General features: G+C 36.0%; 1 protein-coding gene and 1 long non-coding RNA gene across 2 annotated transcripts; one reads left to right on the forward strand and one right to left on the reverse strand.

The window, feature by feature from the left end:
• The first annotated feature begins 35,477 nt into the window (after nt 1-35,477).
• On the forward strand, nt 35,478-36,899 carry LOC101246291 (probable xyloglucan galactosyltransferase GT17). The gene has a single exon (XM_004231465.2). The coding sequence runs from the start codon at nt 35,484-35,486 to the stop codon at nt 36,897-36,899; it is 1,416 nt and encodes a 471-aa protein (XP_004231513.2). The 5' UTR covers nt 35,478-35,483.
• Nucleotides 36,900-52,403: 15,504 nt separating this feature from the next.
• LOC112940895 (uncharacterized) lies at nt 52,404-58,971 on the reverse strand. The gene is made up of 2 exons (XR_003245144.2): nt 54,202-58,971; nt 52,404-52,745 (listed from the first exon to the last, which is right to left on the reverse strand). It is a non-coding gene; the product is annotated as an uncharacterized lncRNA (long non-coding RNA).
• Between the last annotated feature and the right edge of the window lie 1,977 nt (nt 58,972-60,948).

A 60,948-nucleotide genomic window follows, 5' to 3' on the forward strand; every position in this document is an offset into this window, starting at 1 on the left:
GTAAAGATGTAGTATCTAGAAGCAATTTTCATATCCCTTAAACTATGTGCCTACATAGGACTAGCTAGTGGTTTTCACGTAAAGGCTAAGCGAATGACCCTACCTTAGAAAAGTGGGGATCCCTTATCAGGTAAGGGTTAATACCAGGAGTCCACGTTGAGCTCTCACTATCTTTGTTGGTCAAACCTTACCCCTACAAAAGAATGTAATGAACTAGGCCTTTCTAAGGGTTTTATACTTAGGGTAGGTGGTGGAATGGGACGCCATCTATGCATTGCAAAAGTAGGAATTTGAAGGGGTCTTGGTGTATCCTTTAATGTTAATGAATGAATAGGTTTCTATATGATTTTAAAGAAGTATATTTGTTGTGTGTATAATGTTAAGGAAGGTATTATGACTTGTTTTATATGATGTCCCTAGTATAGGGTGGTTTTAACGGAGTACTAAGCATTAGTATAAGATGCTAATTTCACATTGCACTAGTGTAACTTAGAGTTATCCAAGGTGATGTTCCTTATGTGATGATTATGATTATGTTATGTCTATGTCTTATGAATAAATGTGGTTGATTTCAAGGAGGTAGCATTAGTCTATCTTAGGTGGACTTAGAGTGTTGCTTTATAGTGGATTGAGGTATGGGACATTATCCACTCATTTCACCAAATAATGCTTGAGGGTTACTTGAGGTGAAGGAAAGGTGATGGTCTACATGTAATGGATGTATCTCAATGTAAAGAATGATTTTATATGTCATGTGAATGGTTTCTATGTATCTTGTATGATGTTCATGAGGATTTTACTAAATTGACATAATGCATAGTTTTCAACTAAAATGTATTCTCTAAAACATGTTTTTGCATTGTCACATACTTAGTGCTTAATTGTACTAATTCCATATCTTCCCTCTATTTTCTACAATGTGTAGGTGTTAGCAACTGAGGTGATCTTCACAGTTGAATCTTGGGAAGTAGGAATTCTCACAAGATTTGGGTATGTCCTCATATGTCGAGGACAAGACTTCTTATTTCTAGTTTTTTAAAGAAATTTGTATAAGACTTGTATCTTTATTTCAATGTAAGGGACGTGTCCCTATGATAATGAGACGTGTCTAAGCTGGCTTGTGTCAAGACTTAGTTCTCCTTACGGTTTTTGAAAAAGGTCCCAGTTATATGATTTATTATGAAAAGTTTTAATTCCTCGCTACTTTTATGTCTATGTGTTCAATGAATGCTAACAGGCTTTTATAAGACCTATTTGAGGTTTAATATGCCGGTTACAACTAGGATGTTCTCTCGGGTCGTGACATGACGTGGGTCAAATTTCTTGGTAAACATTCTAAGAACAAAAAATTCCATCAGTGTGGATAACCCCAAGATGCCAAGTTTGCTCTAGAATGACCTTTATTTGGTTTTAAAGGGTTGCAATGGTGAGTATTTAGCCTTTTGGCATTTTGTTGTTCTTCTTTGTTAAAGTGTTGACTTTGGTCAGTATTTTGATGAAATGACCTCAGATTTCTGTTTTGTCAATTCCATTGATTTCTTAACTTTTTTTCAAGTGGTTTTACCTTTCGTTTGTATAATTTGGACTCTTAATGATTTTTGAAGACTTATTTGATGTGTTCAAACACCTGGGCTAAAAAATCTAGTATTTGGTATGTCGTCTTAAGTGAACCCTTGATCGTTTAAAAGATTTTAGCTAAGGAGACCAAGAGGCCGCTTAAGTGAAAAACATCTGAGGGTTCAGAGTATCGCTTAAGATACCAAACCTTGGATTTTTCAAAGGCCGCTTAAGCGACCAAGGGGGCTGCTTAATTAAAGGGACTCTTAGGTAGGTTTCGCTTTTCTGAAACCTCTAACCCCTTAAGTGATGTGTGTTTAAGCAAACTTTTTGCTTTTTTTTGTGAAAATAATTGGTTTCAAAATCTCATTCTCACCCTTTATGTTTAAAAGAAAACTCATCTACTTGAGAGCTCGGCCTTGGGCACTTTGGAGATAATCTTGATCATATTCAACCATTTCAAAGTATTTCTCTTCAGTTTCCTCTTTTATACTCTTTTACATCTTTAATTTAGAAATTCCAATTAATTTTAACCTCAAATTCCATGATTTCTAAGCTTTAAAGTGAGGTTTTTTGTCCATTTGAGGTCCGAATTGAGTCCTATTTTCACCCATGTTTCAAGCATGTAATTCTCATTTAAAGTAGAACATCATGGCAATTTCCTTTCATAATTTTTAGTTGCTTTGATTTGAGGGTCGATTTTTGACCAAATTTTTAAATGAATTTTAGGTTAGTGATATGGCTGGATCTGTATTAACTGACCTTTTGTATTCTTGATAGCTTAGAAGAAATCCCCATCTCTCCAAAAGGAAAAAGTGCTTAAGTTATAGTTTGTGTGAGGTTTTCATACTTGAGGTAGGTTATGACAGTTTTTCTTAGACTTGACTTAGTGGATTAGTCATATTTGGATAGTATTTCATGATTTTGGTTAAACCCTTAGGTTGTGTTAAGATTTATTAATTCTTGGATAGGTATGACCATATGTTGGGTTGGATAACTTAAGCTATAGTTAGAGAGAATTAGTGTACATGATCCTTGTGTAAGTAATATCCTTAAGCCTTATTTCTAAGTGGCGTGAAACTTAGAATTGTTTGGTGTTTGATGGTTTTGTTGGTTTCATTCATGGTACAGATCTTTGAGTTGTGATTATGGTGGTTTATTAGAATGTTGGGTGCAAGGTCATAAGCTTGGATCGGCAGGAGAACATGGTTAGGAATCTCCTGGCATGATGAGCATTCTTCTCGGTTTTGTGTTCATGACATGACCTAATTGTGATAATGCGTTTGAGTAGTTTCTACTTGATTTTTTTTTATGAAAATCACTTGGTTTATGAAAAGGAAATTGACCTTAATAGGTGGAGGTCCTTGAGACCAGTTTTGGCCTAAAAGTGGTAAAAAAGCTTTTTTTCTCGATTATCACACCTTTCAGCTGCCTTTACTCTAATGAGCTCAATGTATTATTTTTGAAGACCTATAGGCTTGGGATACATTCTATTTTTTTAGCTTTACATTATCATTAACCTTAAATTATCATCTAGGGTGGCGCATAGATACAAATATTTGAGTTATGCGTAAGCTCGACGTGCCATACCAGGCGGCCTGTGGATATATCTATCCATTTATTGGCTTTTGGTTAATCTTGATAAACCATTCCATATTGCTCGATGATTCGTCGGGGATTAGGATCTTTCCTTTCTTTGAGTTTACATTGTATCATTGAATTAATTGGTTTTGAGTGTGTTGATCATTTGGTTTTATGTCTAATTCCTTGTTATTACATTGTTGTTCTCTGTTATATCTATTTGGGCCTTAGTTTCCTTTGACTTGACAATATCATCATGTTTTTTAAAAAGTATATCTGGTCTTTCTTAGAACGATCAAACTATGATGCCTATTGGGTAACCCGTGTTTTGGTACTCATACTGAACTTCTACATCTTTTTATGATGCAACTCCCACTTCAAGAAACCCTAAATGATTATTTGGACATCCTTTGGTAGTCACAAACTCAGAATTCTTGTAACAACCCTAAAAATGGATATGTTAAGTAGTGCTTAATGTGTCTAGATTGCCTACGATTTGACTGGGTTCACACGAATTGATGCGCCTACAACCAGACCTCTGAACCCTTGTGATAGTCAAGCCAACTAACTTGGGGAGTTAGTTGATCTAGGAAAGGTTGGGTTCAGCCATGTAGGGATCCCGAATATGAAGATTTACCTGAATGAGTCTTTACCGGATTTAAAAAGGGAAAATCTTATGTTTGGAGGGTCTAGGGGTAAAATGGTCTTTTTCCAGGCTAGGTGTAGTATTATCATTACCCTAAATATTTAATTAATTAATTATTTAATATGGCCAAGGGGCATTTTAGGGAGAAAGGGCCGAAAGTGGCCTTTGAGCAAAACCTTGCACCAACCAGGTTCTAACTTAAGTGGAAGCAATGATTTAATTGATTTATTGTATTTAGTTAATTAGTTAATATTTAATTTGCTTATTTATTTAAAGGAAAATCAGATTTTTGATAAATAATAATAATAATAATAATAATAATAATAATAAATAAATAAATAAATAAATAATGAGGAGTCCTAGTTTGACTAAGTCTCCACCTAACTCTCATAATCCTAATCCACTCAAACTCACGTTTTTCTCTACTCCTCTATCACTTTCACGCTTATGCATTCTGTAAAAATAAAGAACAGAACAAAAACAAAAAATTTCATCAAGAACTTTAATGCTAAAAGCTCAAAAGAAAAGTTAGTCTAAAAAGGTAAGGCAAAACAAAGTTCTTGACGGGATTGTGCTTGAAGCTTCGGTGGTGAGGCTTAGTTTCGTGGTAAATTTGCATTCAAACAAGTTTTTAACGGCATTAAGGTATGGATTTTTTTTTCTCTTGGTCCCTTTCCTAAGAGACACCTAAGTACAACTTAATTCCAGTAAAAAAAAAACTAAGGTTGTCCCCGTTGCATGCCCCTGTCATTAGATCCTTTGAACGATTTAAAGTATGTGTTGGTATGACTTCTGGTAGATGATTTTAGGGCTGGTTGTGATTATGTATTTGAATGTGTATTCGGAAATTATGTGAGAAATGAAAGACGTGTTCCAAAAAAGTGAATTATGTTAACTTGATTGTGCATGTGTGTACCGTGAGTTAGCCATGGTTTGAAGCCTGGATTTTTACATGTTAAAATATTGTATTTTGCGTATATGAATATGTTAAAAACTTGATGTTCATATGAGTTTGAAGTAGGTATCAGAGCACTAGGTTAAATTCCAAGGATAATTCACATCAACCACATTGAATAGTTTCTAAGTCATGGTAGTGAAGTGCACCACTATCCTGAATTAGAGACTACATGATGCGTAGGAAAATTCCATTCTTCTGATCTTATCGTGCCTTTTCCTAATGTATGATTTCTTAATGTTATGAGCGTGTCTAAAATCAATCCTTTTTGTTTTCAGAGAATGAATACTATGATAACCATTGGTCAGAGGAGAGGAGGAGCAGCTGCTGGGGACAATCAAGTTCTACCCCAGGCTCCAGTTGAAGGAGTGGACATGCCAGTTAGCCCTACTGGGTTGACTAATGCGGAGGTGCGGGCATCTCTGGCCCATATGGCACAAGCCATAACTATGCAGGCCCAGGCCATGACTGCCTAGATTTTCGAAAGAATGTTGATAGGGAGAAACCTCCAGTACGTAGCATGGATGACAGGCTGCTAGACTCCACGAGGATGAATCGTCCTATTTTCACCGGTTCCAAGACTTCAGAGGATCCCCAGGAGTTCATGGATGAGGTACATAAGATTTTGGTGGCCATGGGGCCACAAATACTGAGAAGGCTGAGCTGGCTTCCTATCAGCTCAAGGATGTTGCATAGACTTGGTGCAAGATGTGGCAAGATAGCCGATCTTTGGGCAGATTTCGGTCACTTGGGAGCTGTTTAAGACAACCATCCTGGAGAGATTCTTCCCCAAGGAGATGAGGGAGGCCAAGGTTGAGGAGTTTATCAACCTTAAGCAGGGATCAATGACAGTCAGAAGGTAATAGGTGAAGTTTTTTAAACTATCCAGGTATGATACTTCCCTTGTATCTAACAACAGGGATGAGATGAGTAGGTTCCTCACAGGAATCACCGGAGATCTAGAGGAGGAGTGCCGAACTGCGATGCTCCACGGTAATATGGACCTCTCAAGGTTGATGGTAAATGTCTAGTAGGTGGAGGACAACCAGAACAAGAGAGGCTTCCATGATTCTAGGAGGCCTAAGCTTTATGATCAGGCAGGTCCTAGCAATGGAGGCAACAAAAACAATTTTGGCGTCCATGAGAAGCCCAGATTCAAAAAGAGCAACAGAGTTTAGGTACTCTAACTTTTAGAGGAGTACAACACCTAGAGGAGGCAGATCCGAGCCCAAGAAGGACATTGAAGGTGATATGCGGCGTTCTAGAAAGAAATGTGCTAAGTGTGGCCGTGCTCATAGTGGAGAGTGCAGACAGGGCACTAATGTGTGCTTCGATTGCGGTAAGAGCGGCACATGGTTAAGGACTGCCCACAGAACAGGGGTCAGGCTGGAGGTAATGCTCAGCCTAGGCCTAATCCACAGGGTGAGCAGCAGCCGAGCCTCCTAAGAGGAGCAGGTTCTACGCTTTGAAGGCTAGGGAGGAGCAGGAGAATTCCGTTGATGTGGTCATTGGTATGCTGCAAGTATTCTCTACTTTTGTTTATGCTTTACTTGATCCAAGGTCTACACTTTCCTTTGTAACTCCTTTACTTTCTCTCACTTTTGAGATATTGCCTGAAGTTCTGCATGATCCTATAGTGGTTAGTACACCTTTACGAGAAAATGTAAGAATTGATAGAGTATACAAAGATTGCCTAATAGTTATATGTGGTAAGACTATGTGTGCAGACTTGGTTGAGTTACCAATGCATGATTTTTATGTTATTCTTGTCATGGAATGACTTCATAGTTGTTATGCTTGTATGGATTGTCATAGTAGGGTTGTGAGATTTCATTTCCCTAATGAAGAAGAGCTGGTCTGGGAGGGTTACAACTTGAGTTGTCCTAATCCCTTGATTTCAAACCTTAAGGCCAATAAAATGATGTCCAAGGGTTTATTATGTCATCTTGTGAGTGTTAATGATTTAGATCATGACATTTAGTCCACAGACTGAGTGCCTGTAGTGAATGAGTTCCAAGATATATTTCCTAATGATTTGCCTGGAGTTCCTCCCCCTCGAGATATTGACTTTGGTATCGACTTAGAACCCGATACTAAACCAATTTCAGTTCCTCCTTACAGATGGTTCCAGTTGAACTCAAAGAGTTGAAGCTGCAGTTAAGAAATCTCATTGATAAGGGTTTCATTCAGCCGATCATATCCCCTTGGTGCGCTCCAGTGTTGTTTGTGAAAAAGAAAGATCGAACCCTTAAAATGTGTATCGATTATCAGCAGCTCAACAACTTACTGTCAACGATAAGTATCCACTTCTCAGAATAGATGACTTGTTCGACCAACTCCAAAGGTCTAGTTTCTTCTCGAAGATTGATCTTCGCTCAGGGTATTATTAGCTTTGGATTAGGGATGAACATATCCGAAAGACAACATTTCATACCCGTTATGGTCATTATGAGTTCCTAGTTATGTCATCTGGTCTCACGAATGCACCTGTTGCATTTATGGATCTCATGAACAGGGTCTTCCGTGAATACCTTGACTCTTTCGTCATAGTATTCATTGATGACATTCTCATATACTCTAAAGACCAAGGAAAAACATGAACAACATTTGAGACTAACCTTGCAGGTACTTAAACAACATCAACTGTATGCCAAATTCAACAAGTGTGAATTCTGGCTTAGATTAGTGAGCTTCCTGGGTCATGTTGTGTCCGGCAAAGGTGTGGAGGTAGATCCCAAGAAGACTGAGGCTGTTAAGAACTGGCTGAAACCTCTTACTCCCCCAGATATTTGTATCTTCTTGGGATTGGCTGGTTATTATCGCAGGTTCGTGGAGGGTTTTTCTTCCATTGCTGCCTCACTGACAGCTTTGACTAAGAAGAAGGACAAGTTTGAATGGACAAAGACTTGTGAAAGGGTTTCAGGGAGCTCAACGACAGAGTCACTTCAGCCCCGGTGCTTACTTTACCTAAGTGTGGTGAGAATTACACTTTTTATTGTGACACATCTAGGGTTGGTTTGGGTTGTGTTCTTATGCAGGGTGGTAAGGTGATAACTTATGCGTCCAGACAGCTCAAGGTTCATGAAAAGAATTATCCCACTCTTGACCTAGAGTTGGCAGTTGTGGTATTTGCACTGAAATTGTGGAGGCACTACTTCTATGGAGTGCATGTGGATATGTTCACACACCACAAAAGTCTCCAGTACGTGTTCACACAGAGGGAGTTGAATCTATGGCAACGGAGGTGTTAGGAACTGTTGAAGGACTATGACATGAATGTACACTACCAACCAGGTAAGTCTAATGTTTAGCTGATGCTTTGAGTAGGATGAGCATGGGAAGTACATCCCATGTTGAGGGCGATAAGAAGGATTTGGTGAAAGATATACACAGACTGGCCAGACTGGGTGTGCGGTTAGTTGACTCTACTAGTGGGGGTGTTTTAGTTCATCCTAGTTCTGAATCATCCTCAGTAGTTGAAGTCAAGAAGGGTCAACATCTTGATCCTGTGTTGATGGAGCTAACGACTCAATGTTGGTTAAAATGAATGAGTCTTTTTCTTTGGAAGATAACGACATACTTAGGTGCCAGGACAGGCTGTATGTACCAGATGTGGATGATTTGCGGACCAGGATCATCGCAGAGGCCCATGGTTCTTGATATTCCATACATCCAGGTTCAACCAAGATGTATCATGATCTTAAGCAAATCTATTTTTGGGATGGAATGAAGAAGAACATTGCAGAATATGTGGCCAGGTATCCTAATTGTCAACAGTTTAAGGCAGAACAACTTAAGCCTGACGGTCTTACTTAGATTATTGAGGTTCCGACTTGGAAATGGGAGGCCATTAATATGGACTTCGTGGTTGGTCTTCCGAAGACTAGTAGACATCATGACTCCATATGGGTTATTGTGGACATGATGACTAAGCATGCCCACTTTATCCATGTGAAGTCTATTTACATTTTTGGAGATCCTTCCAGAAGAGCATAGGCACACAGGTGAAGCTTAGTACTGGCTTTCACCCTTAGACTGATGGGCAGGAGGAGCACACCATTCAAACACTGGAAGAAATGTTGAGGGCATGTGTGATTGACTTCAGGGGTAGTTGGGATGACCATCTCCCTTTGATAGAGTTCTCGTTGAATAAAAGCTATCACTCCAGCACTGGGATGATACGTTTGAGGCATTGTATGGTGAGAGGTGTAGGTCTCCAGTTGGGTGGTTCGAGGTTAGAGAGTCATCCATTTTGGGTCTAGAGATCATTCATAAGGCCTTAGAGAAGGTCAGGGTGATTGAGTACAGGTTGGCTACCACTTGCAGTTGGTAGAAGTCTTATGTACACAACAGAAAATGACCCTTAGAGTTTGTTGTAAGTGACCAAACCTATTTGAAGATATCACCTATGAAGGGGGTGATGAGGTTTGACAGGAAGGGGAAGTTGAGTTCGAGGTATGTTGGACCATATGAGATCCTACAGCGTGTGGGTGAGGTGGCCTATGAGTTGGCATTGCCTGCGGAGCTAGCTTCTAGTCATCCAGTCTTTCATATATCTATGTTAAAGAAATTCCTAGGTGATCCATCATCGATTTTACCTATTGAAGGTTTGGGGGTCGAGGAAGACTTGTCCTATGAGTAAGTACCGATTGAGATTTTAGACAGACATATCAAGTGGCTAAGGAACAATGAGGTTGCCATAGTAAAGGTATTGTGGAGGAATCATCTTGTTGTTGAGGGTGCTACGTGGGAGGTTGAGGACGATGTACGATCCCACTACCCTCATCTTTTCAGCTCTTGAGGTTAGACTTCCTACTCTTAAGTCTAAGTTTCCTCATCTCTCCATTCGTTGTTGCTATTGCTTGATTATGTATATTAACTATGTTATGATATGTCTGGCATTACGCTAGATAGTTAGTAGTGTCATTCGAGGACGAATGTTCATAAGGAGGAAAAACGTAACAACCCTAAAAATGGATTTGCTAAGTAATGCTTAATGTGTCTAGAATGCCTACGATTAGATTGGGTTCACACAGATTGATGTACGTAGAACCAGACCTCTGAACCCTTGTGACAGCCAAGCCAATTAACTTGTGGAGTTAATTGAGCTAGTAAAGGTTGGGTCCAGTCATGTAGGGCTCCCGAATATGAAGATTTACCCGAGCGAGTCTTTACTTGATTTAAAAAGGAGAAAATCTTAAGTTTGGAGGGTCTAGGGGTAAAATGGTATTTTTCCAGGCTAAGGGGAGTATCATAATTATCCTAAATATGTAATTAATTATTTAATTAATAAGGTGGAGGGGCATTTTGGAGAGAGAGGGCCGAAAATTGGCCTTTGAGTGAATTCTTGCTCCACCCGGGTTCCAACCTAGGTGGAAGCAATGATTTATATTGTTTTAATTAAATTGATAAATTAATTTAATTAATTAATTATTATTAGCTGATTTAAGAAAGAGGAAAAATAATTTTTTAAAAAGGTTTGAAAGTGTCCTAGTTTGACTAAGTCTTTACCTAAGCCTAAATAACCTTTCACGTTTAACTCTCTCTCTAACGTCAAAACCTCTCTTTCTTTTCACGTTCTCTCTGCCAAAATACAAGAACTTACCAGAAACTAAAAGTTCTTCACACTTGAAAAACAATCACGTTAAAAATATAATCAAAACATATCCAAAAACGTTAGGCAAAGGAAGGGTTTTCCCGTCGAAGTTTGGTATTGAAGCTTAGATTTGGACGTGAGTTGGAGGAGGACTTTGGGAAGAGAGTTCAAGGTTTGAACGTCAAATTAAGGTATGGTTTTTTTGGGAAGAAATTTCAAGGTTTGAACGTCAAAATAAGGTATGGGTTTTCTTACTCTTGGTCCCTTTCCCAAGAGACCCTTAGGACTCAGATGAATCTATTCCGAAAACTAGGATTGTTCCCCATTGCATGTCCCTGTCACTAACTCCTATCGATGGTTCTAGGTTGCTATTTGTGCTGGTAGATATTAGGCATGTAATGTGTTTTCGTGATGAATATGTTCATGAATGTGTGTTTGGAATCGTAGAAGTGATAACCTATGTTTTCTAAAAATATGTGTTTATGTATGTGCAATGTGTAGCCGTGACTTTGAACACGGATTGAAGCATGAAAATGACTTGTTTTATGGTTGTATTTCACGTGCACAAACTTGCATAAATCGTGATGTTCATATGAAGTATAAAGTGTCTGATTCAAGTATAAACTATTAGCTAAATGAATCCATGAAAATGCACCCAAAGATGTACTACATGATCCATGAATTACCCTAAGAACTAATATGTAATGTTGATGAAAAGGATGCTGAAAAACGTACATAGTTTCCAGCCATATGTTGATGAGTTTCGGTCAAGTTAAGGGGTTTAATATGTTATGAATAATAAATTAAAATAAATGAGGTCATTGAGGATCGAACCCGTGACATCACCATGTTAAAAGTCATAGAAATAATGTAAGTTAAAAAGAATGTGGCAAGGGGGATTCGAACAAGTGACCTCGATCGAAAATGACGTACAAAAAAAATGAGAGGAGTGGGATTCCAACCCACCACCTCTCAGTCAGATTAAGGGAAAGTTAAAAGAAAAATAAAAGGTTGAGGTGTGTGGGAATCGAACCCACGACCTCTAGGCAGAATGAAGGGAATTTAAGGAGAAAAATTAAAGTGAGGTTATGAGGGTTCGAACTCACAACCTCTCGGCCAAGAAGGAGAGGATAAAAGAAAAGAAAATAAAAGGAAATGAGGTTGTGGGGGTTCGATCCCACATCCTCTCAGTCCCAATGAACGAAAAATGAAGAGAGAAATTAAGGTAAAATAAAATGAAGGTGTTGGGGCTTGTTCTGGGGTCCCCAGGACATGTGGATCAAACCAAAATAAATAAAAATGTAAGTGTTGAACAAGGGATTCGAAATCGGGTTCCCTTGCCCAAATTTCGTATTGATACATAATTCATACGTGAATAAATGTTCAAAAATAATGTTTCCTACTTAGATATAAATTGAGATCTTGGAACACTTACAAGATGCATAAGTCTTGTACCACATAATCTTAGGAAGATATTAATCACCTAAACAAACTATGAATGAAGCCTCATGGCTTGTATGTATAGACCCATAAGTTTAGCATACGTTTAAGGTAAGTGAACCTAAGATGTATGTAACGAAATGATAAAAACCTAGAAGGGCCAAGTAAGAGTGTGAAACACACTAAATGGCCAAGTGCATTGGCATAATGAAATGAACGTTCACGTAAAGGGGTGAGTAATTATGAAAAGCAAATGTGCTAAAGTTAATGAATGAGGTGACAATATGATAAGAGGCTAATGTGAAAGATGAGAGCAATCTCAAATGAGCCTAAGTAAATGTTACCAAAACATACTTACCTATGAGAGTGTAAAGTTAATAAAGATACCAGTCTCTATGAACACTCTAATGAATGTATTGAAGTTAATGCATACTCAATACTAACGATGAGATGAGAAATTATCTAATGAGCTATGATGTCCTCATACTAGAAGCCAGCTTCCATGATGTATGAGTTCAATGTAATGGGACTTTATACTGAGAACCGATAGGCTAGCTATGAGCGGTAATGCCTTCCTTCAGAAAGGGAGGAGGTTCACGTGAGTCTCATGATATGAGACTGTCCGGCATGCCGGGTATTGGTCTCCTTATATCTCATGGCCATTGATCCTATACTGCCAATATAGGGATCTAGCAGGGTTCAATCTCCTATATATGCTAGCATGTTTTGGGTCACTTTGGCCGGTGATTCCACCTCTTTTAGGTGTGGGGCAAACACTGGATTTCATGATGCTCACATGATCTATGTTGGTTAAAGTTAAAGTTCCCAATCAATGAATGGGGCCATCCTCAAATGATGCTCATAATGAAATGAATGATACCAGAGGTGTTAGGATAGGATAATCAAGAGGTGAGCTAGACTTAAGTAATGACACTAGGTCATTCTTGATCATTGCACAGCGATCCCGATGAAAGTCTTAAACTACATCTTAGGTATAGATGTCGTTTACACTAGCTTATGAATGTATTAAGTGAAGTACGTATGAATGAATGAAGCAGACTCTGTGTTTTCTAAAGAAGGATCCCTAGTTGAGGTCTCATATGTTTAGCCCTCATTTTGGGAAAGTCGTGATGTCAAGTCCATGATGCCAAAGTCTCATGGTGTATGAACGAATGATATGAAAGATGTTATGTGCTATATGCAATATGTTATGTGCTATGTGTAAGACGTTATGTGATGTGTGCAATATGATACGTATGACGACGCATGTTACTCTTATGGCATGACTTTCCTAATCCAATTTGGAAAGTCCACTGACTTTCCAAATTCAAATTTGGCAGGTCCACTGACTTTCCTAATCAAAATTTGGCAAGTCTACTAACTTGACTTTCAATAAATTATGTTGTTAGGAAAGAGCTATTATTACTCATGCATGTCATTGGTGTGTGCTTGCATATACTCATACTTAGTATAGTGTGTACTAATCCCATATAGCTCTACATTTTTAAGTGCAGGCACAGGTGGGCATTAGAGCTTACATATCAACGTTGAAGCTATTCGGACGTGGAGCATTTATTCGGACTTGGTAAGCCCTCATGCATTCCAAGACGCTTGCCCATTATATTCTAGCTTAGTTATAGGATTGAGATAGTGGAGTATGTTCCACTAGCGTTTCATTCACGTTTTATTTCAGACATTGTATTGGTGCCATTTTGGCAAGTATACGCTTTATGTAGTATTGAACTATTTCTTTCATTTGATGTTCTTAATGTTAGATGGTTGATGGTGAACGTATATGAATTTAAGTAGAATGACTAACACGCATGTTACGAATCAAAAAGCTCAAATTTTCCGCTAAAATTAACCTAGATGAAGTACTGATGATGTATGTAGGATTGTTTGCAACCTCTGAGAGTTCCAAATGCCGGTATCGTCTAGGGTCTAGACTCTGGTCGTGACACTTTTAGTAAGATCCCGACGTTCAAAGACTAGTTTTTGTAATTCTTTTGTACTAGCTCTCATTTTGTATTTTGGAATGTCGAGTTCTCTGTATATATATATTTATGGCCTTCTATTCATAGTAGCTCATGTATATGTACACTCACTCGATTGTAGTAGACCCCACCATATCCAAAATTTTGGTCATTACAGTGTGGTATCAGACTATAGGTTCACCGATATCACATATACAAGAGCAAGTGTCTAGTAGAGTATCGTAGATCAGTATGATGACGTGTGTAGCCAATTTTGAGAGGCTATAGGACATTCTTAGAAATACTTACCTATTTTTTTCTTGTTGTGAGTTGATGGTTGTATCAAATATAAACTTTGGTTATTCACTCTTTTTCACATGGCTAGGACAAGGTAGACTGCGTGAATGTGTAGACCTTATGCAACTCCTAGTGGGCCTCCAACTAGGGGCAGATTAGAGGTTGACCTAAAATTCGAGACCTGGCACCAAAACCAGGGCCAAAGATAGAAGTTGATCAAGTTCATCATCATCCCAGAGTGTATAGGGCCAACCCAACTTTTATCTGGATTTGTGACCGCGATAATACTTTAGGATAGTTTTCCTAGATACTAAGATTTAAGAAGGGTACATCCCATGTAGGCACTATGTCTAGCACTTTAACCAGACTACAAGCTAGAGAGGAGGCTCAAATTTCAGCCCAGCCAGGGGCAGAAGGTGTTAAGGCTCTACAATCACATCATGCGATTGCGAATCTTCATGCAGTTGTCAAACTTTTTCTGACTATTAAACCTAAGATAGATATAAACCTTGAGAAATATAAGATATTAGGGCGATTAATCATATTGGGTCCGTTCATCCGTGCAGCGGGCGATGACACCCATGAATTTCTAATCAACTACCGATAAAGATTACATAACCTCACGTTAGTGGACTCCATATGGGGATTATTAAACTTCTTTTTAGATGTAGGGGCCAAAAAAGTAGTGTGGAGGTCCTGCTTAGATTGTAGACCAGTCAGGTCACCTTTTATGACTTAAGCTTAGGTTCTCAAGAATTTCTTAGAGAAGTATATTCTTTATACCCTAAGGGAGCAGTGTTGGGATGAATTCTCAGACCTAACTAAAGGATCATTCTTAGTTTCAAAGTACGAGTAATCATTTCATGAGTTAGTGAAACATGTGGTTATACTTATAGCGATAATGTAGAAGAGTGTTTTTCGCTTTTTCAAAGGGTTATTATTTCCACTTAGATTGGTGACAGATCATATGATCATGTCGGGTTATTTTCTTTGAAGATAGTTGATCATGCACGCACCATCAAGAGGATCTGTCACGAGGCCTATGGAGGCAACGACAAGAGGCTCTATTATCAAGGTGGTTTCAATGACTCTCAATCTCGTAGTAGAGGGTTATAGGTCGAGGTTATCCACCGTAATATCAACCTAATAGGTCGTTCGAGAAATCTCTAAAGATTAAATATTAAGGAATTGTAGGTGATAGTGGTCAGATGGTTCATACATATTGGGATGATCATTTAGGGTATTCAGGTCTTTGTGGCCAATCCAGTTCAACCTAGTCGTCACATAGGGGTAGTTTTGGTAGAGTTTTTTTAATGATTTTTGAAAAGTGCAACTCTCTTTGAAAGTTACCTATGATTAGTCATCACATGAAACAAGGTTAGTCGGGTCATTTAGGCTTGAAGATTCTGGCCCACGGGGCTTAAGTTCAAGGTAATAGGGGTGGTCCCCAGGGTACTAAAAGTGTTCCTCAAGTAGGTAGAGCAAGTGCTCAATGTGACATGGCCATATTTATTCTTTTCCATGTAGGACATAGGGGGATACATCGAAAGCAGTTATCATAGGTACGATCTTCGGATCTAATGAACCTATATATGTTTTATTTGATTTGGGTTCGACCTTTTCATATGTGTCTGCTTATTATGCTACATAGTTGGATTTGTCATTTGAACCGATATTTGTGACTATTCATGTAGGTACCTATCTTAGTGATTTTTATAATTGATAGAGTATATAGAGATTGTGTGATGACCATCTTGGGCTATGATACTAGGGTAGACCTTATTGTGTTAGATATGATGGATTTTGATTTGATTCTACACATGGATTGATTATCCTTTACCATGCGGTTGTGGATTGTTTCTCTAATATTTTTACTCTGTGCATAATTGGCAATCCTCCTCTTGTATGGAAAGATTCTGATAGTCTTATGTTGAGGTGTGTGATCTCTTTTATAACGTTACAACAATTAGTAGAAAATGAGTGTCTACTTACCTTTTTTATGTATTGCTAACTAATCTACCGGGTCTTTATCTTGACCATGATATTGATTTTGGGATTGATGTTGAGCTGAGTACAAAACCAGTTTCTATTTCACCTTATGGATTGCCCCAACTGAGTTGAGGGAGCTTAAGGAGCAACTCTAGGATCTCTTGGGCAAGGGGTTCATTATATCAAGAGTATATCCTTGGGTGACCCTAATTTGTTCAGGATGAAGAAGGATAGTACCTTGAATATTTGCATTGAATACATAAAACTCAATATTGTGACTATTCAGAACAAGTATCTTATGGCGTAGATATATGATTTATTTTATCAAGTTTAGGTGTAACAGTGTTCTCTAAGATTGTCTTGGGATCAAGGTTACACTATTAGAGGATTAGGGCAGTGGACATCCCTAAGACTTATTTTAGGACTCGGTACGTCATTTATGAATTCTTATTCATGTCTTTTGGGTTGAATAACTCCTGGAAACATTTATTGGGTTGATGAACCTTGTTTTCAAGGCTTAATTTGACTCTTTCATTGTATTATTCATAGATGACATCCTTGTATACTCTAGAGTAGGAAGAAACATGAGAAGCCTCTGAGGATTGTACTTCAGTCCTTGAGAGAGTAGCGGTTCTATCCAAACTTTATGAAATTAGAGTTTTAACTTATGCTTGTAAGATTCTTAGGGAATAAGTGTCCAATAATGACTTTATGGTAGATATGGTGAAGATTGAGGCGGTTCGTGGTCTGGCCATACCTACTTTTCCTACTAACATTTGCAATTTCATTGGGTTAGTAGTCTACTACCAATAGTTGGTGGAGGGGTTGACCATTGACTAGATGGACTTAAGACGAAGTCCTTTTTTTGTGGTCGGTTGAGTGTTAGGCGCGCATTCTGAAGATCAAGGCCTTGTTAACTTTTGTGTTGATTATGACTATTCATGTTGAGGGCCAGGGGTTTAAAATCTACCGTGATGCTTTTAGTGTGGGTCTAGGTTGTGTTTTGATTCACCAAGGTAGAGTTATAGTTTACACTTCAGGAAAGTTAAAGCTTCATGAGAAAAACTACCCCACTCATGACTTGGATGTAGTTATTGTAGTTTTCTCATTGAAGATTTGGTGGCTATATTTGTATGGAGTTTAGTGTGAGATATTCACCTATTATCATACTCTTCAGTATATTTTTCAGCCAGAATAACCTTAACCTAAGATAGAGCAGGCGCGTGAAGTTACTTAAGGACTATGATATTTCTATCCTACATCATTTGGGAAAGGCTAATGTGGTAGTAGATGCCTTGAGCCGGAACACATTGAGTTTAAAGAGTTTGTCCTTCTTAGCCTTGGACGAGTGACATATGGCTTTGTACATTCAGTCATTACCCAATGAGAGGGTCAGAAATTATATTTTTGAGCTGGGTAGAGTACTTGCTTATGTAGAGGATACAACTTCTTTGATGGAAAAGATTCGGGCATAACAATTTAAGGATCCACAATTGAGAACGATTTGAGAAAAAAGGTTCTAAGCGGCGAGGCTAGGAAGGTGATCTTAGATTCTTAGGAAATTTTAAGAATTGATGACCGTGTTTGTGTTCCTAGAGTTGGTGAATTAGTTTGGATGATTCTTTAGGAGTACCATTGTTCCAATTATTTTATTCATCCCGCTGTCACAAAAATGTATCGTGATTTGAGGTAGCACTTCTGTTCGTGTGGGGTGAGAAGTGACATTGCAGTGTTAGTAGGTAGGTTCTTGAACTATCATCAGGTGAGGCATAAGCACTAGATACTAGGTGGTTTGACTCTGACTACCCATTTTGGAGTTGGATTAGAAGTGCATAGCCATAGAATTTGTGGTGGGCATACTGTGTACCTTTCAAGGCTTAGATTTTATTTGGGTCATCACTAATCAATTGATCAAGTAAGCTTACTTTCTGCAAAATCAGACTGCTTACTCATTAAAAGTATTGGCTCATATCTACCTTAGAGAGATTGTTCTTTTGCATGGGGTGTCAGTTTTTATCATCTTGGATCATGGTACATTTCACTTTTACTTTTTGGAGGTCTATTCAGACGGACTTGGGTACCCAGGGTGAGCTTAGTGCAAACTTTCACCCTCAGACCGATAGCCAGTAGGAAAGGACTATTTACGTTGTCGAGGATATGTTATGGGCGTTTGTTATTAATTTTGGTGGCTAGTGGGATTAGTCCTTGGTGTTGCCAGAGGTTTCATATCATCATCGATACCATTCAAGCATTAAAATGGCACCATTTGAGGTATTATATGGTAGGAGCTGTCTTTCATTGGTGGGCAGTTTGATGCTTTTGAGGTTAGAGCGAAGGGCACCAACTTATCAAGATATTCTATGGATAGTGTTTGTGTGATCCAAGAAAAAATCTTTACTACCTAGAGTTTGTAGAAGAGATATGTTTATTGTAGGTTACATCCTTTAGAGTTCATGATAAGTAATCGTGTATTCTTGCGGGTGTCACCCAAGAAGGGCGTGATGAGATTTAGGAAGCGGTGAAAGCTTAGCCCCAGGTTTATCCATCATTTTTAGATTATGAGGTGGGTAGGACAGAGGTATTATGAGACAGACTTACCTTTAGCTTTTTCAAGTGGTCATCATGTGTTTCATATTATATTTAGGCAGTATGTTCTAAATGAGTCTCACATGTTTCAGTGGGAGTAGGTTCAGATTGATGATACTTTGAGTTTTGAGGATTTGCTTGTGGCCGTTCTACACTAGTAAGTCGGGCGGTTATGATCTAAGAAGATCTCGTTAGTGAAGGTTCAGGGGAGGGATTGTTTGACTGAGGAGGCTACTTGGGAGACCGACATTGATATGCTGACACGGTATCCTCATCTTATAAGCCTTCAGGTAATGCCCTTTTTTCTTTTCATGAACGAAATTCCTTTTAGTGTTTGTTGTAATGATCCTTGGGGTAATTATGTGTTTTATATGTGTTTTTCCTATTTTGCCTCTTCTTGAAGCTTTCTAGTAGCTTGTGTGTGGTGTTGGTATGGGTGGCATGCTCCTTAAGGTGTTTGGTTGAGGTTGGTTGAAGTTTTGAGTTTTGAAAGCTCAATGCTTGAAAAAGTTGTCTTAAGTCAACATTTTGGTGATTCTGACATCGACACAAAATTCCATTAGTCATTTTATAAACTCCGGAAGGGTATTTTTCTGTAGTGTGATGAACGTTTTGGGTTTTAGTCTTCCATTTTGAGTTAGTGAAACTAGGATCCATTGATTTGTAACAACTCTAAATATAATAGGTTAAACTAGAGATAAACGTGGGGTTAATGTCTAGAGTTAATGGCGAGGGCTAGGGGTTTTGGGTGTAGGCCATGGTTTGGGAACCTAGGCTACCTAAAACCTAGCCTAGATATTGCCTCCCTAGACCACGAGGGTTTTCAATACTCTTGTTGGGCACCACGATCAAACACGGCAGTGTGCCTAGAAAAGTTGCCAAGCCAAGTCACCCCTTCACGAGCCACTTCACGACCCGTGGTCATGACCACATGATGTGGGAAGGCTCGTGGGGTGGTTTATCTTGGTGGGGGAATGTTTCATGTTGGATAGCCACTGGTCAAGGGACCACATGCACCACCGCAGGCCGTGGATCCCTTGACGAGGCGTGAGGTTTGGCATGCACTTGACTTGGTGTCAATATCCCAAAGCCTTGCACCCATGAGACTAAGGTTATATCATGACCTCTACCATGACTTGTGATGTTGACCAAAGATCGTGGGAGGCTTTGTGATCATTCCTTGGTCAAATGTGGGTTGTCAAGCTTAAGGAGCCACTGCCTATAGGACCACGAGTGTCACCAAGGGCCATGACCCTCTTCACAACCCGATTGGGAGGTCGTGAATCTGGATGAGTCTATTAAGTGAGGGTATTTTTTGGTAATATCATTTTTATTGTTTATTAAGTGGGTTTATTTTAAAAGTCTTATATCATATATTTAAATTGTTTAAGGTTTTGAAACCCTCCTTTAACTCATTATTTTCAAAACTCCAAATCAAAACCCAAAGTTCTTTCTCTCTCTATATTTCTCTGTAACTCAAGAAAGACGAAGTGGGAGCTATGGTTTTGGAATCAAAGATTTCTTCAACAAATTTCTTGGTAAATATTAGAAAAGGTATGTTGATAATTCATATAGGGTTTTCTTCACCCTAGAGTCTTTCAAAAGAGATTTCAAAGCCTTCAAGTTTATGAAAATTTGAAGGTTTTACTCAATCTCATGGGTTCTTTTACCAAATGGTTTTAAAAGGTTTATATTGGAATATTATGGTTATATTGATGTTAAATTTGTTATTTAATGTAAAAATACTCCATGAACCCATGATTTCTCTCTATTCTTAATTTATGCCTTTACGAAGTGGGTTGCTTGATAATGAATGTATGCGAATAGAATTTGCTTAAATGTATTTAGACTATGGAAGTATGTAATTATCCATTTTTGTTTTTGATAAATTGTTTGTGTATTGGTATATGATAGTTATTGGCATGAAGGAAAGATATGAGAAGTTACTTGTTGATTTCAGAATTGTTAACTTGATGTTGATCCACTTGAAAGGTGGAGATATTTACTTATTATGTACATTGTGACCATGGACTTTAATGCATAATATGAGTGATGGAAGTGTTATGATGATATTGTATGAATGAGAATTTAATGAGGATGATGATCATGTTTTGAATGCAAGTGTATTATTATTAAAAGGCCAAGTTCTCAATTATTTGACACTTGTGAATGTTGATGATAGAATATGAAGGATTCTTCAATATAAAGTATATCATGAATTGGTATGGAATATGATCCTTTTATTGTATAAATTATTATATTGTTGATTTTTGGATCCTTCGATTGGTAGTCGAGTAGCATCCTTTCATACATGCTTATAAATGAACCTTGGGATATGTAGGCTTAATGCACCCTTCAATTAATGATGGTAATGAACCCTGGATTTGGTAGTACTATGACACTCTTCCATGAAGGTTAATGATGAACTTTCAAACTATAGGCCTATGACAACCTTTCAAGAGAAGTGAATGAGCTTTCCTAAATGTATCATGAATCGGAAGGCTCAAGGAACCCTTTCATGTGTTAATGAATGTAATTGGAGTTGATAGGCCAATGAAATCTCTCATATGTGATAAATGTAAAAGTAGAGAAATATTCAATGAGAATGTAGGCTAAGCACTGAGTGGATTTGGTTAAATGGAAACTCTCCCGAAGTTATGCATGATTTTCAATGATCATCTACCTTATCCCATACACTATGTGCCCACATAGTCTAACTATGGATCCACCTACACTATATCAATTGGTCTTTCTTAGGCAAGTAGACCACTTATTTATAGTGTTGGGATTTATGACACCACATTACATGACAAGATCTCATGGTCTATGTCTTTTAAATTCTTATTCCCATCATGTGAGATGTCATTATGAGTTCTTGATAGGTTCTATAAAATGTAGGTAGTTGTTTGTGATGCTACCTATACATTGCACAAGTAGGCTTTGAGAGGGTCATAGTGAGTATCTCTAAATCTTAATGGCTACTATATGAATGTGTCCTAATTGAAGTATTTCAAGAATGTGGACTCTTATGTTCTTAAATGTGATATGCATGCTACACTTAGGTTAAATTATGAGTTATTTGCCATTTTATTGCCTTATTAATGTTGATTTCATTAAGCATGAATTAAAGGTGAAAGGAATTGAATGGAAAGTTCACTCTTCGTGACTCTATGTGGTGCCTTAGTGTGGATAATGGTATGAGACGCCATCCATACATTGCACAAGGTATAGCATAAAGGTCGCTTGAGGTGAATGTTCAAGTTAAAGGTAAAGGTTTTAATGTGATATTGCCTAAATGTGATGTAATGACTTGTATGATGTTTGTAATTGTATATGATGCCTTTTATGTTATTGTTCATGATATTTCAAAAGTGGCATAATGCATGGTTTCCAACCAAATTTTCCCTTTTTGAAGCATGTTTTTGCATGATCATCATACTTAGTACATTTCTGTGTAGTAGCCCATATTCTTCATGATTTTACTACAAGTGTAGGTGTTCCGCAGAGTAATTCAAAGATATTGAAAAAATATCCTTTCCTATATATTCTAGCTAGTTTGAAGTCTTGGATTTCTTCCTTCAAGACTTTGTATGTCCTCCTGATTTGAGGATAAGACTTTATGTTTCTTTATTCCATGAAATAGACTTTTTAGTAGTTGTTTACAATTAAAAAGGGTTGTGTCCTTAGTATTCTTTATTCAATGAAATAGACTTTTTAGTAGTTTTTTTCAATTAAAAAGGGTTGTGTCCTTAGTACATTTTAAGTTTGTGTATAAGATTGCCATGTGAGGCTTAGACTTCCGCTATATTTCAAGTTTTCTATTAAATGAAGTTCTAATATTTTAGATTTAAATGAGTTTTAAGTAAGCACTATTTCTATATCGAATGCAATGAAATGCTATGAGGCTTGTTGTCAAGACCCAAAAATACACGTGATGACACTCGTCTTATCCCACCAAGACAAGTCAGCCTAAATCTCAATTGTTACAATAAAGTGTGAGATTTTATAATCAACTCAAAAATATCCAAAAAACCTGGTTGTCATGTGTACAAGCCTATAAAGTATTACAATTGATTCAAAAGAAAAACTCAAGTCTCAAATGAACTTGTTTCTAGAATAGAACAAGATAATATTTAAGGAGAAAGAAAGTATGTTGAGACGACAAACAACTACCTCACAAATCTCAAAGAAGCCTCGAAGAGAATATATCATAAAGTCTCGTGCTAGTAACTTACAAAAATTTGTAAAAGCAAGGGGTGAGTACCAAACTACACGGTACTTAGAAAGTAAACCTCTAAACACAAGCTAAGGGGATGAATATGGGTACTCCTACCACCCCAACCGAACCTCCATAACTACAACCTTCATAAAATTCAGTCGACCTAACAGTTCACAATTTACAAGAACATATCTCAACAACACTCTAACAATTGCATATCTTCAACAACAAACTCATTATTTAGCAGTCACAAGTTCCACAGAAAGGCACTCACAAGATCAGCAACACACAAAGTCAAGTTCACCAATAAAAAAGTAGTGTAATGCGATGAAATTCAATGTCAGGTATAGTGATGCATGTCTGACCTAATGATACACACTCGTTGTGTCTTAGTGTGGGACCCATCGGGGACATATCTGTCCATGCATCCATTGCGGCGTGTGCTACGACCCTTGATAATAGTACCATTGCATCGTGAGATATGTCCCTCAAAATATAGTATCCATCGCGGCGCGTGATACGTACTTCAAAATGGTACATCCTCTTTAATTTCTTATTCTTTCTCAATGTACATAACACTTGTCACAACCTTGGCTCACAACAATGGAATGACATGTCACAAAAATTACGAGGAGATGACCATTTTCATAACATTGCACAATTCACAACAACATCTACAATGATTCAACAAGCCTTTCAAACCATTCTCTGTTATCAACAAATCACACAAACAATTAATCAAATTGTCTTTTATTGCCTTTCTTTCATCATTAGAGTGAATCAATGTGGATAAGTGAACCCATCACCAAGTCACATTACTCCCAAACATATGCCACAAGGAAATATACATATTCCATACACTTAACAAGGGTTTAAAAATCCACTTGCCTCAAATAATCGAACAATCACTCCGGGACTTGAGCCTTCCCTTTTCGTTGAAGTTTCAACTCGAAGCAATCTCTTCAAATTAATGACCACAATAAGATTCAAGACTAATAAAATTTATATTACTATGTCTAATTTATACTCAAAACTCATCAAATATACATTCAAGTTCCAAATATTCGTGCCAATTAATACATTAATTCTCATATTCCTCAAATTGAATCCTAAGGTTAGCTCTTAAATCCTCCAATCAACTTGAATCCAATATGATATCACACACAAACTTTCAATCACAAAATAATAAACACACTCAAAACTAACATACATATTAAGAACCATTACCTTGATACTTATATGCATTAGTTGAAATCATTTGAAATAATGAACTTACACACATCTATGATTTTCCAACACTGTCTCAAGATTATATAAAAAATAACTTCATTAATTGTTAATTCTTTTTCTAATCTCGTAGCATCCCTAATAAATAAATTTCAATTAAATGCATATAGTGGAGATAACCTCTATCTACCCACTAATTACAGCTACCCCAATTATTAATCCTCCATCAGTTCAATTGTATTCATTCAAAACTTCCAATACAATCTAATTTTTCCAAACACCTATGTGATAATAAGATTTATTGGTGACAGTTTCCTCCCATTATCGAATCATTATTTTTTCTTATAATATTGAAAAGTAATGATTACAAAATTGTAACAAAAAGGAAATTTTGCATGATTGCAAACATTTATCTTTCTTAAACAAATTCATAACCTGAAGCAAATTTTCCCAAAAAAGAGATCTGGGTCTTCTCTTCGTAAGATGCCGCAACCGTTTGTGAGTTTCTTCTTTCCTTTGTTTATTTATTTTCTCAATTAGGTAGTGCTTTTATTTACGTATTTTTATTATATATGAGTCAAATAGTATAGTTTCTTAAATAAATAAATACTTTAGCCCATTAACTATTGATTAAGTCAATTATTTACAGTTACCCATCAACTAATTAACTATAGTTAAAATAATACATTAAAATTCTCAAACCAACTTCACTTACTAATTATAAGTTACTCGAAAAAACTACCAGGAGGGATAAAAAGGTAATCTTTAAAATTTCTAAAAATAAATTTTCGGTCATTATAATTGTATGAGGATTTTTGGAGTCTCGTACGCCTTTTCGCGACTTGGGGGTTCTCTCGGGTTATGACATGATATTTTCCTCAAAGTTTGTCTTTGGTCGATTTTCTTGTTAAACATGATCAGAATCAAATTTCTTCATGTAGGTTAGTTTTTGAATGTCGAGTTTTGGTCTAGAATGACCTTGGGTTTGGTTCCCGAGAGTGTCGGGGTGAGTCTTTAGCCTTTTGGTGTTTGGTTGTTGTTTATTTCTTAAAGTGTTTAATTTGGAGCAAATTTTTGTGGAATGATCTTGGATTGTTTTATTTTCAATTATGTTGAGTCTGTAATGTCATTTTCAAGTGGTACTTTTGATTTGCATCGTGGGACTCCACATGAAATTTGAGAGTTTATTCAAAGTAATCTAATATTTAGCCTTTTTTCTAAAAAAATCTCATATCTGGTGCTCAGCTTAAGAGAGTCCTTGATCACTTAAGCGATGTTGGTTTAAGAGACCAAGGGGATACTTAAGTGAACAACATATGAGGGGAGGGGGTCGCTTAAGCGACCAATCCTTGGATTTTGCGTAGTCCTCTTAAGCAATCGCGAGGGAAGCTTAAGCAAATGGTGACTCTTAGGCAAGGTTCGCTTTTTTGAAGCCAGTGGATGCTTAAGCAATGTCCACTTAAGCAAACTTTTGCCCTCTTTTGCAAATTGCTTGTATTAAAATTCCGTTCTCTCCCTTTATTTTTAAAATAAGTGCGATCTTAGAGCTCGACCTTGTTCACTTTGGAGAAAATCTTGATAATTTCAACCATTTCAATGTATTTCTCTTCATTTCTCTCTCTTTTACTATTTTACGTATTTTATTTCGTAATTCCAATTCATTTTTAACCTCAAAATAGCTAATTTATAAGATTCAAAGTGTTAAAATTGGGCCATTTGAGGTCCAAATTATGTACCTTTTCACCCATCTTTTGGGCATCCAATCCTTATTTGGGGGGGGGGGGGGACATTATGATGGTTTTCTTTTCATATTTCAATTGCTTTGATTCGAGGGTAGATTTTGACCCTATTTTGATATGAAATTTGGGTTAGTGATATTGATATCATTGCATCCATATTAACTTTATCTTTGTGTTCTTCATAGTTTGGAAGTGATCCGAGACTCTTCAAAAGGGAAAATCACCAGAGTTATATTTCGTGTGCGGTTTTCGACCTTGAGGTAGCTTACGACATTCTTTTCTTAGATTCAACTTAGTTGGATTAATTTTATTTGGGTAGTATTGTTTGATTTAGGTTGACCCTTAGGTTGTGTTGATCTTCATTGATCCTTGGATAGTTATGGCCATATATTGGGTTGTATAACTTAAGATTTAGTAAAAGAATCAATAGTTTAGGTGATCCTTGTGTGATTAGTATCTTTAGACCTTGCTTCTAGGTGGAGTGAAAATTATTATTGTAAGGTGTTTGATTGGTTTGGTTGGTTTGATTGATATTATGGATCCTTGAGTTGTGATTATAGTGGTTTATTAAATTGTTAGGCATGAGGTCGTATGCTTGGATTGGTAGGGGAACTAGATTAGTGCTCTCATGGTTTGACGGGTATTCTTCCTAATTTTGTAAGCATGATATGACCTGATTGTGATAATGCTTTTGAGGATTTTACTTGATTTATTTTCGATGAAAATGACTTGGTTTATGAAAAGTGAATTGACCTTAATGTGTGGAGGTCCTTGAGATCCGTTTTGGCTTAAAAGTGGTAAAAGTCATTTTTCTTTATTATTGCACCTTTTAGTTTCCTTATATCTAATGAGTTCGATGTATTCTTACGGGAAACCCATTAGCTTGGGCTTGAGCTACAATCTATCTTTTAGCTTTACATTGTTGATAAGCTTGAAGCATCATCCCGACAACCCATAGATACAAATATATGGGTTATAGGTAAGATCGTCATGGTATACCAGGTGTCTTGGGATATATCTATATAATTTATTGGCTTACAGTCAAGTTTGACGCACCGTTCCACATAACTCGATGTTTTGTACATGCTTAGTATCTTCCCTTTCTTGAAGTTTCACATTATACCATTGCATGAGTTAGTTTTGAAAGTGTTAATTGTTTGATTTGATATTGAATCACTTGCTATTACCTACATGGTTCTATTATATTCTTGTTATGCCTCAGTTTCCCTTGACTTGACATTGTCATTGTGCTTTATATATGTATGTATGTATGTATATATATATATATATATATATATATATATATATATATATATATGTTTGATATTATTGAGCTTAGTCGACCTATGATGCCTACTATATATATATATATGTTTGATATTATTGAGCTTGGTCGACCTATGATGCCTACTAGGTACCCTGTGTTTTGGTACTCATGATGCACTTCTGCATCTTTTTGTGATACAACTCCTAGCTCGAGTCACTCTTAGTGAGGATCTCCCTTGGTGGTCAAAAACTCGGATTTGTGAAGAGATCTCGATCTTCAAAGACTTGTTGTTGACTTTATTTTGTACTGACTCTCACTTTATATTTTGGACTAGCCAATTCTCTATATTTATTTATGGAATTATGTTCGTAGTAGTTCCTCTATAGGTGACAGCGGTACACGATTGGAATCTTGTGTTAGTTTGTATTCGGGTCATGACACTACCAAAGGTACCTAAATAAACTCCCTTATTACCAATTCTAAGTCTCTTTCAAGATAATTAATCAAATGTAACTTCCATTCTTAAATCATCATAATTCTCAAACACAAACATCAAAATCATGACACGCCTTTTATATATTAGGGTAATTCTCATCACAATACAAACGTATTAAGTTGAAGCTCCAACTAATTCAAGCTCACAACCTGAAGCCTAACATTCAATATCAATACAATTCATAATCTCAAAAGTACCAAAGAAGCCATCAAACAATCAAAACCAAAAAAACCACATAACAATATGATATTCATGCCACCTAAGAGTCATATCTATGGATACTAAATGATAAAAACAACAACGATTGACCTAGACGAACGCTTTCACGGATAAAACTACACTAAGTAACTCAACAATGACCATAAGACGACTAAGGATCAAGTAAACCTTAAATAATCCTAATACAACCTAACATGCCAAGTTTAAGAAAAAGGAAATTGTAACCTACCTCGAGGCTGAAACCCAACACAAATGACTACTTGGTACTTTTCCCTTTCGAAGAGCCCCAAAACACTGCCAGCTATCAAAGTTATGATGCCAACACAAATACAAGCACAACAATACCCATAATAATATGAGAATTCAGAAATGGAATACAAACCCAGAAATGCAAGCATGGGACAACATGGGGTCATAAAAATAACCCCATCAATGTTCAGCTCAAAGAGGAAAAAATTGGTGAACTAAAGAGAAAATTACGGGAATTACCAAGATTAGTAGAAGATTTGATGATCCCGGTATGTGACATGCAATTACCCAATGCGACCCAACAAAAATCAGCGAATCCCACCAAGAATTGGTTTCAAAATCTCCAAAACACAATTTCTTGACATGAAGACATACTTTCTAAAAACTTACATTTGCCAATTAATTGACCTTCACGAACGTAGTTACCTCTTGCAAATGTGGTGTCCATCAAAGACGAACCTTCAAAAATACGTTAAGAGGCCCGTGGAAAAGACGGCTTGGAAAACTAACCATTCATGAACGTGGCAAGATGTCTGCAAATGTGAAGGTTTGGAAGACAACCCTTCACAATTGTATTGAAACCCACGCAATTGTTGAAGCCATAAATGTTCCTCTCCATGAACGGTGCCAAGGGCCCACTAATTTGATGATGGTAAGAGTTTTTCACGATCAACATTGCATCATTAGTTCAATAAAAGTGAAAAATACCCCGATGAAAGTTGAGACTTTGTTTAGTACCTCGTGAACACAAGAGAACTATGCTGCCTCATTACAAATGACATTCCAGACTCAATGAATTGATAAAACCAGTGAACACCATATCATCAAAAAATTTACCTAAGTCAAAACTTACCAAGAAATACCTTACAAAATTCCAAAATCCACAAACTCGTCCTGAAAGCCTTGGCGACCAAACCAAATGTCGTTCTAGACCAAATTTTGTAAGATCCCGAAAATGACTTAGGTGAAGTTAGAGCCTAACATGGTTGTAATGATGGTATAATCTCCTAAATTGGTTAATAATGTGGTTCCGAAGCACTGTCTAAGAGTTTATGTGCATTGGAAGTCAAACGTCAATAAGATGACCAAGATGTTCGACGACTAAGTCACCTATGTGCCTCATATGTGGTTTTATGTGTTTAAATGTTATTAATGAGGTTATAAAGTCTTTAAATGATTTATTATGGTGTATATAGTCATTTTTTCAAGTTTCTTGAAGTTTGGAGCTCAAACGTCAAAGAACGTCCAGGAAGTTCGAAAGGTTTACCTTGAAACGACCTTGTTTGTCTATGCATGTTTCGTCAAGTTTTACGTGTTTTTTTGGATGAAATTGATGTGGTAGGTCCTAAACTAGTATAAAAACATATTTGGGTTGAAAACGTCCAGGTACGACTCCATGTAGGACCCACAAGGGGCCCTAGAAGAAGGACTCCAACATGGAGCTCAACAATACCAGGCAGTGGCAATCGACTGACCCAAATGACGGCCAGTCAAACACGCGATGGCCCGTCGATGGGTGGCGTCGATGGATCCACTTTGCCTGAAGGTTGAGCAATTGCAGGAGCAACCAACGAGACCCCATCTATGGGGCGTGGGTGAGACCACGGACCATCGATGTTGGGCGTCGATGGTGCTGAAAACTATCAGCTTTTCTGTTAACACTTGGGGTTTTTGGGAAATTTACCCCAAGTCTTATAAAATAGGAGGATGGTTATTTTGGGTGTTTAAGGGTATTTTAAGAGTATATAATTCCAAAAAGTCTCATTTAAACCTAACATCTAAATCAAAACCCTTTCTCTCCTAAAGTTTCTTCAAAAACCTCCATGAGATACCAAGGTGAAGATGGAGATTGAAGATGGTTCTTCAATGGAGTTTATTTCAACTATAATTGGGTTCTTCTAATAAGGGGTGGGATTTTTTTGTTTAACTCTTGCTATCACCTTAGAGCCAATTTCAAAGATGATTTTCAAAGATTTCAAAAAGATGAAAAGTCCAATTTCTACTCTAAGTCTTGGGTTCTTGCATGAAATATTTTCAAACATAAAGATATGATATCATTGTTGTATAATTGATGTTTTCCAATGAAATAATCCATGAACCCTTGACCTTCACAAATCTCTCAATTTGACTAAAATATGGGTTATGTAATTATTCTTTGATATTAGTGAATTCAAGTGTAGATTGTTATGGGATTTTGATTCTTGTATAGATTATGATTGATTGGTTTATATGTTGTTTCAATTTGATCAATTGAGTATTGTATATTATTATATCTATTAAATATTAACCTTATTGAATTGATATTGACTTAAGGATTATGAATCCTAGTGTAGTTTTCTATGAGCTATTGATTAAGGTAATAATTGTATTGAATTGATATCTAGGTTGTCTTAGAATGATGAATCTATATTGAATTGACCTAGATTGATTGAGTATTATAGTTTATGTTAATTGATGTTCATGGCCATGGTAAGGGCCTTATGGTATCGCATAGATGGTTTAGCATTGGCTTGAAGTGATGAGATTGAATGGGTGGTAGGCTTCCCTAACTCTATTTATATTATGTATAGTTTTTGAAATATAATTTTGACTGGTATGGTCCACTTATGGTGGCGGTGCTATGTAAATTAATGTGGTCTTGTCGGCGTTACTTTATGCAATATGATGATCATGGCTTTGTCAGCAGTACCTGAAGTATTTTGATGATTTGTGTAGTTGATTTATGTGAAATATGATCATATATCTATATATGAAGTAATGTGAAAGTATGTATTCTTTCTATGCATGTTAGGATATCATGTAGACTATGGTTATGTGCTTGTATGTGTAGTCTTAGATTTTGATGCATAGTTTTTCCTACTTGATTATATGAGTCTGTAATGGTTATATTGATGACGATATGGTAAGATGATAATGGTTATTCCTAAGTGACTTAAAATAATGACATGTAATATATGTTAAAGTTAAATCTGTTGTGTCTTGTCTTAGTTGACTTGTGTCCCTTACTTGATGCATGTATAAATGTGAATATAATATGTCTTGACTTAGGATGTTAAAGCCTCTTAGTCTTGAGTTTATGAAATATACGTGACCTTTAATGATGTTAAGAGGGTCTTTATATGAAACCTTGAACCTAGTGGTACGATTTTAAATGTTGAAGTCAAAAGTCGTAATGGTATCCTTCAAGTAAACGAATGATAGACTTAAGGTTGATTGGCTTGAACGACATCATATAAAACCTTAGGAAAGTCATGATGAGCTTCTTGTTGCCATTGGAAAGTAGCCTTAGAGGAACTCATTGGTAGGGTAAATGTGATTGGGTTATGAACTAAATATGGAACCCAATTGTATGAACGTTAACTGTAAATTACTCAATGAGAACAAAGACTAGCACTGAGTGAGTATGGTAAGGGAAGTAGTTCTAGTTAAAGGATGAGACTAGAATACAAAGCAAGCCTTTCATATTCCTTAACCATGTGCCTACATGGGATGTGTCCAAGTTCTACCATTGGCAAGTAGAACACCCTCATTGAAGTAGGTTAGAACTCTGGATTCCATGCTTTGCTACCATGGTCTATGTCGCTTATTGACTATTGTCATCATATGGGATACCCACTAGCATTAGAGAAGTTCTATGAAGTTTAGGTGGTGGTATGAGACGCTATATAGACATTGCACAATAGGCTTTAAAGGTTTTAGTTAGAGTCCCTAAGTCTTGTCCATGAGAATTACTGTAATGTACTTTATGTGATGAATGAGTCTTAAATGAACTAATGAATGTAATGAATTAAGTTAAGAAAGTATGTTAAATGAATAAGTACTTATCTAGAGTAGTTAAGGGTTGTGTAGTTCAGGTGGGAAGTGGGCATAGGAATGGTAACTTTGTATCTTACCTAGATAAGTCTTAAGAATGACTCTAGTTAGGAAAGTTTGTTGAATTATGTAGACATGATCCAAACTTAGGTATTCTTAAGAATTATTTAGGCAATATTGAAGAGGTCAATCATGGACGTTATCTTCTTGATTTACTTAAGTCTTTTGATAACCTTGGTAGGGGAGAATGTCATATTATTTGTATGCTAATGTAGTAAGTGAGAATGATTCTATCTTAGGTAGCCTATAGGATCTCTTAAGTGTGTGTGTAAGGGATTGTATGGGCGGTTGCTTGACAACTCACTCAAGTAAACCTTAGAATCACCTTTGGTAGGAGGATCTCATGTTCATGCGATTGATTTATTGGTAAGTATGTGTATCTCATTATAGGTGGTCTTAAGGATCATTTAGGTGTGCCTAGAGAGGGTGTATAAGAGGTCTCTCTTTGTCTTACTTAAGTGAGTCTTAGGATAGCTTTAAGTGAGGGAATTATATGTCAAAAGGGTGTGCGAAGTGAAGGTAAGGAACTTCACTGTAACAGTGAAGAAGTTCATTGTATAGTGAAGTAAGCTCACTGTAATATTTTCTAAAAATGTGATTAATTGTTTAAATGATTCCTTATGTGTTTATAAGTTGTTAAATGTTGTTCATATGTTTATAGTATGATTTTTAAAGCAAAATTCATGAAAACCATGTTATTTACTAAAAGTCCCTTTTTCATGGTTTTTGTGTGGCTTCCATACTTAGTGCATCTAATGTGCTAACCCCTTTTTTTCCTTTTTGACTAAAGTGTATCAAATTGTAAGTCTTCATGTGCCATGGAGGATTAATAGGTTTCTAAGGGTTAAAGTTGAAGTATTGGTGAGTCATCATCGATTCGAGGACAACATCTACACGTGTTCCTTTATGTCTTAGGCCTTATTTGTTTTCATTAATATTAAGAGGTCTGAATCTGAATACATATTTGAATATTAAGATTTGAATTATGATTTGAGTGTTTTAATCTGAATACGCATCTGAATATTAAGATGTGGTCTCTAAATGTGAATAATAAATAATTATGTTGTTTTCAATATTGAATGTGGAAGTGAAATTGAACATTATATTAATAAAATATTATAAAATTTTCATTTCAACAAAATATATCACTTTTGATAAAAAAAAAAGGTTCTAAAAGTTTTAATAATCATGATTTGGAGTACTATTTTTTCATTCAAAAACTTTGATAAACAACAACACATCAAAAATATTATTGCAAGCAGTGTTTTTGACACACATCAATACAAGAAAATTATTAATATGAAAAAAATACTTGAAAGGATTTAGGAAAACTTATTAGTTTGGAGAAAATGGTGTTTGATTGAGAAAGGAGAGAAAGAAACTTTTTAGTTATGAGATAAAAAGGCACGCCCAAAGCAGAGAAGTTATGATTTATTATTTGATAACTTATCAAATGAGTCCTAATGTTGTTAAGAGTCTCCTACAGATCTGATTCTTTTAGACCTCTTCAGACCCATTAAGAGGTTTTTTATGAATTAAAATAAATGAACTTAATGGTTGAATCTGAATGATTTAGATTCAGACCTAAAAATTAAACGTACTTAATGGGCTGAATCTGAATGATTAACATTCAGACCTCCATTAAGTACAAACAAATGAAGCTTTAGTCTTTATTTTATTGTCTTGTATGGGATTAGACCCAAGTGTTGTATACTCTAAAGTTTAGACGGTTCAAGGAGATGTTGTAAAGGTTTAATGTTTTAAATAAAAGTCTTCCGCTTGTGTAATGATTATGGACAGAGTTCTTCCTGTGTGAAGAAAGTTTTAAATTCTTACTCATTTTAGTATGTTTATTATGCAATGAATGATACGAGGTGTGGCGACACAAGGACTCTCTAACTTCTAGGGTGTACTTGCGGGTCGTGACAAAACTTAACATTTTAGAGATAATTATGATTTATCAAGTTTGTTGACCAAAATCAAACTTTGGCCTAAATTTCAAAGCTAAAACGCCTAACAGTACAAACTCAAAATTAGAAACTAGAAACCTAAACCAACTATCCCACTAGAACAAAATGACTTTTTCAAAGTTAGCGGAACTGATAGTTAACTATCTCATCCGACCTCATGTTCTCAAGATGTTGATTTAACTCGATGATTTCACTTTAAAAGCCTCAAAAGGGGCAAATCAACTTAAAACTAACCCAACCACCTCGAGATGCATGCTACCCAACCCAAAACCACACAAACTACAAAAAGACTATGAAAAGGGAAAAATAATAGCAGTATGCAAAAATACATAAATGACCTTGAGGGTCATTACAACTTAATATGCATTTCTTAAGTTGAACTCTTACTAGTCGACAAGCTAGCTAGTCTGGATCTTAATGTATGAATCTTCACTTACTGTATGTAAAAATGTTAGTTTGAAGTGTATTTTTGTAATGAGATATTAAGTTGTTGTACTAGTGAATATTTGTTAAATAACTTCTAATGTTCGTTCATACTCAAAACTTATGCTTTCATGTATTTATCATTGAAATTTACAACAATAGAATTATCACCTTAAGTAGAGATAGAAAAAATAGTTTATTTGATGGGAGACCAATATATTTGTGAGTGAAAATGAAATAAGGGAGCATGAAATAGTTGAGTTAATACACTGCCAATTTATCCAATAATAACCAATTTGATATCGAACCGAAAATATCTTATTGATTGGAAAGAAAATTAATATATTTAAAAGATGATATTAAATAAGTTAAATTGTTAGGCATAATTATATGAACCTTTATGGCGAGCAGAAGTTGAAGATGAATGAGCCACTTTGACATGCTCGGTGGTGCTCTATTAAAAATACCGGAAGAAACTAACATTTAAGAAGGAAAACTAAAGGGAGGTTTGTAAAATTATCCCTATATTTCAAAATAGAACAATATCCTACAAGTATACCAAATAAAATAATAGAACTCTAATGAACCTAATGTTTGTTCTTAACATAATTCCAAGATCTCTGACCGGATATGAACCATAAAAGTAATTTAATAAAATGTATATATATATATATATATATATATATATATATATATATATATATAGATTATTGAATAAGGCAATATTAGCACTCTAATGAACCTAATTAATTACCCATTACGATCGTAATTAATATAATGCCATAATTTTGAAACGAATATTGAATGATAGATAGATAGATAGATATAACTTAGTAATAATGTTTTTACAATATACATTACATTTTATAATAGAAAAATTTTCTACAAGTATCACTCCAATGAACTTCGATCTGTGAGCAAACATTGAATCATAGATATATTGATCAGGTGAATGCATATGCCACTTACCATGAACAAGTATGTTACCATCATTTCCAATCTTATCTTATTAAAATCATTTAAAATGAATATGTTATGGATACATTCAAAGAATTCATTGTATTAAAATTAACAATTCCAAAGTACATCATTCCTCTCAATTAAACACTATATATATACATATCACTTGTCTTTCAACTATATTATTTGTTATTCATTCCCCCTCTATCTGTTTCTTCATCATGTGGAGAAAAAATCATATGAAATCTATTAGAAAGGAGGAAGATGAAGAATACACATTAGGAAAGAAACTAGTTGTTACCACTCTAAAAGATATTCAACTCCATTTGAAAGTCATCATACTTATCACAACTTCCTTCATGGTTTGGTTTCTTTTCCTCTTAGTATTTTCACCCAAAAGAGTATCAAATTCAACCCGATTATTCCTTTCAACTCCTCCAAGAGAATGCAAAGACAATTTCTCTGTCTACATATACAATCTTCCATCCAAGTACAATTTTGATCTCTTGAGAGATTGCACTAGTTTGAATATCTATACGGATATGTGCCCTCATGTTACAAATAATGGTCTCGGAAGTCCACTCCCTCAAATGGGTTCTAGTTGGTTTACCACTCATCAACTCATCGCTGAATTGATCTTTCATGCTCGAATCCAGAATCATCCTTGTCGTACAAATGATGCACATAAATCAACTCTATTTTATGTTCCTTTTTATGGGGGCCTCCATGCCTCGAGCAAGTTTCGTGAGCTAAATTATACTACTCGTGATGCATTGGCTGTCCAATTGGTGGAGTATATACACAAGCAAAAGTGGTGGAAAAGGAATAGTGGTAGAGATCATTTCATGGCTTTTGGAAGAACTGCTTGGGATTTCATGAGGAGTGATGAAGTTCCCGATTTTGGTGCCAACAAGTTGTTGAACATGTCTCCTGTGAAGAATATGTCAGTACTTCTTGTCGAAAGACATCCTTGGGAAGGTCATAATCAATATGGAATTCCTTACCCCTCGTATTTTCATCCATCAACCTCGTCTGAAATGGTTGAATGGCAAAATAATATGAGTTATATGGATAGGATTCATTTGTTTTCATTTGTTGGGGCTCCGCGAACAGGAAAGAAAAAAGTTGTGACGAGAGACAGAGTCATAAAACAGTGTGAGGAGTCAAGTAACTGCTTGATTTTAAAATGTGGACATGGACCAAGTAAATGTCACAACCCGATAGAAGTTGTTAAAGTGATGATGAGATCCAATTTTTGCTTGCAAGTCTTAGGTGATTCATATACTCGACGTTCTACCTTTGATTCCATGCTCGCTGGATGTATTCCAGTTTTCTTCTCAAATCACACCGCGTATTCACAATACCAATGGTTTTTACCTTCTAATCCTACCACATATTCTGTTTACATTGATTTAGAACGAAATCATAACATAAAAATTGAAGAGGAGCTTTTAAAAATTCCAATGGATGAGGTAGAAAGAAAGAGGAGGACCGTCATAGAATTGATCCCAATGTTCACATATGCACACCCTAATTCTACTTCATACGGATTTAAGGATGTTGTTGATATTTCCCTAAAAGCACTTTCTAATCACGTTAGCTCATTGTTAAGACCAACCTTGCTAGATCTTTCTTAAAATGTACTAAACTTGGAATGTCTTTCAATTTTGATAGGTTTGAGATGTAATTTTATGGAGAATTAACTCGTATTTCTTTATATATATATATATATATATATATATATATATACACAGTAAATCTCAAAATAAACATGATAATACAACTATGATATGCTTACTCGAGATGGGATTTGCTTTCCTTAGTAGTTAATACATTCAGTCCCTCTAGTTGGGCATGCAAAAAAAGAATGATTTTTTGATTTATTTTCTAAATTACTTAATCATGGCCAATAATCAACCCCTCTCTCCACAAGATTCCAACTCATTCCCTTTCCCTTCTGAATTTCTCAAAATTTGCACTTCGAACGCTAAAAGATCCTTGATTGGATCCTTTATATTTTGGTTTAATTATTCACAAAGTTGGCCTTCTTTTCGCACATTTGATAGAATTTTTAATAAAAAGATTGAATTCACATTTTGGGTGCTAGTCCCATAACATGTTTAGTCAGCAAGTCATTTGGGTCATCACTTGTGCCATGTTTTCATATCTCTTTTTTTCCTGTTTCAATTTGCTCCTTCGATCGCAACTTCGAAAGTACTTAGTTAATAATACTGCACAATTATGGCCAAGCACCATCCATGGATACAATACTTGAGAAATAAACTGATACATAATTAGTTGAATCACAATATCCCCCCTCAAGTTGGAGGTGTGGAGAAAATTAATAACTTTCTCAATGTTGTAGAATATTTGATCCAAGTTAAAGTCTTGATCAGTATATATAGAAGTTGATTAGTCAGATGAAGAGTGAAGTAAGGTGTTATCTGCATAAACTATATTATTTTCAATAGTTGCATTGTTTGTGATCTAATTTCAGTATGCATATTGTCCATAAAGACACAGTGTGCAAAACAGAAAGAAAAGAAGATACATTAGATAGTGTAGAAAAAGGAAAAATGGATTCTTTAAAAGCTACATCCCTGGAGATATGTATTTTTCTTGTATCCAGGCTTAGAACTTTATATCTTTTTTATCCAAAAGGGCGAATATGTGACGTGTTGTTCTAGGTTGGAATTTGTCTTTGTGAGATTTTGGAAAGGCGGGATAACAGAGGCAACAAAAAGTTCTCATGTGGGAGTAAGTTTACTTAGTTTTATACAACAATTTATATTGACATTTCCCCTTCATGTGTGAAGTAGGTAGTATTTTAATGATATATGTGGCACTCAAAACATATTCTTCAGTACTTAAGTGGTAATTTTGATTGGAAAAGAAGAGACTTGTCAGTTTCTAGCAAGTAATTATGTTTCTTTTCACCACCTCATTTTGTTGTGGTGTGTAGGGGCAAGTTATTTCATGAATGATTCCATAGACTTAAGAAAATATGAGGTTTTTAAGTTTACAAACTCGAGTACATTTTATTAGTCCTTATGGTCTAAACAAAGGCATTGAATTGGTTTCTGCATGGATATGAAGTTTTTGATGACTGCCAAGGTGTTGCTCTTACATGTCAATAGTTGAGTCCATGTACACCTAATATAGTCATCAATAAGGGTAATGAAATATCTATAGTTTCATGTGTCATCAAGTGGTAGGGACACCAAAGGTCTATATGCAACAATTGAAATGGTCTGGTAGATGAGTTGGTTATATGTGGAAAGGGTAGTCTTTCTTGTCTTGCCATTGGACAGACTCTACAAAGGAAAGGCTTCTTGGTGCAAAAGTTCTCAGCTATGGATTTTATTTCTTTCATCTTCACAAAAGGTACATGTCCAAGCTTATTGTGCCATAATACATTCACATCATTACAAGAATGGGTCATAAAAAAATTAGAATTCTTAGAATTTTTATTGAATGAAACACTATATTGTACAAGAGATGGTGTACTATGTTTACATGAGTAGAAAAGGAAAAAAAATGGAGTTAACAAACATAGAAGTAGAAACACTTGGACTTGACAGGATTTTAGAGGCAGAAGTAGTTGATGCAACACACTTAGCACCAAGGATGATTAGGCTTCATCAAACACATAGAACACAAAAAAATATAGTCCAGCTTTGGCTTCACCAATCACCAGAGGCCTCTCCAGTGAAGGAGCTTGTAAAATGCATGAGGATTTAGTGAAACAAAAAATTCTATCAGGTATGGACTTTAAAAGACAATGAATGGAAAAGATTATACTTAATTAAGAGATGGAACATACAACACTTCATGTTGAACAATATGTGATGCAAGTACTACACTACCAGTTTGCACAACTTTCACCCTATAACCATTTGACAAGGTAATCGATAAGGGGCAATAAAGGTAAGTAATGTTTGTTAGTACTGTTATATAAAAGTTCATATAGTTAGAGGAAAAGATCATATGGTTAGAGGATTCTGAGTCTATAATCTAAGAGTCATACCTTTCATAAGGACACCTGCATGACAATTTGCGTGGAAGAACAAGCTATCTTACCTGCAAAGTTTACACTGGTAGTAGGAAGTCCATGTGATTGTCATTATCTCCATTTTTCTTAACTTGGAGTTGTTATAATAACTCTACGAATTGGACATATTATTCCTTTGTTAGCGGAGGGCCTGTGTTAACATGAGTTTCCCTATTATCCTTGTCTCCTAGTGACATTGCACTCCTAAGGACATAAAAAACAAGTCATTTATTTTTATTAAACATGAGATACTGATTATTATTTTTGTTTCCATTCTGATTAAAGTTGTTAGAGTTATAAACATATGGGTACTTATGCAATTTGTAGCATTTGTCGTCGGTGTGTCCTGGTTTTTGCAGTGATATGAGGCATATTCCCAATGTAGGAACTAGTTTGGGAGTAGTTGGTCCTGAAGCTGTTTTTTCCTATTGAAGAGTAATTTTCCTTAAATACCTAGAGGTGCTTGCACCATCTGAACAATTGAAGGCAAAAAAACTCTATGACCTTCTTCCCTGAAATGCTTGCATTGAGAGATGCGGATTCCTTAACCGACTGACTACTTTGCTTGATTTCTATCTTTTTCTTATCCTCTACTAGCAAAGAGAAGGTTTGTGCTAAATAAGGTAATAGATTCGTCACGATAATGTTTCCTCGAACCACAATGTAGACTTCATTTAATCCCATAAGGAGCTGTATAAATCTCCTATGTATCAATCTCCTATCCAGTTCAACCTTGAACATACTTTCCCTCGTTCCACATATGCAATTGCAAATACATTGAGTATGAACATGAAATGTACTAAATTCCACCCATAGCCTCTTCATTCTAGTACAGTAAGTGGTAATATCTAATGTACCTTGTGATTACTCATTGATCTCTCGTTGAACTTGATACATCTTAGCACCATTCATTTGATCATGTCGATCATCCAATTCCTTCCATAATTCAAATGAGTTGAATACATACTCCACAATGTCTATAATTTCACTAGCTATATAATTGAGAACCTAGGAGGTAACTATATCATCACATCTCACCCATAGGGGAAAGAGTGATGTTCCTGGATCGAGCTGTTTGCTATATCCATTGATGCAACCCAACTTATTTTTCACTGACATAACTCTAAGAACACCTTGTTTCCCTGAATTATAACCTACTCCATCAAAATTAACTTTTACCAGTGAAGCACCTAGATTATCTGAAGGATGCATGTATAAAGGAGAACTAATGTCCACACTACCAACACTGTTGTTACTTACAAGATTGTCAATTGATTGGGATCCCTTCAATCGCCATTACAAAAAAATTTGACATAATTCAAATATACAAAGTAAAATTCGAACTCAATCTAAGATATAACAACACACTAGCAAAAAGAAGGTGGAGAAAATTAATCTAAACATTGATTAATTGAAAACAAAATCTAGAACATGAACTGTAAGAAAAACAATGCAATATACAATGCTTGTGAGGATAAAAGTAATCACTGATTTAATATACCTTGTGCTCTGATACCATGACAATGATACTACACCCCAATGGCTTTTGATAATTGTGGATTACCAATCCAAGATGTTGATCATGAAGATTTTGATATTTGTATCCATAGTTGTGAACTAGCAGAAATTCAATTCGAACACTCACCTGGTGGAATGGAAAAACTGGAAAAGACTGTATCTCTTAGAGATTAGATAGAATCTTATCGAATCAGCTGATGCAGAATTGGTTTACTCAAATGGAGGTTGAGAATCTTTCTATAACAAGATCTGATCATGCTCCTATGTTACTACACATGGACAAAAGGGTGATTATACATAGGAAACCTTTTAGGTTTCTGAACTTCTGGACTGAAAATGCTGCTTTTACTGAAGTTGTGAGACAAAATTGGGTGGCTAATGAAAATCTGAATCCTTTTTTGTTATTCAAGGAAAAGATCAGAAGGGTTGAAACTACCTTGAGTAAGTGTAGTAAAGAGACTTATGATGATATCTTTAAACAAATAGTGATTCATAAAGATATTTTTAAATTTAAAGAGAAATTATTTGAGGAGGTTCCCAATGATTAAAATAGAGTAGTACTCGAGAAGGCTCAGGTAGAACACAAGATATACTTGCACTTTGAATAAACTTTTTGGAGACAGAAAGATGAATTTGACTGGTTTGAGAAAGGGGACAAAAGTACAAGATTTTTTCATAGCATTATGAAGTAGAAGAAAAAGACTTCAACTTAAAAGAATATAAGATAGTCAGGGTACTTGGGTGGTGGAAGAAAATGAAATAGCAGCAGAGGCAACAAAATTCTAAGCTAACCAATTTCTTTAAGAGAGAGATGCTACATTTATTTCATTATTGAGGCACATTCCTGAGAGTATTACAAAAGAGGAAATTGAAGATGGTGTAGAGATCCTACTCTTGATGAAGTAAAGCGAGTTGTTTTCAGCATGAATGTTGACAGTGCTGGTGGTCCTGATGGTTTGATAGGTAAATTCTATCAAAGTTATTGGGAGATAATAGGTCAAGACATTTTAAGATTGGTCCAAGAATTTTTGTATGGTTAAATCTTTATCCAAGTCAATTACTCACACTAATTTGATCTTACTGCCCAAAAAAGATCATAGTAACATCTTTGTTGATCTAAGGCCAATTAGCTTGAGTAACTTTATCAACAAGATCATTTATAGGGTTTTACCTGATAGAGTGGAAGGCTTACTTCCCAAATTAATCCTTTCAAACCAGTCAGGTTTTGTGAAAGGTATATGTATTATTGAAAATGTGTTTCTACTTGTTGCATATATCAGAAAGACGGGTAAACCATCAAATGTTATATTTTAAGCTTGATATGTCTAAAGGCTATGATAGGGTGTCTTGGTTTTTCGTGATGAGGGTGCTAAGGAAGATGGGCTTTGCTGAGACCTTGGTTGATTTGATATGGAAATTACTGTCAAATAATTTTGTATTAATAAATGGGCAATATCATGTTTTTTTATTCCACCAGAGGGGTGAAACAATGGGACCCTCTAACCCCTGTATTATTTATAGCTGAAGTTTTATCCAGGGCCCTAAATGCTATATGTAAGGATAGCCAACATCAGGGATATGAAATGCAAAAATTGAGTGCTAATATAAATAATCTGTTGCAGATGATACTATTATATTTGCATCAATACAAAAATACTCTTTGAAGAAGATTATGTCAGTGTAGAAGAAATACGAGAATCAATCAGGGCAAAATATTAACAGAGACAAAAGTGCCTTTTATATTCACCAAAATGTAGCTTATGTTGATAAAACATTGGTGGAAGAGTGTACACGTTTTAATAGAGGTTAGTTCCCGTTTAAATATTAAGGAACTCATTCTAGGAAAAGAAAATAGCATTATTTTGATCTTATTGGAAGAGTTAAAACAAAGTTACAGGCTTGGAAAGGAAATTTGGCATCTTATGTTATGGAGGTAAAGAAGTGTTGATAAAAAGTGTATTTCAAACTGTTGCTAACCATGTCCTTTTTCGGCTATTGTGCCTCCATTATGTGTATTAAAAGAAATCCTTATCATCTTTGACAAATTTTTTTGGAGTAACAAAATCAATACTAAGAGCAAACAGTGGGCTTCCTGGAACAATATTTAGGATAAAGATCTAAGATTGACATGTCTCAAGCCTTATATGCTAAACATTGGTGGCGATCTAGAACTCAAAATTCTCTATGGTAAATTTTCATATGGAATGAATAATGTAAGAAGAAAATACCAAGTTTAGTACAATCAAAGGTGGATCACAACTATAGAAAAGTATGTTGATGAATAGGGATATTATTGAACAACATATGCGATGGGAACCTAAATGTGGTACTTCTTCTATTTGGTTTGATAATTGGATATGATTGGGTCCTCTTTTTTCATAACCTTAAGAAAAACAAACCATAACATGATCTATATTGAGATCATGCTGATGATAATAGGTGGGATTATGATGAGATGCAAATGCACATTCCGGATCATGTAACGGAACATGTCAAACAAAATTGGAGTATGTGAGACTGGATGATATTTTTGATAAGCACTGGTGGACTAAAACTTGTTCAGGTAAGTTCACAGTCAAGAGTTCATAGAACTACTTAGAAAAAGAAACATTAGTACTATTTTTACAAGAAACTATGGTACAAGGTATTCCTTTCAAAATATCATTATTAACTTGGAAGGTGTGGACAAATAAAATAGCAGTGTCCACTCTAATGGTACAATGGAAATCAAATACCTCACCATTGTGTGGTTGTTGTGACGTTCCAGCAAAGGAGACAGTAAAGCACTAAATTTTTAAAAGGGAAAACTGTCAACACTATATGAGCTTAATTCTCTAATGCAACTGGTTTGTTAGGTTCATGGATTCAAGTGAAGCAAATTATAAGAAAATGGTAAGACACAAATAGTAATCCTAGACAAAATATGGTTTATCAAGAAATTCCCAATATGATCTTATGGTTTTTATGAAGTTGGAGAAATGCATTGTTACATGGAGGTGCATACTTTATCAACAAGGTAATTTGGGATATCAGTCAGGATTTTTATTGAGATGAAATTCAAGTACACAATCATTCCTAATACTTGGCCCCAAATGGTAGCGCTATTGGAAGTATATCGACCTGTATTTTAGACTCAAGTAGTTAGATCGTTAATGCCACATATGGGGTGGTGGAAATGCACCACAGATGGGGCATCTAGAGGTAATCATGGCCCAAGTGCAACTATATTTTTATCACAACCCGAGAGCACCCGTAGTCATAACCAGGGTCTTCATCCTCAAAGAGGTCTTAGACAAGCCCTTATCATTCATCATTGCATAATCAAAAGAAATAAAATCGGAAAGAAATTTAAGAACTTTTCATTTAAAGTTCAACTTCAGTTAATATATCAAAATAGAAACTAACTTGTCTCACATTTCCATCTAAACATTAGAGTATGAGAATTGGGACTTAGCCCTTACATTAATAAAAAGTCATATAATATGAATTACAACATATTCTTTTAATAAGGAAGGTGGAACTAGAATTAAAATCAAACTATTTTATCCTCGGACTTGATGACTCACCAACTTAGGAATAGCAATCCAAGTTTCTTCAAGAAAGGTCTAGAATCACCTCAATGGCCCAAACCTACACTTATGTAGAAAATAGAAGAAAAATGGGTTAGCATAAACCACATGTACTAACTATGGAAGCTGCGCAAGTAAAACATTTGAAAATATGCACAAAAGGACATTTGGTTAAAAACATGCTATATTTACTTGGAAAGCCTTTATGCACATTCCAGAAACATGTAAACAATTTCATACCATGACAAAACATATACATAATCATAAGTACATCATAATAAGGCCATAGTTCAACATTTCATGTTAAATTTAATTTTATCAATACGTCATAAGGCCTTACTCATAACCCCTAATTCATGTCTACTAGTGCAATGTATATGTAACGACCCATAACCCCACACATACAAAACAAACTATCAAGAAGATCAAAAGGATTTTCACTTACTACATACATCACCATAACAAGTGAAACCAGCACCATGCATACCAAGTGAAACCAACATCATGCATATCAGGTGAAACCAACATCACATCATTCATAATGAGTATACATAAAGAACCAACCCTAGAACCCCTCTTAAGACCACTTATGTAATGTATAGGTAAAGTCTCATACTCTTACCTACACTAAGTAGCATCCCTAAAGTAATCCTAGTTAGTGTTCATCTTCTTATTTCCATTTATTCATTTTAAAAATTGGGAAACTTTGCCATAACCGACATAGACCATGTGAGCTACATGGAATCCGGTGTCCCCTCACACAGAAAGGATGGTGTCCTACTTTCCAAGGTAAGACATAACATTCGTAATATTATCTAGGTGGATCCTCTAGCTAAAAATACTATTGGGACACATAGATAAGGAACTAGGAGGTTGTTGCTAGAAACCCTCTGTATGAAAATTAGAATTGTGGTTTTCACCTCATGAGATCATAAAGTGTGAACCTCCCTTCTTTTGTGAAGGGACACATCTCATTGTCAAGTTAACCGGTGCTAAGCTAAATTCCCTTTTTGAAGTGTCATTAAGTCTTTCATAAACATCAATTCATAGTATAGGTCTTAAAGGATTAACCCCTCATATAACATGTACATAAATCATAGTATTATTATGAGAAAGCCCTTTCATCACAAACCCAAAAACATGTGAGAACACTACTTCATAACATACTCACAAGATGTTTATAGAAATCAACTTCAATTCCACATAGTAACACACCCACCATCATCTCACAATCATCACATCCATACCATGATAATACATTCATAAATCTATCTTTCATACTTCAAGTAATCAACCTTAATAAAGATAAACCAACAATTCTATAATAGCATGTTCAAAACCTCGAAGGTCTTACCCACGGCCTTCATAATACCCTTTCAAGAATTCATACCAAATTCGTGATATTTATCCATAAATTAGCTTAATATAACAATACAATAGTGAATTACACAAGAACATACTCAATTACATAACCTTCTTATTATCATTTAACAAAATTCAAGGGTTAAGGTTAAGAGAAAAGGAATATTTATGGGTCTTTAGAGAATTAGTTCAAAAAACTAAACAATACTTAAGTTCATTCATAAACATTCATATTCCATCATTGCTAATTAATTCTAGTGTAACATTTCAAAAATCCAAGACGTGTCTTAAAGCCTAACATAGGTGTCTTGAGGTCTAGACACTTTTATAAGGACTATTATAATGAATATATGTCATTTATAAAGCTTAGAAATCAAAACATCTAAGAATGTCCATGACGTTTGGAAATTTAGTTCAAGGATGCACTAGCGTTCTTTAGCCTATTTGACTAGCTTTTAGGAGTCAGAAGTGCATGAAAGTTAGTGGCACGGTGTCTAACATGTGTTTAATATGATACGTGGTCGAAACGTCCAGGTACTAATCCCCAAGGATGAACTAAGGGCTCTTGAGTAGGACTCTAGAACGTAGGAGGTAACACTGTTCGGGCAGTGTGCACCAACGAAACATAAACCACGAGGCATGTGTTGATCGTCGAGGCATCGATGCCAACTGTCTACTAATACTTTGAAAATTCATGTAAGACCCTTACCTATATAGTCACTCACCAAAATAATGGATGTGAAGCATAGAAGGGTACAATGACCGTCGACTCACAGATGGACCATCGATCGGGGTCTCGTCTGTGAGGGTCTAATTTTCCTGCACATTTTAAATTAGTCTCATTTAATTAAGTGGTTAGGTGGTTAGTTAGGGGTTTAAGGGAGTCTAATTAAGTTAATTAACCTCCCATATAAAAACCCCAACCCCATTAGATTCATTACAACTCACAAAATAATCTCTCTTCCTTCTCACTTCTTTCTCTATCTATTGGAAGACACCATTAAAGAAAAGCTAGGGGGAGGTTTTGGGGGTTGTAAAGGGATGATTTCACCATAAATTTTTCATCAAAAGTTAAGTTATGGTATCTAATTCATCTTTGAGACTTCTTTACTCAAAGGGCGCCTTCAAAGTATTTTCAAAAGTTGAGTTTTCATGTGGGTTCTTCTCAAACTCGAAAATCATGTCATGAATTAATTTTTTTATTTTTTCCTTAGGATAATATTAAAAAATTAACATGGATTCTAAATTAATTATTATAATTCTTAATGGTTTGGTCTAAATTGTAGAATATGACCCTCTACCTTTAACCCTAGGTTGTGATCTTGATATGAATTGTATAATGTTAATTCAATTGTCTTGGTTATTTATTGAATTACTACCATATGATGTTATTGTATTGATTAGGAATAGATTGATATGAATCATAGGCCTAATATGCTGGTTCTTGAGATGTTGATTTAGGTTATGAAGTATATTGTGAGTTTGACCTAAGTATCTTGTCTTAAGCTATGATCTAGAATTGAATTGTGTTATAGTGATGAAATTGGCCTTTTTATTCTATTGTATATCATTATGTGATTATGTTACTCCCCTAATTGGGTTGAGTTACGGGTTGATGGTAAGACCTTTATGATGAACTATGAAGGAGACTAGGTAAGTCTTGCAATCCTTATTCTTTACTTCAACTTGTGGTTAATTGTGATTATGTCATGATGTTATGTGGGAGTATGCCTTATTTAGGATTGATAGGGTGGTATAATGTTGAATTTAAATGTCTTGACTATGGTTGTGAGGTTGATTAAGATGTAAATGTTATAAGGATGGTGATGCTTACTAATGTGCTTTATTATGAAATAGATATGAAATGTGTTAACCTCACTTGTATGAACTGTAATGAAAGGATTGTACTCACATAATTCTTATTGAGCTATGATGATGATGATTATACAAGGGCTAGACCCTATGACCTAAACTAAGTTATGATTGTTAATAAAGACTTAAAGAAAATTCAAAAAGGGACCCTAGCTTAGCACTGAGTGATCTTGTATGTGAGGGGGTAACTCTTTCCCAAATAGGGAAGGTAGTGTTCACTATGGTCATCACGGGTGGATAGCCTCAAGAACCAATAGGGTTTAGAATGATGTTTCCAAGACGACCCCAAGTTCCTTAAACTATGTTGCCACCATAGGAATACTAGCTAGTGGATCCACCTAGATGCTATCTTTATGTTAGGTTTTACCTTGGCCTGTAGACCACCTTCAATCGTGTAAGGTTTTACAACACCGGATTTCACACTTAGATCTTGTGGTCTCTGTCGGTTAAGGAAAGTTTTCCCTAAACTAAAATGAATCAATGGAGTATAAACTAACTAGGGTGACTTGAGAGGTTTGACTTAGCTTAGGTAGAGGTATGGGACTCTGTTTATGCCTTGCACTAGTTTGCCTTGATTGAAGCTTTAGGAAGTCGTTATTATGTATGTATATAATAATGATGTATATGATGATAATAGTTGATGATACAACATAAATGGTATTATATGATGATGATTATCCTTATGAACATGTATTTGGATTATATTATTAAAGTATGATGTTATGTATCCATAAAGATTATATTATGTGATGTTGGACATTGGTTATGGTTTCTTTTTGGGGCTACTTGATTGAGTAAGGTTATGGGGCTTTACTTGGTCATTGCACTGGTTCACTTGATGAGGATTCATGGGTACTTGTCTTGCTTATTATGATATGGTTAACTCTTGTTCATGCTTGTGATGTTATTCCTTGATGATAGGGTTGTAGTAGATTATCAGCTCAAGTATGATGTGCATATTAATTTATCTACTTTTAATAAGTATGCCTTGTTGTTTGGTATGACTTGCTTGACTATGCATAAGTCTTTTAAAGAGGTAAAATAGCATGGTTTAACTAAATGTCCCTTTTTAGCATGTTATGATGTTATATGTGCTTATGGTCTCATACTTAGTACAAGTGGTGTACTAAAGCCATTTTCTTCTGTTTTTCCAAATATTTTAGGTTCCGTTCATTGAAGGCTCATTCGAGACGACTTGAAGAAGACTTGGATATTCTCTACTATACAAGTGGGTAGGTCCTGACTTTCCGCGATGCCAATATCTACCTTATGGAGTTGCTTTGTTTCCAAAACTCTAATATTCATTCTATTTTCATTTGAGTACGATTTGTATAAGCCTATATGTGGCTTATTTACATTGATGTAGTCCTATGCCCAAATTTTTATGATCATTTAGATGGTATGAGATCAGACAATCTTTAATAAGTATATTTTATCTTATATGTATGTGTGCAATAAAAGTAGAAGGATATGTAACCTTCCTATATGAACGGTCTATGTATACTCGATATGAATAGATTATGTATATGTAGAGGTCTATGTAAACCTCCAAGTAGATGTAAAGAAAGTTTTAATGTTTATGTATTTTTGACATGTGAATGTAATGATGTAAGACTAAGAAGTTAGTCTTAGTCCCCAAAGAGGACGACAACACCGGTTACGTCTAGGGGGTAAACCCGGATGTGACAAACTTGGTTTAGAGAATGAGTTTGAATATCTTTGAGTCTATGTATCTCTCTCAACCACGTCTAAATAGGTTTGTATTCATAATTGTTCAGCGCGCCATACTTATTAATAGGAATCTATGTGATGCTTAGGAAACTCTTACTTTCTTGGAAATCTACCATCGTGCCACTAGAGTATACCTATTGTGGTTTTTGCATCTAATCCTTTCATTGTGATTATAGGCAATGAATACTCGATGGAATGTGGAACGGAGACTTGAGAAGACATTGCCAATGTGGGAGCCCTTCCCCGTGGTGATCAAGTTCCTCCTCTTCGAGAAGCTGTGGATGATGACCACGCCCCGATGAATCCTCCTGCTTTGACGGATGAGAATATAAGGGACGCTCTTTTCCAAATAGCCCAACCCATTACTACCCAAGCACAAGCCGCCACCGCTCAAGCCCAAGCCATGACAACCCAAGCTAATTAAGAGGTTGTACACCATGTTCATCAACAAATTGCTACTATGGCTTCCCGTCTAAGGGACTTCACTAGGATGAGTCCCCTACATTCTATGGGTACAAGGTTGATGAAGACCCCCAAGAGTTCATTGATGAAGTCTACAAGATACTCTTTGCTATGGGGTTGTCTACTAGTGAGAAGTCCGAGTTATCCACATACCAACTCAAAGATATGGCTCAAACCTGGTATGTTCGATGGAGGGATAATAGGCCTCTTAGGGGTGGATCAGTTACTTGGGAGATCTTTAATAAGGCATTTCTTGATCAGTTCTTTCCTAGGGAGATGAGGGAGGCCAAATTGGTGGAGTTCATCAACCTTCTTCAAGGAGGTATGAGTTTGCTTGAATACTCCTTGAAATTACTCCTTCTTTGGTTTCCGATCCTAGAGATGAAATGAACCGATTTGTGACGAGGGTGTCATATGATTTGCAAGAGGAATGTCATTCGGCTATGCTACATAAAAACATGAACATTTCCCGTCTTATGGTGCATGTTGGAGAGTAGAGGAGGCAAGGGCTAGGAGAAAGAATAGAGATGCTAAGAGGCCAAGATCTTTTGATGGTAGTGCTACAAAGAATAGGATTGAAATCCAAGACAAGCCAAGATTCAAGAAAATGTTTTCTAATCATGTTCCATCCAAGTTCCCTAATGCTCGTGGTGATAAGGTTGCAAACCCTAAGTCTCAAAATGGAAGAGGTACTACTTCCCCAAGCAAGAAGCCAACTTGTCTGAGTGTAGAAAGAAGCACTATGGTGCTTGCCTCATTGGGATGGATAAGTTTTTTATTTGTGGTAAGATAAGGTTCCGGATTGCCCTAAAGTGAAGGGCCACAAGAAAAGGGTGGTCAAACTCAATCAAGTGGTACTAGTGATGCTCTTATGAAGAACTGCTTCTATGCTCTTTGCTCTAGGGGTGAGCAAGAGACTTCTCCAGAATGGTGACCGGTATGTTGAAAGTCTTTTCTATTGATGTATATGCTTTACCTGATCTCGGTGCTACTTTGTCATTTGTTACACCTCTTGAGGTTAAAAAGTTTGACATTTTACCTGATATCTTGCATGAACATTTTATAGTGTATACATCGGTGGGTGAGTCGGTTGTTGCAAAAATGGTGTATAGAAATTGTCCTATAACATTGCCCAATAGAGTTTCTTATGCTGAACGTGTAGAACTTGATATGGTTGATTTTGATATTATATTGGGTATGGATTGCATGCTTGTTTTGCCTCTATTTATTGTAGGACAAGGTTGGTGAGGTTTAGCTTCCCAAATGAACCCATTGTTGAGTGGGAGGAGGGAAATTTGAAACCTAGAGTCGTATCATCTCTTGTCTAAAAGAATACAAAATGATCTCTAAAGGTTGTCGATATCAGATAGTAAGAGTCTAAGATTTAGACTCCAAAATTCCTCCCATAGAGTCGATCCCCGTAGTGAGTGAATTCCCAAAGGTCTTTCCTAATGATCTTCCTGGTATTCCTCTCGAACGAGAAAATGATTTCGGTATCAATTTGCTACCGGAAATGAATCTCATTTCAATTCCTCCTTATTGGATGGCTCCGGCCAAATTGAAGGAGTTGAAAGCTCAACTCAAAGATTTACTAGACAAGGGCTTCATAAAGCCTAGTATTTCTCCATGGGGTGCTCTTGTATTGTTTGTAAAGAAGAAGGAGGGGTCCTTGAGAATGTGTATTGATTATCGCCAACTCGACAAGTTCACTATTAAGAATAAGTATCCTCTCCCTCGAATTGATGAATTTTTTTATCAACTCCAAGGGGCAAGCTACTTTTCTAAGATTGACTTGAGGTCGGGGTGTCATCAACTTAGGGTGAGAGATGAGGATGTACCAAAGACGACATTTCGAACTAGATATGGTAATTATAATTTCTTGGTAATGTCTTTGATCTCACTAATGCTCCGGCGGCGTTTATGGACCTAATGAATAGGGTGTTTCAAAGTTACCTAGATTCATTCGTCATAGTCTTCATTGACGACATCTTGGTATATTCAAAAAATGAGGGTGATCACATGAACCATTTGAGGGTGGTGTTGGAAGTACTTAAAGAACATCAATTGTTTTCCAAGTATAGAAAATGTGAGTTTTGGTTACGGTCGATGACGTTTCTTGGTCATATCCTCTCCAGTGAGGGGGTTGAGGTTGATCCAAGGAAAACGGAGGCGGTGAAAAATTGGCCTAGACCGTTGACTATGTTTTATCGAAAAAGGAAAAACATTATTTTTTCAAAGAGTTTTAGACCTTTTAGAGTCGCCACTAAATTTTGAAAGAAAAATCAAGAAAACATTTATTTTCAAAAGACATAAACAGTTAAAATCATTTGAAAATATTTAAAAGGGTTTGAGGATTCTTATTGACGTCTTAGGAAGGTTTTGAAAGCACTTAAGACATTCCTCTAACCTACGGTTATCCAAAAACTAATTATTTTGATAAAGATTACAATTGCAATAAAATACTCTTTGAAAAACGAAAGCCGAAAATAAATTAAGATTGTTTTCGAAAGTGAACATTTATCTAAGTAGATTATTTGCAAAATTATTGGTTTTAAATCGGTAAAATATTAATGGTGTTTTGTGGGGATTCAAATTTTTCTAACTTTAAAATTAATGATAAATAAAGAAGATAAATAATTAAAAGCAGATAAAGAGATAGGGAGAGAGATTTGGGTCCAAATCCGGGTTCTGTACGCCTTGACCGATTTTTGGACCCGTCTGTCTTGGGTTTTTGACCCATTTTCTTTGCACCTGTCCTAGACTAAACATACAATAATGATAAATAATAATACAGAACAGAAAAACAACAAGGGCTTAGGCCCAAAACAACAAAATACAACATAAAAATAAAAGGCTTCTTGGTCCAAGATCTTCAACTATGGCCTGATTCGAATTCCTCGGCTTTGAGAACCTGTACGCTGAAAAAATGGATGGCTGACTCGATGAAAATAAAGGCCCTCTCAAAATGCACGAGGGAAAATAGGAACTCGTGACGAGTCCGTACGAATTTCACTTGTGAAGCAAAGTAATTAGTGGACCATATTTTAATATTAGAAAAAGGTCAAATGAATTAACTCATAAATCACTGCACTTTAGATTAAAATGCAACAGCAAAAAGAAAACGACAACTTGAATCAATCCCAAAATATTCTTTTGACTCTAGTCCACTAATGCAGCAATCAAGATCAGGTAGATTTGGACTCCAACGAATCATGAACCAACGCAACCTATTGGAATTCTTCAAACTACAGTGACTAGATAATTGTTTGTCAATTATAAAGAGCCGGCAAAATAAAAATATTCTAAGAAGTTGGGCCACATTGAAGTGGACGAACCCAAAGAACATTATCACAGCATAAATTGACATATGAGCAAAACAATCAGTATTCAAATAAAGTTGGTAAGAACCTGCCAAAATAAAATAGTACACTAGCACAAGATTATGATTTAATTAGCCTACTTCTTTATTTGATTATTTAAATACAAGAGACGGTGAGTAAAGGAAACTAAAATAAATTAAGACCACTTAATGTTTTGACCTTATGAGAAAACCGACCAAAACCACATAAATTAATGGCCCACTATCAGCAAAGTTGGCAGAATAGGCAAGTGAAGAATAAAATAATCACAAACTTGGAGCTTTGAACCAAGACAAAGAAAGTGATAACATATTATCAAATAATAAAGAAACATCTTGCCTTGCATGATTTATTTGACGACCAAACTAAACGATAGCAATATAAGAGGTTTTTTATGAGTTCAACGAGCCGACAGATATCATACCTAATTTTAAAAAAGAGAGAGCTCCCTCGGAGCAGGTCAAGCTAAGTTAAATCAAACACAAGCAAAGAAACAAACACGCGAAACTGGCATACTTCGGCACATTAAAATAAATCCGACTGAACGGCTTGAATATCAACACTTAGGAGAGTGGATTAACAAAACAAACTTATCATATTCAAGACTACTAAAAACTATTAGAAGGTAATTAGTACAAACTGTGAAACTCACTTTTGTCTTCAGAACTCAAGACAATATCAGAAGACACATTTTGACAAATATGGAATGAATAACATCAAAAATTAGCAAAATTAATTGAAGGATCGAAATAAGCAATATCCTACCAAGAAAACTCGAGAAGAAACATAAACAGACACAGAGAGGAGACCAAAATAGGACAGAAACGAATCTTCGAAAATGAAGTACATATAAGCTTCAGAAAGACTATGACGATCGAAAACCTAAGATTATAACAAAACAACGCACAACCAACGCATAACCCGATAACATATATACACAATTTAATCACTCATTGTGAGACAACAAGGGAAAGAGAAGTCAAACTACAAAACAGGGAAGACGAGAGTTGTTTACCTCTTTTTGAGCAACGAACAGAGAACAAACGAGCTGAACGGGAATGATCTTTCGCCACCAAGACGGGACCTCCTAGAATTCATCTAAGAAGATGGGTGAGCTGAGAATAAAGGCTGAACCAAAATTGTGCTTTCTAGTAACTATCCTAAAATATTTTTATCATAGTACGGCTGGAAATTTAGAATGTATCTTGTATTCTAGAGGAATAGCTGACTCCAATATTTCTTGTTATTTTTTCACCACTCTCCACTAAACCTTATTTTTCTTAACACAAAATAAAGGGATTATTTATACCAAGGGTTTAGGGTTCGGATTATGGGGGGGAGAAAAAAAAGGTTGAAATTCGAATTTCCCCTTCCAGATAAGGTTGCACCTGGAATCGTACTAATCCTAATGGAATGAGGAGGAGAACCGTCCGATTCAGGAGCAAGGACGGATGAAGCACAAGATAGAGACACTTAGATTATTCACATACGGCGAAGATGAGGGAGAGGGAAGGACGACGTATCACGCGCGGTTGATTTCTTTGATTGTTATCCACTCATGCGTGAATAAGAAGGAGAAACAGTTATGGGCTCCTGATGCTATAGTTAGTGGATTATCTTTGTGATTGTAATTGAATGTTGCATTGCATTTGGTGGGATGATTTTTTTGTGGGAATGGGCCTGGGTCAAATTGAGGGGCAAAAGGGAAGTATCGAGTCAGATTCTGAGAAGGGGCTGGACTGACTGGAAAGTTGTTAAGAGATACATGCCCAAAGCTGCTATGAAATTTTAGCTCATCAGAATGTCAAGCAGGCCTAGTCGAGTCTCTTAAAAAAATAAGATGAATTAGTATAATAAATTTAAGAGCTTATTAATCCTAACAATATAAAATGATTAGTTTGATTCGGAGATAGTGATCCAAAAATATAACTTAGTTTAACTAATACTAATTTAACAAAGTTTACTATAACTTAAATCTTTTGAAATCATTTTTGAAATGCTATGGCATACGAGCATATTGCTCCAAAAAAAATAAGAGAGAACTTATTTTGCATAGTTTGCAAATATTACATTTTCTAACATTTCATCAAACTAATTATTTAGATCTTTTGAAATTGAAGAAGCTCGAAAATTGATTGTTATGGGGAAGGTCAAAATTGGGTGTCAACAGACTCCAACAGACATTAGGAGTTTTTTTGGATTAGCGGGCTACTATCGAAGGTTCGTGAAGGGTTTTACATCCATTGAATCTCCTTTGAATACTTTGACCCAAAAGTGTAGGAAATTTGAGTGGTCGGAGGCATGTGAAAGAAGCTTCCAAATGTTGAAAGATAAGCTTACTTCCACTCCAGTGTTGACTTAACCGGAGGGTACAAAGGGGTTTGTTGTGTATTGTGATGCATCCCATGTTGGTTTTGGGTGTGTGCTTATGCAACATGAAAGGTGATAGCCTATGCTTCTAGACAACTTAAAGTGCATGAGAGAAACTATCCAACTCATGACCTTGAGCTAGCGGTCGGGGTGTTTGCCTTGAAAATATGGAGGAATTACTTGTATAGTGTTCATATTGATGTCTTTACCGACCATAAGAGTCTCCAATATGTGTTTACCCAAAAGGAGTTGAATGTCCAACAAAAAAGGTGGTTAGGATTGTTTATAGATTATGATATGAGTGTCTTCTATCACCCCGGCAAGGCCAATGTGGTTGCAGATGCTCTAAGTCATATGCATATGGTTAGTCTGTCACACATAGATGAAGCCAAGAAAGACCTAGTGAAAGATATTCATAGGTTGGCTAGGTTGGGTGTGAGGTTGGAAGATTATCTGAATGGTGGGTTCATGCTCTATCATAACTTCGAGTCATCTTTAGTGGTCGAGGTTTAGTCAAAAAAACACCTTGATCAACCATTGATGGAGTTGAAAGAACCGATTCTCGTTAAGTTAAACGAGTCATTCTCCTTAGGGAATATGGTCTGTTGAGGTACCAAGGGAGATTGTGTGTTCCCAATATAGATGGGTTGAGAGACCAGATCGTTGAAAAAGCCCATGGGTCCCGCTACTCCATTCATCCGGGTTCGACAAAAATCTACCATGACCTTAGGGAAATATTTTGGGGGGAAGGTATGAAGAAAGACAAAGCGGAGTTTGATGCTAAGTGTCCAAATTGCCAACAAGTAAAATTCGAACATCAAAAGTCGGGTAGCTTACTACAAGAAATCCAACCTACTTGGAAGTGGGAAGACATCAATATGGATTTTGTAGTGGGTTTACCTCGAACTCAAAAACAATATGACTCTATATGGGTGGTTGTGGATAGGTTGACTGAATTCGCTCATTTTATTCCCGTCAAGTCTACTTATTAGGAGAAATATTATGTTGAGTTCTTCATAGATGAGGTTGTGTGTCGCCATGGTATTCCTTTATCCATCATATCGGATCAGGGTGCACAATTCACATCTAGTATTTGGAGGTCATACCAAGAAGGTTTGGTACTAGGATGAAGTTGAGTACTGCTTTCCATCCCCAAACGGATGGTCAAGCGGAACGTACTATTCAAACTCTTGAGAATATGTTTCGGGCTTGTATTATTGATTTCAAGGGAAATTGGAATAAGCATTTGCCTTTGGTGGAGTTTGCTTATAATAATAGATTTCATTAATCCATCTCAATGGCTCCTTATGAAGCCTTGTATGGTAGGAGGTGTAGGTCTCCTATAGGATTGTTTGAAGTAGGTGAGCCTTTGCTTCTCACTCCCGATTTGATTTATAAGACTTTGGAGAAATTTTATATCATAAGTAACCGGTTGCAAACGAACTATAGTCGGCAAAATTCTTATGCCGATCATAGGAGAAGGGATTTGGAGTTTGAAGAAGGTGATAAGGTGTATTTGAAACTTTCACCTATGAAGGGGGTGGTTAGATTTGGAAAGAAAGGGAATTTGAGTCCTCGTTATGTGGGTTCCTATGAAAATTTGCAAAGGTTTGGTAAGGTTGCCTATGAATTTAAACTCCCTAGTGAATTGGCTTCGGTTCATCCAGTTTTCCATGTTTCTATGTTGAAGAAGTGTATCGGTGATTCCGGGTATATTCTTCCTATTGAGGGTCTTGGTGTCAGGGATAACCTCTCCTATGAGGAGATCCCGGTTCAAATCCTTGATAGACAAGTAAAGAGGTTGAGGAACTAGAGGTGGTTTTCGGTAGAAGTGTTATGGAAAAACCACCTAGTAGAGGGTGCAACATGGGAGGCCGAGGCCGACATGAAGTCCCGTTACCCTCATCTTTTTGATAATTAAGGTTATTCACTCTTCTTAATAATATAAATATGACTAGAAATTGACTCTTGATTTTTGGTGAAGTCTTGCAAAATGTGCATTTTCGAATTGCATTACAGTGAGTTTACAGTGAATTGGTGCATCAAACTTGAAATGTTGCCATTTTGGTTTTGTTTGAGTTATGTTATGCATTTTGACGTGATGAGTCCTTATGAGAAGTTGTGTAGCATGTTGATAAGTTGAATTTTGTTAAATTGACTCATGTAAAGTATGTTGATGCTCATGTGTGTTGTGAGGAGGAAATGCCTCATGATGAAATGTTTGAGCCTTATGTGTGGTAATTGATGTTTTGAAATTCGCATTGTTGAAATGATATGATTTATGTTGTTTTGATATTGTTGATTGGTTGGACTGCTAGTCTAGAGTCTATTCCTTCCTTTAAAAGATTTTTAGTGTAATTTGGGGACGAATGTTCCTAAGGGGGGATAATATAATATTTGAAAACTCAGGACGTGTCTTAAAGCCTAACATAGGTGTATTGAGGTCTAGACACTGTTTGAAGGAATATTATAATGAATATATGTCATTTAGAAAGCTTAGAAACCAAAACGTCTAAAAATGTCCATGACGTTTGGAAATTTAGTTCAAGGACGCACTAGCGTGCTTAGCCTATTTGACTTAGGAGTCGGAAATGCATGAAAGTTGATGGAAGGGTGTCTAACATGTGTTTAATATGATTCGTGGTCGAAACTTTCGGGTACTACTCCCAAGGACCAACTAAGGGCCCTTACGGAGGACCCTAGCACATAGGAGGCAACACTGTCCGAGCAGTGTGCACCGACAAAACATAAATGACGGGGCGTGTGTTGATCGATGGGGCATCGATGCAAACCGTCTACAAAAACATAGACAATTCATGGAAGATACTTACCTACATAGTCTCTTACCAAAACGATGGATGTGCAGCACGGAAGGGTATAATGATCGTCGACTCACAGATGGACCGTCGATCAGGGTCTCGTCTGTGAGGGTCTAATTTTCCTGCACATTTTAACTGAGTCTCGTTTAAATAATTAAGGGTTTAGGTGGTTAGTTAAGGGTTTAAGGGAGTCTAATTAAGTTAATTAACCTCCCATATAAAAACCCCAACCCCATTAGATTAATTACAACTCACAAAATAATCTCTCTTCCTTCTCTCTTCTTTCTCTATCTATTGGAAGACACCATTGAAGAAAATCTAGGGGGGGGGGTTTGGGGGCTTTTAAATGTATGATTTCACCATAAATTCTTCATCAAACGTTAAGGTATGAGATCTAATTCATCTTTGAGACTTCTTTCCTCAAAGGGCTCCTTCAAAGTATTTTCAAAAGTTGAGTTTTCATGTGGGTTCTTCTCAATCTCGAAAATCATGTCATGAATTGATTTGTTTATGTTTTCTTTAGGATAATATGAATAAATTAACATGGATATAAATTAATTATGATAATTCTTAAAGGTTTGGTCTAAATTGTAGAATATGACCCTCTACCTTTAACCCTAGGTTGTGATCTTGATATGAATTGTATAATGTTCATTGAATTGTCTTGGTTATTTATTGAATTACTACCACATGATGTTATTGTATTGATTAGGAATATATTGAGATGAATCACATTCCTAATATGCTAGTTCTTGAGATGTTGATTTAGGTTATGAAGTATATTGTGAGTTTGACCAAAGTATCTTGTCTTAAGCTATGATCTAGCGTTGAATTGTGTTATAGTGATGTAATTGGCCTTTTTATTCTATTTTATATCATTATGTGATTATGTTAATCCCCTAATTAGGTTGATTTATGGGTTGATGGTAAGACCTTTATGATGAACTATGAAGGAGAATTGGTAAGTCTTGTAATCCCTATTCTTTACTTCAACTTGTGGTTAATTGTGATTATGTCATGATGTTGTGTGGGTGTATGCCTTATTTAGAATTGATAGGGTGGTATAATGTTGAATTTAAATGTCTTGACTATGGTTATGAGGTTGATTAAGATGTAAATGTTATAAGGATGGTGATGCTTACTAATGTGCTTTATTATGAAACTGATATGAAATGTGTTAACCTCACTTGTATGAACTGTAATGAAAGGATTGTACTCACATAATTCTTATTGATCTATGATGATGATGATTATACAAGGGCTAGACCCTATGACCTAAACTAAGTTATGATTGTTAATAAAGACTTAAAGACAATTCAAAAAGGGACCTTAGCTTAGCACTGAGTGATCTTGTATGTGAGGGGGTGACACTTTCCAAAATAGGGAAGGTAGGGCTCACTACGGTCCTCACGGGGTGGATAGCCTCATGAACCAATAGGGTGTAGAGTGACGTTTCCAAAACGACCCCAAGTTCATTAAACTATGTTGCCACCATAGGAATAATAGCTAGTGGATCCACCTAGATGCTATCTTTATGTTAGGTTTTACCTTAGCCTGTAGACCACCTTCAATCGTGTAAGGTTTTACAACACCGGATTTCACACTTGGATCTTGTGGTCTATGTCGGTTAAGGCAAGTTTTCCCTAAACTAAAATGAATCAATTGAGTATAAACTAACTAGGGTGACTTGAGAGGTTTGACTTAGCTTAGGTTGAGGTATGGGACTCTGTTTATGCCTTACACTAGTTGGCCTTGATGGAAGCTTTAGGAAGTCTGTATTATGTATGTATATAATAATGATGTATATGATGATAATATGTTGATGATACAACATAAATGGTATTATATGATGATGATTATCCTTATGAACATGTATTTGGATTATATTATTAAAGTATGATGTTATGTATCCATAAAGATTATATTATGTGATATTGGACATTGGTTATGGTTTCTTGTTGGGGTTACTTGATTGAGTAAGTCTATTGGGCTTTGCTTGGTCATTGTACTTGTTGACTTGGTGAGGATTCATGGGTACTTGTCTTGCTTTTTATGATATGGTTAACTCTTGTTCATGCTTGTGATGTTATTCCTTGATAATAGGGTTGTAGTAGATTATGTGTAAGCCTATATGTGGCTTCTTTACATTGATGTAGGGCTATGCCCAAATTGCTATGATCGTTTAGATGATACGAGATGAGACAATATTTAATGACTATATTCTATCTTATATATATGTGTGTAATAAAGTAGAAGGCTATGTAACCTTCCTATACGAAAGGTCTATGTGTACTCGTTATGAATATATTATGTGTATGTAGAGGTCTTGTAAACCTCCAAGTAGATGTAATTAAAAGTTTTAATTTTTCCGTATTTTTGACCTATGAATGTAATGATGTAAGAATAAGATGCTAGTCTTAGTCCTCAAAGAGGACAACGACGCCGGTAACGTCTAGGGGGTAAACTCGGATGTGACATCTATACCAAATAAGTCAAGGTTGAAAGAGACCCACAAAATTGAGAGAAATATAGAAATTTGGGAACATTGAAATCAATTTTGAAGGAACCTTTTG

This window comes from Solanum lycopersicum, chromosome 2, assembly GCF_036512215.1.
Source record: "Solanum lycopersicum chromosome 2, SLM_r2.1".
Lineage (NCBI taxonomy): Eukaryota > Viridiplantae > Streptophyta > Magnoliopsida > Solanales > Solanaceae > Solanum > Solanum lycopersicum.

What these genes read in the sequence shown, in the direction of transcription:
- LOC101246291 (XM_004231465.2), top strand. Translation starts at nt 35,484, where the DNA reads ATGTGGAGAAAAAATCATATGAAATCTATTAGAAAGGAGGAAGATGAA.